The sequence below is a fragment of the Leptodactylus fuscus genome, chromosome 2, assembly GCF_031893055.1.
Source record: "Leptodactylus fuscus isolate aLepFus1 chromosome 2, aLepFus1.hap2, whole genome shotgun sequence".
Taxonomy (NCBI): Eukaryota; Metazoa; Chordata; class Amphibia; order Anura; family Leptodactylidae; genus Leptodactylus; species Leptodactylus fuscus.
Window position 1 is genome coordinate 89,382,777 of NC_134266.1, and position 72,089 is coordinate 89,454,865.

General features: G+C 41.8%; 1 protein-coding gene across 1 annotated transcript; it reads right to left on the minus strand.

The window, feature by feature from the left end:
• Positions 1 to 1,741: 1,741 nt before the first annotated feature.
• LRRN2 (leucine rich repeat neuronal 2) lies at positions 1,742 to 31,223 on the minus strand. The gene is made up of 2 exons (XM_075264152.1): positions 30,985 to 31,223; positions 1,742 to 4,886 (listed from the first exon to the last, which is right to left on the minus strand). Exon 2 carries the CDS (start codon positions 4,710 to 4,712, stop codon positions 2,613 to 2,615), a length of 2,100 nt encoding a protein of 699 aa, XP_075120253.1. The 5' UTR covers positions 4,713 to 4,886; positions 30,985 to 31,223; the 3' UTR covers positions 1,742 to 2,612.
• Positions 31,224 to 72,089: the final 40,866 nt, after the last annotated feature.

Sequence of the window (72,089 nt, forward strand, 5' to 3'; positions counted from 1 at the left end):
GCTACGTCCATTCATTTCTATGCGAGCGTAAAAAAGCCTCCCATTGATTTCAATGGGGAGCAGACGTATGCTGGCACCCATTCAAGTCAATGGGATGTTTTTTACGCCACTCACTATGAACGAATTTTACATTCAGAATGAGCGAGCGTAAACTCCGTGTGCAGGCTCCCCTATATAGCCTTTTGAAGTGACCTTCCCCATGTTTTTCTATTCCTTTCACCCATAGCCATATTCCTACACAATGAGAAGCAGGGAAGAGCTCTCAAAAGACAAGCAAGGGAAAAAATAAAAAATGCAGGATTTCACAGAAAGGAGACCAAATTTATTAATACACTTTTAATATTCTTTATTGACACAAATGCTGCCAGATAATCGAAAGTGTACCTTAAAGTTACAAATTCTGTCCCAGTTACAGGTGTAATTGTAGTGATGTTTAATGCTGTAGATTTGGGTGGATTATACTGTTATTAACTATTGGGTGAAACATATGCGAATCCTTCTATCACAAAACTGGGAGATTATTGCATTGCATAAATAAATGTACATTACTCGTACCTACAAGTCGCAGCTAAAAGTTTTGAAACTGACACACGTTTTAGTTTTCACAAAGTTTGCCACTTCAGAAAAATAATGAAACACTATTCTAAGCATTTCATGAGTTTATTAACTTCCATTGATAAATATATCCATTTAAGTGCAATCCCTGTATGCAACAAGAGCAAGTTATCCCAATCACCCATGGGCGACAGTGTGGACAATGGTTTTTCTAATTCTGATAAACACTGGTTAGGTAAGAATTGGTCAGGATTTGGCCTAGCAGATGATATTTGGCATGCCAGGGTGTATTGCAGAAGTCTTGAAAAATAAGGGTCAGCACCATAAATGTTGAGTCTCTGCATAAACTTGACGCATTTGTCAATAAAAGTGTAAATTCTTACGAAAAGTTTAGAAATGTACTTCAGTATACCATAGCGACATCTGCCTAAAAAAAAAAAATCTAAAACAATGATGCATCAGACCTTGTGAAAAAACCCAAATTTGTGTCAGTCTCAAATCTTTTGGCCACAACTGTACTCTCACACTAGAAATGGTGGTCATGGACACAGATATAGGGTAATGGTGACCTAGTTCAGAAGGGCCACACTGCAGAGCTGCATTCATTGTCTCAGGTCCTGAGACATACTAGTACAGGGGAAGGGAACCTTTGGCTCTTCAGCTGCTGTGAAACTACAACACCCAACATGCTCCATTCATTTCCATGGGAGTTCCAAGAACAGCAGAGCAAGTATTATTATTATTAATTATTATTATTATTATTATTGTTTATTTATATACCACCATTAATTCCATGGTGCTTCACATTTGGGTGCATGCTAGGAGTTGTAGTTTTGCAACAGCTGGAGAGCCGTACGTGCCATACCCCTGTACTAGTACATTAATTTTATACTCAAAAGAGTCAAAAGTGAACCACATAGAACCTACTGTATTTTCCGAAAGCAAAAATTACCTATTTATTTTGGATGAGAATTACCATATTTAAAACTGAATTTTTAGATTTAGAATAGAGTATACAGTTTCTGTATTTCTAATTTTATTATAGTATAGTAATAAAATATGTTTGCTGAGAAATCACAAATAATAGCTGTACAACATTATAAGAAACCAAGTCTACATATTGTTCTTGTGACTGCAGAGTAATAATGATTTACATACACACAATACTTCAAGCACAGCAGTCTGGTCATTGTTGCCGCTTAGAGCTTTATTATAACAATCACGATTGTACATATTAGTTGGGAAAGGATTGAAAGAGGAGTCTTGCTGCCTTTTACTACAAAGTCCAAGATTCCTTTCTGATCCAGTTACAGTCAAAGTCAAGGTGACCCCAAACCTTGTCATTTCTTGGTATCAGATGGATCTGAAAGGTGGGGGCACAGCCTTGTTTTTTAAATGTAGATTTGTTCTTTTCTTTCCTCATTTTTCAGTAGTTCTGCGTGGGCTGTACTGAGAATGTCTGTACTTCAGTCATAGAAAACTAGCAAAATGATAACCCAGTGTATTGGGGCCCTGATAGCTCAGGAGTCCAAGAAATGTGCTGGAAGTTCAAGGGGAGGTAACCGCACAGCAATAGATTCACAGCATCGTGTAGCATATACATAACTATACACCTTTTTGTATCGTTTTATTATTTAACATGACATTAGGCTTCTGTCCTCTTTACAAAAATGCAATATGTGTATTAGCTGTATGAGTGATATCTGTTTGTATCTACTCGGCGTGTCCTTCCATGCTTGTAAAATGCTTGTGTACGTTTTCTGTTTATTTTACACGTTTTATTCTTTGCAGTGTATGGCAGGGACTCTTTCTTCTTTTGTGCAGCTACACATCTGTGTGAGTGTACACTGGGTTTTTAGGTTTCCTGGTACAGAAATCTTCTTTTGTATTAGTCTGCACTTGTTTCTACAACAATACCTGTGCCCACATGTCGACTTTCTATCTTTGCCTGTCTGCCTGTGTTCTTTAAGGCATTCTCTCACTTTGGATCCCTTCCAAGGCACTACAGTCCAAAGTCTATCTGGGAAAGTCTCTGAAACAACTTAGGCAAAAGGTCATTAGCACAAAGGGGTAGCTGGTACATTGAGGCCTGTCAAATGCTCTTCTTTTTTGTTCTGGTTCCAATGGTGTATCACTGGAGGGTAAATAACTCTGCCAGAAAGGGACCATGGTGACAAAGGGTCTGACCTTCCACCGGGACGATATCGGGCAAGTAACCCAATCACAACCAGCAATGAGCAGAAAGCTAGTGCAGTCAGTGCTTTTTGTCCTCTATGCTTGTAACCTGTGCCAGTCTCCCTAGTCCTGGCACTAGCACAAGCAGTTCGCACTCTGCCTCCAAGAATGGATACACGTAGGCATACCCTGCATTCCTCTCCTGGAAGTAGTCTTGTAACATTGTATGAATTCAGACCAACAGGAAGCCTTGCACGCTCGACACTGGCACCAGGTGTGAGGCAACTCCAGCGTAGGCTGCATCCAAGCGCATTAAGAGGTGGGACCCAAGATAGCAATAAATGACGCTCGCCCACTTCTCCCACATGAAGTTGGACAGGATCATCTCTAGCTGGGTATAATTGGTTGACCATGAGGTGAACACTCTTATAATCTGCACCTACCAGATTCTGTGCAACACAGGTATATACCCCTGCATGGGCTGATGACACCACTTGTATTTCTAGCGTCCCTTCTTCTTGTACTTTGTAACCACCCCAGTTTGCAGACACTCCTAGCCTTTCTCCAGAGGGGGTAACCCAATATATTTGTGGTTCTGGCTCTGCAAGTGCTCGGCAGTGTAATGTTATGCTTTGCCCACTTGATGCCCGAACACGAGGAGAAAAGCTTGGCACTGGAATGAGGGGAAGACATCGGTCACTCATTTCTCGAAAAGGGACCAATCTTAACTGTGTTCGCCTTAATTCTGGTGGCTCAGCACATAGCGTGGATTGAGGTTCCATAAAGCGGACATGTGAGGCTGTAGCATTGACCCAACGGATAACACAATCACATCTCAGAGGATTTCCATGCATAGCAATTTCCTGCAAGTTTGGCAGTGACTCTACAGTTTCTCTGTGTAGAGAGCTCAGAGCATTGTTGTTTAGCATTAGTGTTTCCATGCGTGGTAGTTTCTGGAAGGCCCTGGGATGGATGAAAGAAAGCTTAGGATTGTTAGTAACTTCCAACTTGGTCAGTTCCGGCAGGTTCACTAAAGCCATTTCATCAATAGATACAAGCTCTTCCATGCTGTTTAATCCAAGCTCCTTTAACTGAGCCATGTTTTCAAAGTCTTTTTGCTGGATTCTACTCAAGGGATTCTTGTTCAAGTCTAAAAACTTCAGGCTTGGCACCCTTTGCAGAGCACCTTTTGGTACTCTGATCAGTTTGTTATCATACAAAGAAAGACTTTCCAAGTTAAGCAATCCTTCTAATGCAAAGTCTGATATGTCCTTCAATCCCATACCTGCCAGAACAAGACTCCGTAAATTGGAAAGTGCCTTAAAGTTCATGTCTAGGATTGAAGTAACCTTATTTCCACCAACCATTAAGACCTCAAGGGATGGCATTTCTTTAAACCACTGGTTATTAAGTCTTGTCAGTAGGTTTGAGTTCAGATGAAGACGAAGTAAATGATGCAGACCCGAAAATGCTTGGGGAGATATGTCACTCAGTTGATTGTGATTTAGGTACAATTCTTCAAGGCTCTCAAGTCCACAAAAGCTATGGTCTGGCAAGGTTTCTAACTGATTCTCTTCAAGGTGGAGGCTTACAAGGTTTGGTAGGTGCCTGGCATTAAAGTCTCTAATATGGGAGAAACTGTTCTGAGACAAGTCCAGTTCTGTTAAGTTTTCCAAGTAACCTAATTCTTCTTGTTCCAGTCGTGCAATATTGTTGCTCTGCAGGAGAAGCGTATGAGTTCCAGTTGGGAGATCATTTGGGACAGCTGCGACAAAAAGGTCATTGCAGTCCACAGTGTTGGCCTCTCTATAGGCTGACCTTGGGGTGTACCAGGGACGTATCTGACAGACACACTGTGGGGGACATTGCACCTTCCAAGGCACAGCTGGGATGCCTGCTAGAGCAGATGATGCCCAAAAAAGGATTAGTTTGACCACAAGAAGTCTCATCCTGCAGCCAGGAGAAGGATAATCGAAATTCATCTTCCAGATCAAGTGCACAGATTAATATTGTTTACAGAAAAGGAGGCAGCAGGTGCATCCAGAATAGTGGAGTGTCGGCTAAGACCACCCTTTTATCATCATGAACACCAAGCTGCTGGGTTCTTCCTCTTGAGAGCGAAAGCATCATTTAGCCCATCCAACATTTGATAGGATCTGTGAAGACAAAGGATTACTGTTAGCTTTGAGAATGCAGACATCACATTCAGTACATTGTATCATTTCCGTTTCATCTAATGGCCTATTTTCTCTTCACAATGGCCACTTTCCCCCCACCTGCCCCTTTCCCATTCTTCCACCTCTTTCCTTTTATGTATTTCCCCATTTCTATCTCCCTCCATCCCTAGTGGGTTTTTTTATTCTCCATCTCCTCCTCCCTTTGCATCGCCCCCACAGGCTGAGCCTTTTCTTCCATGGCCTTTTCTTTCCAGAGAGGATCTCACTTGTCACCATGGTGACGGACCAGCAAGTATTAGACATGTTCGGTTTGGCCAGATCCTGTGCTGGCCTCACAAGGAAAGCGCTGAGAGACAAAGCGGTTTGTGAGATACGGAAATGGCTATGACAAGCACGCCTCGTACTTTAGTTATTTTACATGTATTTGTTGGTCTTCATATCATGATCTAGAAGCATACAAATATGACTGAACCTCTCCTCGGCTGTAAGACTGTTCTTTCTTCTGTTTTTTACATTCCCTACATTCAGAATACTAAAAAATACTGCAGAAATACAACCCGTGTGCAAATAACAGAAACCAGTCACACATGTGAACAGTCAAAATGTGGTCATTCTGTCTTAGGCTGAGGTCCCACATTGAGGATACGCAGTTTTTTTTTATTGCTGCGTTGTTTTTTTAGTCGAAACCAAGAGCGGCTACAAAAGGAATGGGAAATATATAGGAAGTACTTATATGTCTACCTTCTGCAGAATCCACTCCACAGCAAAATCTTCAACAAAAAAAGTTGCATTTCGGCAGCCCAGGGTCTCAGACTTAGTCACTTAGGGCCCCTTCACACGGCGTAAGCGCTCGGCTCATTCCGAACCGTACACGCGAGCGCTTCTAAACACTTCCCATTCACTTCAATGGGAGCACGCGTAAACTTGGCTTTACACGTGCTCTCATTGAAGTGAATGGGAAGTGTTTAGAAGCGCTCGCGTGTACGGCTCGGAATGAGCTGAGCGCTTACGCCGTATGAAGGGGCCCTTAGGGCTTAGGGTTGTGGTCCTGTTTCTGTTAGGATTGTAGCCCAACACCACATAGGCCATACTCACCAGATGTATATAAGCAAATGCCATCTATGTAAGGAGTCTCCTGACTTTCTCCTGACAGCAGATGTTGCACTTTGGATTGCATCATGTCCAATGGTTTTATTCTGGGGGTAAAAATCTGCTGCCAGGTGTCTGCCAGCAACTTACCCCATACAGCCAGGCATATATGTGTACAAGGAGCTTGGCATAGCTGATTGGTCATTTATAAAGTAAATTCACTGTAAACATTTAATGATGTAAAAAATTCCTATAATCTATATTTCACTGAAGGGGGATTGACATAGCCACCCGTAGGAATATTAAAACATACCTTTTATTGATAGCCTTTAAAAACATGAAAAATAAGGTAAAATCACGTTTCACCAAAAAAACTTTTCTCCTAAGGTGAGAAGATAATCAGGGAGATTGCTATTTTATTGTCTCATAAGTAAAGGCAACTAACTCCCTATGTCATAGGTGGTCTTCACTCCCCATAGATGCCTGCAGCAGGACCTTATATTTATGTAGGCTCAACAGCAATTCCCCCACCACTCGGAGGTCACTGGCCTAACGCCAAACCAACCGAGAGGTGAAAGGGCCGATGGCCTGTTTCCTGCTCAGACTGCCAATATGGCGGATAGACTGCACCACAACTGTCTAATTTGAGACCCTATGTGTTTTGTTTCTATAATAGCATACTCATCACATAAATCACTCTTAACCTCCAGCAGCAGTAATAACTGCTATTTTTAGGTTTAGCGGTTGGTGGGCTAACCGCCGCTCTAACAATCAGCGATGAGTTGCCCCGCCATCGGCCCCTTCACCTCTCGGTTGGTTTGGTGTTAGGCCAGTGACCTCTGAGTGGTGGGGGAATTGCTGTTGAGTAGGGTTGAGCCGATCTTGACTTTTCAGGATCGATTTTAAAATCCGATTTCCGATCATTTTTCATTCAAACCCGATCTCGATCCCAATTCCGATCCCAATGCAAGTCAATGGGATTAATCGGAGATCGGATTTTAAAAGCAATCCTATTCACTATACAGCATGGAATCTAACAATTGTTAGAATCCACACTGTGTAGTGAATCACTAAAGTAGCCAGAGAATTTTTTTTTAATCCTCTGGCTACTTAGTCTCCCCTGGTGTCCACTTACCTCCAGAGATGGCTGGTCCGGTGCCCGATGCCTTCCTTCTTCTTTGCCTCGCTGCCGCTCCACGCTGCTCTTCTCCCTTCGCTGCCCCCTCACTGCCAGGTTAGGAGAGTGTGGGCGGGTACTGGGAGACGTCACGTCTCCCCGCCCTGTACCCGTCCCACACTCTCCTAAGCCACAAGCCCCGCTTACCTAGCGCTTTAAACACTAACCTGGGAGGTGGTGCAGCGAGGCAAGAAGAAGGAGGGCACCAGAGCAGCCATCTCTAGAGGTAAGTAGCTGCTATAGATGTTTAGTTTAGCCTCCCATTCGAATGAATGGAGGCAGCCGGCGCGCAGGGGGTTAAGGCTGTGTGCCGGCTGCGTCCATTCATTCCTATGGAACTGCAGCGGAGCCTTCACACTGAGTATACAGCGTATACTCAGTGTGAAGCCTAAGCAAAGCATTGTGGGAAAAGATCACCAATCTCGATCCCACATAAAAAGATCGTGTTCGGAATTCCGATCGCGATCGTGAAATTTTCTTGATCGCCGATCGGAATCCGATGTTTTCCGAACACGATCGCTCAACCCTACTGTTGAGCCTAGATAAATATAAGGTCCTGCTGCAGGCATCTATGGGGAATGAAGACCACCTACCTTATTTTTCATGCTTTTAAAGGCTATCAATAAAAGGTACGTTTTAATATTCCTATGGGTGGCTATGTCAATCCCCCTTCAGTGAAATATAATTTATAAAGTACACTTTCTCAGTTTAGCATTGACAACTTGTAAAATACAGTCCTTGAGCAAATGTCATGTGTTCTGTTTCTCATACACATTTATGCTAGCTGAAGCTTACCTACACACGATGAGTATCTATATGGGAAATCTGAAGCCTTGGAATATACACAACAGCACTACTCCTCTATGTTTAGACCTTTGTTGAGTGGTCCTGGGTTTCAACCGTAAACTAGCAGAGCAAATCTTGGTGTCCAGGGACGTAACTTGAATGGGTGCAATCGCACCAGGGCCCAGGAGCCTTAGGGGGCCCATAAGCACTGGCATCAGTATTTAGATTGCAACTTCCATCTAGCCCATAAGCCAAGGAGACCCATAGATTACTCTAACCAGAATAAAGTTCATTAAACTCCTTAGCTCTCGTAACCATCACTATCAAGAATTCGCTGTAGGGATGAGGTAGGGAGCCCCAGACAAAAGATTGCACCAGGGCCCACAAGACTACTGTTGGTGTGTGCCTGGAGAAGCAGGACCTGTGTGAGCTGAGTGCAACCCCTATAAGAGCAGAAAAGCTGCCATGTGCCGCTGCAGGACTGTTACTCCACAAACTGGGGAAGGTTGCTGACAGTTCTTCTAGACTGTTAGGAAGCTCAAGCTACTGTTTAATACCTTCTGTGTCCAAGCAACTGCTATTGACTACTTCTGTACTGAACAACTTCTCATTAAAGTATTATTGACAACGAAACCTGTAAGTGAGTGATGGACCAAGACTGAAGACCTGGCTGCCATGACATTGTGTAGGACAGTGGAAGGAGCTTCACCCAGTGTTCCTGAGTGTTGACTGGCTTTAGGCTGAGGCCCCCACATTGTGGAAATGCAGCTTCTTTTTTTGTTGCGGTTGTTGTAGCCAAAGTCAGAAATGGATTAAGCAGAAATGAGAAATATAGGAACTTCCTATATATTTCCCATTGCTTTTTCAGACATTCATTGTTTTGGATTAAAAAAAAAAAAAAAAAAAAAAATCTACAGTAAAAAAAGCTGCGTTACCGTAAATTAGGGCCTCAGCCTTCAAGTGAATCTCCACCTTATGTCATGTCATTTTAATCATTCAAAATATTTTCTTAAAATATCTATATAGTGGTCAAAGATTTTTGTATTTCCCATACAGAGGTGCAAATATAACTTTGGGGTGCCTGCAGTTACCACCGGAGGGAGCATGAGAGCTTACTGGTCAATAAAAACCCTCTAGTGGCAGCTGCAGGTAGATGCACTTTATGTTAAAAATCTATGTCTATGCTGGAGATTTTGAGCACTGTATCAGAATCACAAAGTCAGCACTGAATCTTAGATCTATTTATATTAAAAATGCAAAATAATATTCAAAAGTGCATATCTGCTTTAGGCTGGGCCCCATGTGGCATAAACCCCGAAGAAAATATGCAACATTTTACAGTCACTGGAAGGCGGACCTTGCTGAAAAGTATGCGCAGCGGACATGTTGCAATTTTCAAAACCTTTACAGTTTTGGAAATCGCAGCATGTCAATTATACCTACAGAATTGCTGGCGGTTTCCCTATACATATAATTGAAGCAGAAAGTCTGCAGAGGTAACTTCTGCGGTCTTTCTGTGAAAAGCGCTACGGGAAAAATGCCTTTAACCTCTTCTAGACTGCCCATAGACTATATACGTCTGGCGGTCCCTTCTCTTGTTCTGCAAGGAATTACCGATACATCCTTGCAGTTTTCACCAGCTGCACGAAATTGTGCAGCTGCCTAAACGGGGAGCTTGCTGCGTTTTTGCCCACAGCGCTTTTTTGCTGATTTTCTCCAGATTTTTAGTAACACTTTGTGCTATACAATTTTTAAAAAAATGAAAAGTGTCTACATTTTCCCGGATATAAATTAAAAAAAACAACAAAAAACAACATGCAAAAATAATAACAACATAACAATAAAGCCCTATGTGTCACTGAAAGAAGACGCAGAAATTAGTTGAATAATGCAAATGATGAAAATGTTATAGCCCTCAAAACCACCCATACAAAAATCCTGAAAATCTGTTTTGTCTTGGACCAGAAATTGGCCCGATACAGAAGTGGTTAAGTAGAAATTAAGAAGTTAAAACCAGGGCTACACTTTGACTTTTTATAGGATTACAAATTGATTTTTGGTCTACTAATAGTGACATATACTGTAACTGATCCTCCCCACAAAAGGGAATAGAAGATTTCTTGGACCTAAGTGGGTCCCTTCAGCCTCTAGGCTTTACTGCATTAAACTCACCTCCCCACAGCTCTGATCATCACATCAGACCAAAGTAATGTGCAGTGTATGCTCAACAATGGAGAGATGAAGAGGGACATTCATTATAAAGATAAGATATATCACCAATATGGGGAGACTGCATAAGTTGAATGACCAGTTGGAAGGAGGAGACCAGTAAAATACATTAATAGATCTAGTAAGTACTGTATATGCTGGTTATTGCAATAATATATCATTACATAATTTCAGTTTTTGCCTCTAAAGTCTAATATATATATATATATATGGGACGTCATGAAGCAATGCACCAATAAATGAATATTTTCTATAAAAGACAGAAATAATCTAACTACAGAAAGCTCTGAAATCCAGCCCAGACCATTCAATCACCCTGGCGTCATCGGGTTCATAGCCAGTGCCGAAGCCCTTACAATTGTATTGTCTTGTAAGAGAGAGAAAGAGGGATCTGCATGGAAAGCCACCTCCTTCTCTAGACTGAAGCACAGAGGTAATTTATAACCCCTGCAGTGTCAGCATCAGCACTTAATACCCAGCAATGAGGGGGAAGGAGTATCACAGTCAAAATATGTCAGACCTAACCAGAGAGAATCACAAGAACCAGCAAGAAGGAAAAAGACAGAGAACAACTGGAAGAAAATAATTAACATTGCAAAAGGGAAATGAGCTTGTCTCCAGCATAGCAAAGGAGGGGGGAATAACAAATATGAAAGAGTCTTGGCACAGTAAAATATGAAAGGAATAGCTTGTGATCACACATTGTGAAGTAAACATGTACCAGGACTCTGCATGACACCTAGCCTGGAATACAGTAGAAGCCAAAAGCAGCTAGGCTGGATACAACTAATAGGAGGGATTCATAAATAAATATGTGAATATTTACCTATCAATTATCTTGTGAACCGGAGAGTCTGACCATACTAGGAATTTTAATAAAGTCTTTATATTTATCTAGAGATGAGTCTAATGCAGTGATGGCGAACCTTTGAGAGACTGAGTGCTCAAACTGCAACTTATAACCCCTTAAATTATCGCAATGTGTCAACACGGTAATTTAACTGTAATAAATAAATAAATAAATACATAATTAAATAAATAAATACTGTCCGGATCCACAATTGTGCAGTTATGGACCCACAAATTACAGTTGTGTGAATGGGGCTTTACAGCGCTTGTACTCAAAGGTAAAGGTCTCTGCATTTGGTACTTTTGAACAATTAATGTTCACTATTTACAATGCACAGGATCTGTTTTATAGTGACCGTGAAATATTATTATAGCCTCTACTATCACGTTTGCTATAAAAATGATACTGTATGATATAAATAGTGAAGGGCCCCCAGACAGTATTATATGCTCCGCAGCAGCCCCCAGGCAGTATTATATGCTCCACAGTGGCCCCCAGACAGTATTATATGCTCTGCAGAGGCCCTAGACAGTATTATATGCTCTACAGAGGCCCCAGACAGTATTATATGCTCCGCAGCAGCCCCCAGGCAGTATTATATGCTCCACAGTGGCCCCCAGACAGTAGTATATGCTCTGCAGAGGCCCCCAGACAGTAGTATATGCTCCACTTCGGGTCCCCAGACAGTAGCATATGCTCCACATCAGGGCACCCTGCAGTATTATATGCTCCGCAGAACCTTCCCCCCACCCGCAGTATTATATGCTCCTCAATAACCTCTCAGTACATATGCTCCTCAGTACCCCCCTGCCCAGTATTATATGCTCCTCAGAACGCCCCCCACAGTATTATATGCTCTTCAATTTGCCCCTCCCCCCAGTATTATACTTACCCATGAAGAGCTACCGGCGTTCTTCTCCTTTTGACTGCAGGCGCTGATAACTTATGTCATCACGTCTGTGTTGGGGCAGAGGTCTACACTGACAACTTTCAGTTGTATATGCATTTGCACATACAACTGAAAGCAGCGATTGCTCATCAACGATCATCAGTAAGCAGTCCGGGCGACCACACGTGTGCCAGCTGAGAGGGCTCTGCGTGCCATAGGTTCGCCATCACGAGTCTAATGGATCTCATTGGACTCACCTCTGGTGCTCCTGATATATGCAGAACAATTCTTTAATAAAGCCAGGGAAGTGAATCTCGGCTTCATTACACATATGATGGACATCATGAACATGAATAGTTGTCATTAGGTATTTATAAGCTTTGATTATTTTTTTTTATCTCTGGCACAAACAGCCTTTAGCTAGGGATATTTGGGATATTAAACCACCAGACTGTGCATGCCCACAGGCCACTAGAAAATGGCCGCTTGAACAGTATTGTAAGTGGCCATTTTCTCGTGGCCTGTGGGCATGCGCAGTCTGCTCTGCCCAAGGCCCGAGGCCTAGAAGTTACAAGACACCGCCGGAAGAAGAGGCTGGAGAGGACGCTACTGACGAAGATGGAGGCGGCGTTGGAGAGAGTTCTCTCGCAGCATTGGGGACACCCCCAGTGCTGTTTGAGCGCTGGGGCCCGTCCCCAGTGATTCGAGAGAGCTAATTTGCATACTGACAAGAACCGGGATTGTAGGCAAAAGGCGGTACGGAGAAGACAACGAAAGGTAGGAGACGAATAGCCTTTCTTAAGACTATTCCGACGTGGTACCTAGAAAAAATTGTGTGTGAATGATAGGATCCCTTTAATCCAGTCCTGGCTTTGGCACAAAAAACTGCAGCAAAATCTGCAACAAAAAAAGCTGCTTTTCCGCAATGTGGAAGCCTATAGAGCAGTTCCTTCTAGGCTAATGCCCCACATTGCAGAAGCGCAGCTTTTTTTGTTGCAGATTTTCCTGCGGTTTTTTGTACCAAAGTCAAGAAAGGATACAAAAGGGAAATATATAGGAAGTTCTTATACTTCTCATAATAATAATAATAATAAATTACAATTTGTAGGGTTCAAATACAGACAAAAATATACATTACAAAGAATTAGTCATTTCACACAATGGGACTGAGGGCCCTGCTCACAAGAGCTTACGATCTATGAGGTAGAGGGGGTGACACAAGAGGTAGCAGAGGCGGCATCGGAGATAGCATTGTTTATTCAGTAGTCAGACAATTTTGTAATAGAGGTTACTGTCATTACACAAACATAAAATTTTATGTCACCGTCACCAGTCGTGTCCTTTAACATGTGGATGGAGCTTGGACATATAAAGTTAGCCTGAAACGGCATCATATCATGTGGGTTAATGTGGGAGCTGGAACAGAGAAGGGTTAATTTTAGGGATTCTAATTAAGGTATGGAAGAGTTTACATTAGGAATTGTGATAGGCCTGTCTGAAAAGATGTGTCTTTAGTTTGCTCTTAAAACTGTAGAAATTGGTAGTTAATCTGATTGTCCGGGGTAGAGCATTCCAGAGAAGTGGTGCAGCTCGGGAGAAGTCTTGTATATGAGCGTGGGAGGTTCTGATAATAGAGGATGTAAGTGTTAGGTCATTGAGTGAACGGAGTTTACGGGTTGGGCGGTAGACAAAGATGAGGGAGGAAATGTAGTGAGGTGCGGCATTATGGAGAGCTTTGTGGATGAGCGTGATAACTTTATATTTTATTCTATATTGAATAGGCAGCCAATGTAACGACTGGCACAGACCAGAGGCATCGCTGCAGCGTCTAGCCTGATAGATGAGCCTGGCCGCTGCATTCAGAATAGATTGTAGAGGGGAGAGTTTAGTGAGGGGAAGACCGATTAGTAAGGAGTTACAGTAGTCAAGGCGAGAATGAATCAGAGAGACAATAAGTGTCTTTAATGTAACTCTGGTTACTCAGAGGGTGTATTCTGGAGATGTTTTTGAGGTGGAGGAGACATGAACGTGTGAGTGATTGAATATGAGGGGTGAAGGAAAGGTCTTTGTCAAACATGACCCCGAGGCAGCGGGCATGCTGCCTTGGAGTTATAGTAAGGCCTGAGACTGCAATGGATATATCAGGGACAAATCTATTAGATTGTGGAAACAGTAGTAGTTCAGTCTTAGAGAGATTTAGTTTCAGATACAATGAGGACATGATATTTGAGACAGCAGAAAGACAGTCACTGGTGTTCTGTATTAGTGTAGGGGTGATGTCACAGGAAGATGTGCATAATTGGGTGTCATCAGCATAAAGATGGTACCGGAAGCCAAATCTGGTGATGGTTTGTCTAATGGGGGCTGTGCAGAGACAAAAGAGCAGGGGGGCCTAGGACCAAGCCCTGAGGAACCCTAACAGCAAGGGAAAGAGGGGAAGAAACAGAGCCTTCAAATGATGCACTGAAAGTGCGGTCTGAGAGATAAGAGGAGAACCAGGAGAGTGTGGTGTCATTGAGGCCGACTGAGCGGAGCATAGTGAGGAGGAGTTGATGGTCAACAGTGTCAAATGCTGCAGAGAGGTCCAGAAGAATAAGAAGAGAGAAGTCACCATTGGATTTAGCTGTCAGAAGATCATTGGAGACTTTTGTGAGGGCTGTTTCAGTAGAGTGCAGAGAGTGGAAACCAGATTGTAAGGGGTCAAGCAGAGAATTAGCAGAGAGATAGCAGATTAAACCATAATAGACTAGGTGTTCCAAGATTTTAGAAATGAAGGGGAGGTTAGAGACGAGTTGATAGTTAAGCAGCACAGGACGGGTCAGGGAGGGTTTTTTTTAATAGCGGGGTTATGACAGCATGTTTGAAAGAGGATGGGAAGATTCCAGAAGAGAGAGAGAGAGAGGTTAAATATTTTAGTAAGGTAAGTTGTGACAGCAGGCGACAGAGATTGGAGAAGGTGTGAGGGGAAGGGGTCACTACTGCAGGTCGTAGGGTGAGATGAAGAAAGTAGCTGAGATACCTTGTCTTCTGTAACAGGTTCTCTTCTGCTCAATCCACTCCACTGACTTTGGCTAAACTATACACAGCAAAATTTGCAACAGAAAGAGCTGCGTTTCTGCAATGTGGGGCCTCAACCTTACTGTATAGGTTATAAACAGAATTGTCCCCCTCCTTCTTGAGGTCTTCAAGGGCTGTCATCAGTGATCTATCAACCTTTTTCTAGCAGTCTCTAGTCTGTAAATGGGATGTTATTAAATTAACAACAATATGCAACAGCATTTGAATTTATGCAATGGGTTCTGCTCAAAGGGATAAGGGTTTTTAGAAAATTGTGGGGTGGATTTACAAGAAAAAAGAAAAACAATATTTGTAAGAACGGCTTTAAACTTTTTAAAGGGATGTTCCCAACACAGACATTATATGGCGTACCTACAGGATATAGGACCCTTGACCTGCCTGCTGATACGGCTGGTGAAGAATAAACAGCGAGGTGGCTTCACAACTCTTTCCATTCATGTCTGTGCGGACTATAGAAACACTAAACATTCTCTCTATATCAGCATAATAAATATTTCTCTATACTAATGGTTAGGTAGTTTATCATAACCCTTACTGAAAATACCATTTATGCCATCCTGTAAATCTACTCAAAGGAGTCTGAGAAGATTTGAGTTCTCAGCAAAGTATATTGACTAGAACAATAAGCATATGTACAAAAATGTTACTCCAAAATTGTGAAACTGAATAATCTAATAAAAAAACAAGGATGGAAACCTACTGATCTGACTCCTATGTTAAATGAGCATTAAGATTCCTGAAAAGAAGGCTCCCATTGAAGCTCTAACAAAAGACTAGGATTAATGCTCTACATTGAGTTAGAGAGCTAGGGCTGGTAAGACGGAAAAGACCTCAAATTGATCCAACATAAAAAGTGGTGGTGGCAATGTTCTCTTCTCCTTCAATATGTCAAGAGTATTGGTACATTGCATCCTAGCTGGGGAAGGATATTGAGCCTTTGTAATGAGTTACAGCTAAAAGAAGGCGTAGAAGACTTGTTAAATTGCAGATGGAGGAACAAGGAGAACAAATACAAGTTCAATAAGAGGGATTTGAATGTTCTCCGAGAGATATTACTACCTCCCAGCTCTATCAGTTTGATTCAATGTCATCTAAATGGTATTGTTTGTATAGTGACAGATATTTACATAGGAAAGATGGTTTGTAAATGAGAAGTGAGATTTTGTTTCATTTGACTGTCGAAGGACCCAAGCTATCATACATTTTGACTGGTCATCCCACTATTTCATAGGAGAGATATACTGTAAGTAGGGATATTACATTGTGTCTCAAATGAAGTGCAAAGGGTTAGAACAGGCCTTGACGCTAAGGACGTGTACATTGGGTGGATTCTCTAAGTCCATTTCATAGCTTTGGAATTGTGTTTTGGCAGAAATTTACACCAGAATCCCAGAGAGTGAAGGACATCAGTTCTTAAAGCGCTACTGGTATACTTCTCTTATAAGCACTTTACTGCAGGTTTTAGTTAAGAAGTCAAGAAGTGGAGGCAGTGCTAAACAATATTTTTTGATGGAAAATGTGCTTATTTTGGTAGTTACACTGGTCAATTGTAAAGTGCACAAGAGCAGAGTAATGTTTCAGAGAGTTACTGCCCTTCTTCAGGCAGAAGTGGCTATGAGATGTATGTGAACTTCCCGTACATGCTCCTCACTGCCAATTCAGCCTGAAGAAGGGCGAAATGTTGCTTTGCTCTTATGCACTTCACAAGGTGTGGGTGTAACAAATATAAGAAGCACTTTTCCATCAAACAATATTCTTGAGTGCTGTCTCTACTGGGTAGTAATCTAGGAACATATGTGTAAAAGTAAACCAGACTCCTAGAAATAAAGAAGCACCTTCATAGACATAGCCAGCATAGACAGATAACATGAACAAAAGTGCAGGTAAGGAATGCACTATTAATCATGTATTAGTTCAACAATGTGAAACAATGCTCAGTCGGTAATGCCTTGGAATGCTTCTCTTGTTCCGACAACAACACATTTATACAGAAACAGAATTCATGACACCATTTGCATTGTGCAGCTTTGTAAGTCCTTCAGTCATATTTCAACATGAATGTGAAATGTTTTCAGTTCTATTGAATTGTGACTTTTGGAAAAACCTTTTACTGTCATATTACAGAAGTGACATTCCATTACTTCCAATGGAGTGTTATAAAATAACTGAAAAACAAATCTCCACATAGGGGAAAATTTACTAAACTGAGCATGCTAGTTATATGAAAATGTGTTTTTTTTAAACACAGGCATTTATCCATAAAGATGCACCACTTAGTCCACCCAAAAATGGGCAGAGTGGAAATCAAGGCAGGTTTGGACAAAGACACTTTGGCCTGACCCTTCATTCACATCTGCGTTTGGTATTCTGTTCGGGGAGTCCGCATGGAGACCCCCCGAAAGGAATACCGAACGCAACTGCAAGCGCTGCGAATGCACCCCATAGACTATAATAGGGTCCGTGTGCTTGCCGCGCGCTGCCCGCATGAATCATGTGGACAGGAAAGTAGATTGTGAACTACTTTCCTGTCTGCATGATCCCTGCGGAGATCTGCTGGTAAGCACACGGGCCCCATTAAAGTCTATGGGGTCTGTGTACTTTTACTGGCATACCGTTTGCAGTTGTGCTCAGTATTCCGTTCGAGGGGGTCTTCATGCGGATTCCTCCGGACGGAATACAAACATAGATATGAACGAGGCCTGGCACGTTTACTATCACATCAGAAAACTGGTGTGAGTTATAGCTTAGCACCTGCACAGAACATCTTGAGATGTATCAGAATTATTAAACGGAGACTGTCAGCAGTAAATTTGTTATAAATCTACCTTGTTGTGATGATTCTAGAGTTTCCAAACATATTTCTGTAACTTGGCTTTTGAGCTGCACTTTTATGTAAATTGCCTTTTAATATGTATGCAGATGAGTACAAAGTGCATTACCTGAGAATATAGAGCTTACCCTTCGTTCACATCTGCGTTCGGTATTCCGTTCGGGGAGTTCGCATCGGGAACCCCCAAACGTAACTGCAAGCGGTGTGCAGTGAAAGCACATGGACAAGACTATAACGGGGTCTGCGTGCTGGCTGCGCACTGCCCGCACGAATCATGTGGGCAGGAAAGTAGATTGTGAACTACTTTCCTGTCTGCATGATCCCTGTGGAGATTTGGCGGCAATCACATTAACCTCATTATAGTTTATGGGGATCCATGTTCTTTTATTCTTTTACTGCACAACGCTTCCAATTGCGTTTGGTATTCCATTCGGGGGGGGGGGGGGTTCCCATGCGGACTTCCCCGGATGGAATACCAACGCAGATGTGAACGAGGGGTCAGACTAAAACCTAAGTAAGCCAAGTCTCACTCCCAAAGCACATTTCCCCTTATTTGCATAAGAATAAACAGCTTTAAACATGCAAATAGGGCCTCAAACCTGAAACCTCTACAATGTACTTGGGATTAGGTTTATAACCACTTTACTGCTGTCAGGTTCCCTTTAAGAGACATCTCATGCCAGCAGAGGTCTTGATTCTGACTGATATAGAAAGTGCCAATCTTAATATATTGAATGATTGTTATTCAAAAGAGTTTATTGATATTGATGGCATATCCTTCAGATAGCTTTTTAGTAGCAGATCGGTGAGTGTTCAGTAACCAGAACCCTCAGTGTTCAGGTGATGCCACACTGCTGAAAACAATTGGGGTGTCAGGTGTTGAACCTCTGCCAGTCTGCCATCCAAAAAAATCTAAACTTTGTATTTTTAGTTTAGAGTGTATTTAAGTCAGAAACAGGAATAAAACTTGTTCTTCTACTCTGTCACCTTTTTTGCATCCACTCCTTGTTTTGGCTAAAGCAACATCAAGAATTGCTATTAAAAAAGAAACCAGACAACACCCTAAGGGCCCGTTCACACGGGCACAGAGTGATCAGATTATGGCGCGGAATCCATGTTATATTCCGCCCCCTCACAATGGTGATCTATGGAGACCACTAGCAATCTTTTTTCCATGAGTGGTATGTTGCCGCTCATGGAAAAAAGAAGCGAGCTGCCCTTTTTTCAGGCGGATTCCGCGGCTCATTGAGCAGCGGCATCCGCCTCGCGGCAGCACCCTCTGGACTAGGCCCATTAATTTTGGGCCTACTCCGGAGCGGGAAGCTACGACTGACAGTCACGGCAAGCGTATTTTGTTCCCAATTTCGACGCGGCTTCCCACATCAAAATCAGGACCAAAATACGCCCCCCTTTGCCCCCCTAGGCCTAAGTGTAGCCACAGACTGAATATTACAGTAAAGAAAAAAAATCACATTCATATGGCACATCCAGATTTTTTCAGACCAATTTGTAAATGCAAAACCTAGTTTTTCTTTTAGGGGCCAGACATCCTTTTCTTTAATAATGGATCTGTATCATTCTGGCGTTTAGAAGGGGCCCCACATAATAAACTACAAAATAAAACATGCCATTTTACACATTGTGGAAAAATACGTGCAACAAATACACTGTGATTTCCAAAAGTGTTGCGGTTTTGGAAATTGCAACATGTCAATTATACCTACGGAAATGCCTTGCAGTTTCTCTATAGGTATAATGGAATAAAACATGAACAATATATGAAAAAAGGACAAAGCCAGACAGAATTCTCAATGAGCCCTCACATTACTGATGTTTTTGAAGCAAAATAATCTGAAACCAACCTTATACTTTCTTGCCAACATTCATTCTAGCTTCATATGACATTTTATATGTACTGTACATGAGCAGTGAGAACATTTACATTATTTTTCCTGGATTGATGTTGAGTTGCAGCTTATATTATATTCCAGACATGCATTCACAATTCTGCCGTTACTATTAAAAATATTCAGCAGGCATTCTGAACACCTTTACAGTCCTCTTAGTATGCAGTCATCTCCCTTCAATTTAACTGCTTCAGATTACTGTGGTGTAAAGACTAGACTTACCAGAATGCAAATTGCCAGAGTAAGTTCTGTGCTACCATAAGGCCAAGGCCTCACGTAGCGTAAAAGCCATGGCCAAAACTGCGGTGTTGTACAGTACCTGTAAAGAAGATGGGACTCTGGCTAATCCCATTCAAACATTGCAGAAAAATATCTGCAGTGGACATGCTGTGATTTCAAAAACCATTGCCTTTTCCGTACAGGTATAATTGAAGCAGAAAGTCCGCAGACGAAATCTCTGCGGTCTTTCTGTGAATACTCATGCAGGGAAAATCATGATGCATTTCTGCTGCGTTTTTTTACCACAGCACATTATGGATGCAGCTCGCTACGTGGAGCCTTAGGGAGGGTTCACACGGTGTAACGTGCCGCGTGATGCAAAATCACGGCCGCAAAATAGCGCGGCGCATACGATCCCCACTCCCATTGAAATCAATGGGAGCGTGAACGGCCGGCAAAAGCTCACGCGGCGTCTACGTGCCACATCACGCGGCACGTTACACTGTGTGAACCCTCCCTTAGCCATAGCCTGGTTTCACATAGTCTTGCTTGCAAAACACTTGCAAAAAGTATTTCAGGACACGTGTGGTCATTTTTTTATGCTTTTTGTACAAGACCTCTGTATCCTAATGTTACATGTTATCCTAGGTTGACACTTGCCCTGAGCTCTCTGTTGTTTTCGCTAATATTACTTCCTGGCGCCGCCTTGTGTGGCTGCCTTGATACAGAGCTCCAAGCTGGGAGCAACCTTTATCTTTCCTTTTTCACTCTTTTTCTCTGTATCTTCAAGAATCCTGTAACCAAGCAAACTAGCACTATGAATTAGCAACTATAAATCGAATGGAAGATCCTGTGGAGTATTTTGTTCCTTTTGTTTCTATTGTTAAGCATGGACAATGACTCAAGACCTGGAGTTTTTCCTGTGCACATGTGCCTGTTACCATCCCCCCCAGGAGCTAAGGACAGCATGGACACCATGTGGCATGGAGGAGAAACCTACATGGAAGTGTGGACTTCTTCTTTTCAAGGAGATGATTTTTGGAGTCTATTGCTGATGTGTGAAGATGCTACAGCTGACTGGTATTTCTCTCTATTACTGTGGACACGTGGGACTCTGTTACAACCTGGGAGCCTACCATCACCCACCTACCCCAGGAGTTATGGAAGCTTGGCAAGAGAACAGCACCATGTATACCTGGATGGTTTCAGACCTCTATGGGCAGTAGAACACAGTGGTAAGAAGAAAGGAAGAGGAGGGATTGTGATGAAGGATATTTGGGGCATTTTTTTTGTGGTTAATGGACAATTGTGCTAATGCAAGATACCGAACTATCAGCTGTGAGCATGAGATCTCACTACATACCAAAGGAACTGCCACATGATATCATGATAGCTGCATATGTCCCCCACCTCTGCAAAAAATGTTTTTTGCCTGTTATATCTACATGCTGTGACCCCCTCCTCATGTCCTCCAACCACATTCGGCTGTATTATCAACATCACTCCGCACAGAGAACTAAATGATCCTGCAGTGTGTCTGTGTTTCTTTCTTTTTTAGTTGCTATGATTCCTAGGATTTCTCTATCTGCCATGAGCTTGTATGTGTTTTCTCTCTTGTTATATACTACTGTATCATCTATGAAACTGTATCACTGAAATTTCCCCATTGTGGGACTATTAAAGGATTATCTTATCTTATCTTAAAACAGCAGTTATTTGCGTACACCCTATACTATACACTATAATGGGGTCTGACGGGTGTTTGTCAGGTTTCTGCCATAAATCTGTCACTGGGGCAGATTTAGTAATAAAAATATTGTATAATTCAGGAGTTTAGCGCAAGAAACTGACATACACAACATGCACCGCATTTATCAATTGTTGTAGAGACTGTTTTCAGCAAGGGGAAATATGGGCAATTGAAAGGGTAGGGCCTATTGGGAAAGAGTGTGACCTAATATTCAACTTCGTACACAAAAAATGTTTGGCTCATTTTTTAAGTGTAAACTATCATCACAGAAATTAGAAGACAACAAGGGGAATTTATTAAGACTGATGTTTCCTGTGCCAGTCTTACTAAAGTCCTCAACTGATGTGAAAAGTGCATAAAATATTAAGAGGTTCGGGCCTATTAAAGGGTACCTAAGTTTTTATTAAAAGTAGAAATATCTGTCGGTGCTTATGGAGCAAGTTGTACGAGTCTGTATGGCTACAGAATATTTAGCATTTCTCTCTAGGGGTGTATGTACAATACAGAACTCCCTCAACCAATGTTACTACCACAGGTTTATTTACATGTACAGTATATACTCGAGTATAAGTCGACCCGAGTATAAGCTGACCCCCCTAATTTTACCACAAAAAACTGGGAAAACTTATTGACTCGAGTATAAGCCTAGGGGGGAAATGCAGCAGCTACTGGAAAATTTCAAAAATTAAATTTGTTTTTGGGTGCAATAGTTGCTGGGTGCTGAGAAAGGGGAGGGGATGTTTTGGTTGTCTGTCTGCCCCTTCCCTGAGCATGAGGACTGTTTTTTCTTCCCCCACTTGGATATTCAGTCTGGCTGAATATAGGGTATCTGCAGTACTCCTATTAACCCCTTCCCGACGGAACAGAAGCACTGCAGATACCCTATATTCAGTAGACTGAGCATTTTCAGACACAGGGATACCTAATGTGTTTGTGTTTCACAGTCATTTTCAACTTTTATATGTATTCTAGGCAAAGGAGGGATTTAGAACTTTTATTTTTTTTATTTCCTTATTATATTTTTTAAAGCTTTTTTTCCCCCATTATTTTATGGGAGATTCTATACATTACTATTGCGGCTGGTCATAGACCACCCGCAAAAAAAAAAATTTTTTTTTTTTTTGCTTGACTTGAGTATAAGCAGAGAGGGGCTTTTTCAGCACAAAAACTGTCCTTAAAAGTTCGGCTTATACTCGAGTATATACGGTAATTCTGCCAAACACAATGTGAAATAGCATATAGCTGAGAAAAGCCTTAATGAACATACTATATATCAAATCCAGGTTATGATGCAGCTGAGAAGATCCCTGACACAGAAAAAAAAAGAACAATCTGAGCACAATCAGGAAAGCTGCTTGCTGTCTATGAATAACATTCCATCAGCAATAACACAAGCAGCTAGTCAGAAGTAGATACATTCTCCTTACACTCACTGTGAGCAGCTACAGACTCCTCTGAAAACTGTGTGTAAATATGCAGAGACTGTAAAGATAGATTTGCCCCTCAATCCTCCACTACCTGTGTGACAACAGCCTGTTGGTTTCTATAAGTAGGCCTTTCCTAGTAATACGGAGGCACTTGTGGCAGGTACCTTAGCGAGGTTTTCAGGCAGAAAACAGCAACATTTTGAAATAAAGTACATTTCTCCAATATAAGCACAGCTTTTCTAACTAGGAATTCAACTCACAATGAAAATTGACTGTAGCATGATCTGTAGTGATGTGAGCTATCTGGAGATTTGTTTAAATAAAATGAATTACATAGGTAAATATATGTCTGCAATAGATATTATTTATTTTATAGTAATGTATGTTGTAGTGCAGGGGTCGGCAACCCCTGGCACGCGTGCCAAGAGTGGCATGCGAGGCATATTTTGCTGGCACGGCAGCCAGCCCGCAACTTTCATACACTATATTGAGAGAGAGAGCGTCCTTTCAGTGCTCTGGTAGAGCTGCTGTGTAGGACACGCCCCCTTCTCTCCCTGCCACCAATCAGAGGTGAGCCTCTCACTGCACAGGATAAGGGCTCCCTGGACCTGCTGCTACATGTGAGGAGGAGCTCCTGCCGTCTGCAGCCCTGAGGAGGAGAAGCAAAGTGAAAGTAAAAACACCAGGTACGTGTGTGTTACTAACTATACTTATTAATGTCAGGCATTTGGAGTTATTACTTTAGTTTTAGTAACTCCATGTGCCTCACATTAATAGCAGTTAACCCCATCATTAACCCCTGTGTTGCTCACATAAGGGTTACTGATATGTGAGACATATGGGGGTACTAATAAAGGACCTGTATAATGAAGATATTCACTTATTACCTCCATATGTCTCACATATCAGTGTCCCTTATGTAAAGCACACAGGGGGTTAATGTGAGGGACATAATGGGGTTAACTGCTATTAATATGAGGCACATTGAGTTGTAACCTGCAATGCACTTGACCAGACTCTTTATCTACAACTGTGGATAAAGTACAGATTTATACATTTCAATTGACTCATATATACAGCCATTCTTTTTGTGGCTCTGTATCTGGGCCGAATTGAAGAGCTGAAAACTACGGAGCAGGTCCTATATGTGTCCTATACATCCCCTATATCTGTCCTATACGTCCCCTATATCTGTCCTATACATCCCCTATATCTGTCTGCATTTGCAGCCCTCTCAATTCATTTTTAATGTATAGGTCAGTGAAAACCACATGCGTGCCACTTGTGTGCAGGAGGCGTAAGGCTGAGGCCCCACGTTGCAGAAACGCAGCATTTTTGTTGCAGATTTTGATGCGGTTTATTTCATCCAAAGCTAAAAATAGCTACAGAAGGAATGGGAAATATATAGGAAGCTTCTTATACGTTTCCCTTCTGATAAATCCACTCCTGGCTTAGGCTCAGAAAAACACAGCAAAATATGTAACAAAAAAAGCTGTGTTCCAACAACGTGGGGGCCTTAGGCTAAAGCCCCATGTTGCAGAAACAGCTTTTTTTCGTTGCAGATTTTGCTGGTTTTTTTGAGCCGAAGCCAGGAGTAGATTGAGCAGGAGGGAGACATATAAGAAGCTTCCTATATATTTCCCATTCGTTTTCTAGCCATTCTTGGCTTTGACGGAAAAAAAAACGCAGCTAAATCTGCAATAAAAAATCAGCATTTTTGTAATGTGGGGCCTCAACCTTAGTGTGATTCTATTGGGTGGTGACACTGTAACTAGATGCAATTAAAGCCAAATCCAGTTCCTGGGCACCAGTGCATTCACTTTGTTGTAAGTGTGACACCCATTAATTCCTGGCTGGGGTTTTGCTGTTACTGCACCGCCAGGAACTAAAAGTGACTAAAATTAATCTGCGTTTCACTTAGGGAGCGTTCACACTACAGTCGGTGTCCGACAGCTAGTGTCCACTGCTAATGTCTGTTCAAAATCTCGCACGGACATTAGCAGTGGACACTGGCTGTGTCTGTGACATTTTGCATTGATTTAAATGGACATCGGGTGCATTCGTTTACTGTTCGTGGGTGTCCTTAACTGTCCGTTCCCAAAGATGTCCGACTTTTCAAGCAGACAGCAAAAACCTACATGTCAGGTTTTGCTGTCTGCTTGAAAAGTCGGACATCTTTGAGAACGGACAGTTAAGGACACCCACAGACAGTAAAAGAACGCACCAGGTGTCCGTTTAAATCAATGCAAAATGTCACGGACACAGCTAGTGTCCGCTACTAATGTCCACACGAGATTTTGAACAGACATTAGCAGCGGACACTAGCTGTCGGACACTGACGGTAGTGTGAACGCTCCCTTACAGAAAACTGAAGTTACTAACGGCCAAGGACTGGATGGAGCATACAGGTACATTGTGTGTCAGCTCTTCACAGGTATGACCTTACTCTGCTCCCAGTCACATACATTACCACTAATTGTGGGTTACGCATGTACTTACATTGCTTCTAAAGGAAAAGAACATGTGTATCCAGGCAAATAGTGGTAAGCACATGTGGCTGGGAGCGCAGTATGACAGCACCCCTATGTTGCGGTTTGTGCTATATGACTTTAATGTAGGTGTTGTCAGCTTTACAATTATTGCCCGGCACTCCGAGGACCTCATCTTTGATTTTTTTAATTTAAATCGGCACGCCGAACAGAAAAGGTTGCCTACCCCTGTTGTAGTGTGATATGTGATGTATGTGTAAGGATAATATAAGTACTGTGATATGTCATGTATCTACAGATCATTTATTCTATAAATGTAATATACTGGGCACCATCAAATTATATCATTTTAATGGGGTGCATCTCATCCATACTAAAAAATCTATGAGAAAACCGAGAAAAAAATTGTATTCCACCACTCAGCCCTTGATATAACAAAAATGTATGACAAATTTTTATTAAGCACACAAGATTAAAACCATTTAAAAACATACAACCTTCCATAGGTAGGAAAAATAATGTATTTATATAGATAAAGTCTTATAGATGGTAATATGAAGGTAAAAGACAGCCTACAGGATGTATATTGTGTATGTGTCCTTCAATGTCTATGTATATACAGCTTAGTTATCAGCTATGCAGCATTTTTATTCTACAAATATTTGGAAATTCAGGGCTGAATAACTTACAATGTATTTCACCTGAGACATATGTGCAAATGTCAGATTCCGATTAATTAATTTACTAAGCTCACTGATATAAACAACATATGGACCAAGGGCCCCTATGGACAGATGGATGAAGTAGTAAAGCCATTTTACCATATGCACTCTCTTTTACCATATTATCAAGTGACTCAGAGGATGGATGAAGAAGAAATGACAACGTGCCATAGTGGCTTATTACAGCTGTTACCCATACCAACATTACTACCCAAGTAACATTTGCTCCTGCAATTTGCAGAAATAATTCCAATCTACAAGACATTGAAAGTTAATGAAAAATAATATTCATACTATTAACAGAACCAATATACTGTATGGCTATTAGTCATCCTTGGATATAGGCACTCACATACAACACAAGGCTGTTCATACTTATGAACTTATTAAAATGAATTCCTTAACTATTTTAACTGTTTCAGGCTCTAGTTCATAGCCATGGATGTGCTCGTGGCAGGGGCATAATTTGAAATCCATAGGAGCCCATGGAAAACCTGTAGCAGGAACCCCAATCTCTGATGTTTCCACTACAACACTATTGTGAGGAAGAGGGGCTTATACAGGGTCTTGCCGGGATATCTGTTCCTTCAATTTTTCTGCTGCTAATAATCACATTATGGCTGCAGCACATCAGACATTTGTCTCTGAGTATGTACAACAAGGAGCAGTGTGCCCGCTTCCCTATCCATTATAACTAATTTGGTTTGTTAACATATAATTCTGCAAGTAGTAACTGTAAAATAGCAAACTGTGGGGAATCGCTCAGGTAGATGCTTGTAGCAGTGCAGGAAACAGGGACACAGACACTGGATTGCACACAAATTCAGGCTTTATTCACATGTAACGCATACACTGCTTTTACAAAGCCACAGGATAAACAAAACAAAACCCTTCTCGGCTGAGAAACTAACTTAAACTAAGGAAACTTTTCCCTGACTATACAGGAGACTGACTACCAATCTCTCACCTTGGCAACAACAATGGGTGGCACAGTACCTGCTTTGGAGGTCAACTCTATCTGTGTGGTGCCACACTGCTAGTCTTCACACTCAGACTGATATTAGGACCTGATTAGTCAGCTGACCCCCCTGGTGTGGGTCTCACCACACACCCCTTAGCTGCCTGGCTGGAATATACTTGTCTTCCCAGACCACACCCTTCACTCTCTCACAAAACAAATAGCAGAGAAAATCTAAAGTACATATATTATAGGAGATTGAGGAACACTGAACAGGAAATATAGGACAAATGCCTACAGATAAAATCCCTGACACCGGAAAAGAGCAATGTAAGAGAACAGTTAGGAAAGCTGGTTGATGTCTATGAATAATATCCCATCTGTAACAACACTAGCAGCTGTAAGGCCCGGTTCACATCTGCATTTGTATTCCGTTCGGGAAGTGCGCCCCTTGAACGGAATACCGAACGCATTAAAAAGTGGTTAACAGAAAAACCACACGAATCCCATAGACTAAAATGCGGTCCATGTGTTTTCCATGTGGTGTCTGTGTGAATCATGCAGAGAGAAAAGTGGTGCTACCAATACTTTTCTCTCTGCATGACTCATTATAGTCTATGGGATCCGTGTGTTTTTTTTGTCTAACTGCTTATTAATGTGCTCGGTATTCTGCTCGGGGGTCCCCAAGTGTACTCCCCGAACGGAATATCGAACGCAGATGTGAACCAGGCTTAAGATGTACAGAATGTTCAGTCCAGTGCATAGAAAATAGTTTACAGTTTTAGTCCACAAAAAGCAGTTTGCAGAAGTGTGTGGAGACTGTGAAGAGAAACAGCCCCTCCCATCAGTAAAGACAGAACAGTACCTCACATGCCACTCACTAGCTATGGACAGAACTTTCCTTGTAATAAGCAGTGAACTGCAAATGATCTAGCAGGGAGACATCTAGTGGCAGGAACTTAAAATAGTATTCAGAGTTTAGGGCAGAAAACAGCAACATTTTAAATTAAAGTACATTACATTTTGGTCCAGAATCAGATGCTTTATTAAATGAGTCTAAGTTGCCTGAAAAGTTAGTGGGCCTTTAACAAGTGGCAATTCACAAGTACCTATTTTATGTATGTATTTTATGAATACTGGACTTTTGTGGATTATACAAATTCATGCTACTCAGTTAGTGACACCATGGACCTGAGGTGAATTGATATTTGGTTTGTGCAGAAAAGAATAAAAATTGACTTATAATGAAACCTTGCAGATCTTATTTTAAGAATAAACTGGTAGCCTATCGATATAAAAAATCAATAAGGCTTCATTCACATTGTGTGTAAATATTAGTCTAGCACACGGGGCATACAATTCAACTCTATTATACACCGTATAATAGTCAATATGGTTCCGTACTGATGCCATATTATGTATTTAAGAAGCACCCAGCTTCTGTCGGGAATCGGCTGCATAAAATGACATTGATTTTGTATTCAATGTGGGTTACTAAAACCTTTAATATTAGTATTGTTTCCATGAATATCTGGTTACTCGTGGCCCAGATGCTACTGTAAATGACATCATGTATTTCTGTCCACTGTCTGGCCCACAACTTTGTGTTTGTAAAAAGGACATTTAATAGATCAATTTTACTAAAGCAGCTGCTATTCCTTAACAATAGCGGACACTTCATCCATTGCAACCCTTATATCTGCTGCTGAGACCTGACTCTATAGAATGAGTCATATCCTTCCCGTGCCCAACTTCCGTCAGAGCCCACGCAAGCAGACATTTGTTGCTTGCATCCAATTATTTCAATGTATTCAGAAATAATCCAATAATTATGGAAGGCGTCCATGTTGTTACCCTGCAGTTCACCTGCCATACCTTCCAGTGCAGTCATAGCTGTATACATTGAATACATGGCTCCCAGGACTCGCTGCTGCAGTACCTCCCATTGCTCTCTCTATTACTGTTGTTTTTCCCTTAATGTTTGTAAAATTACCCCTTAGATAATGTGTGTGTTGGATGGAATGAGCCAGAGCGAGTGGAAAGGCAATAAAAGCAGATGAACAGAGGAGGCAGACACATTAATGGGAGGAAAAAGGCATAGCAGTATGATCATGAGACTGTAAGAGGAGGGTGGCTCCATCTTGTGCTCAATGCCTCTCACACTAAAGCGAGGAACCATCAGACCTGTCACACAAATCCAAGATAGAAAATGTGCCGTTTCCATAGAAACAAGCATCAAATGAGGCCTGCTAAGGCATAAAGCCAACACACCAGACCTCTATGGAAACATATATATAACACAGCCAATGTAGACACACGCTATAAAGGGAAGTCGGGGTTTATTTAATAGTAATAGATACTTGAAGAGAGACATAAATTGTGTCTGAGTGAGTATCAGCAGATGTGTGGTCAGTTATATGGGAGGCAGGAGAAAGGAGTCAAGGAACTGCAATCTAATGAAAGGGGCCAACGGAAACATGGCATGAAGCGACCATCCTGTGAGACAATGAAATCCCAATCCACATCTCCAGGGATTTACTGGCTCTATGTTATAAAGACATTAGAACATTCACATTCATAGAATACATAATACACTTTCATAAAGGAAATCATTTTAGAGCAGGTCCAATCTTTATCTCCCCATTAACCATTTGTGCACTTAGTACTCTATCTATCTATCTATCTATCTATCTATCTATCTATCTATTTATCTATCTATCTATCTATCTCCTATCTATCATCTATCTATCTATCTATCTATCTATCTATCTATCTATCTATCTCCTATCTATCTATCTATCTATCTATCTCCTATCTATCATCTATCTATCTATCTATCTATCTATCTATCTATCTATCTATCGTATCATATCGTATATAAATATATATAATAGATGATCATTGTCCAGTATTGTCCTACAAAATGTTTTCCTTGCAGCTTTTCCATTCATACGACTGCCCTGCACGATTCAGCTTGGAATGACTGAGGCCTGCAACATGTGGCACCACATCATGTCACATACACAGTATTGACAGCCAAGTACATTCAGTGGCCATAGATCAGGTTTAATGAAGAATACATGGAAAGTAAATATGTAAATAAATAGCAATGTATATTTACAAAAGAGGATGTTGTCAATAGGCTCAATGATACGGTATTACGGTATATGGTGGTATGAGAAGGGGGCATCAAAATTAGCATAGTAATATTCAGATATTAGTAATACTCACAATAGTAGTCCCAATAGTCATGATGACCAGCCATCTTAACTGGACACAGTTTAATGCATATTTTGTATCAAGCCTGCAGTTCCCCAGAATACAGAATATCAGGAATTGTCCTCAAGGGCTTTCTATGGGAGTCTGTGGTAACACAACCATGATAAAATTATAAATTATAACAAAAAAACATGGCTCCATTAACCCTTCAGTGAAAACCAGTATTTGCATTTTGAGGATAATACTTTGCTTTTCTACACAGCCACAGTATTTTCCCCTGTCTTCTACAGACACATATAGGATAAAGCATGTTGGCAGGGGAAGAAGGTAGGGGATGGGGCCTGACAAAGATGGCATGGCTGCTCCAGTGGACATTCGTATGTTGGTAAGTTAGCGATGTCCCATATCTAACCTCACTGCCTAATATTTCTAAGTGCCCAAGTCCAGAGGATATTTACCTTCAGGATACTGCTTCCAGTTGCAGTCGCTCTGTGCCTTTTCCTCTCCACATAGGAATGATCTGTCAAATGTCTGGGTGGATGGATAATATGCTTTCACCATCCAACCTTACATCTCCTGGTGCCAAGTCCAGTCCTCCAGTGACACCCACACTGCCCTTTTTCCTTGGCACTGCAGACTGTGTTCTCCCTCTCTCCTCTCTGGAAGATGTGAGTGGGATGCAGAAGCAGAGATGGAGGGGGAGAGCAGGATGGGAGGAGGGGCAGCTTCCATCTCCAAGCCCACTGATTTGCAATCATACACACAAACGCAGGGTAAAGGTAGGGGGCAGTGCCAACCAGTCACCACTGCATAACTGTCCCTGCACATAAAACATCGAATGCCAACCTGTGGCTCAGATTTTGGACAGCATACCTTGAAATATAGCAATACACTGGGGGAATGGCTGTTTGGCTTGTCACACTCATTTTTATTATGTTTCGAATCTTCTTATCATGTGGCTGCTTTATCATATCCACACCAGAGGAAAAAAACATGACATGCATATAAATAAACCATCTGGTGTTTTCGTTGGAGAAAATCTTCAAATCAAAATTCTAAATAACATATCTAAGGCCATAGAGCCCTATAAATGTTATGCCACTGATAGGTAAATCTGCAGATTAAAATCTCATTACTACATTCCTTTTCATCAATCATATGCAGGTAGTTCCTCTTAATCCCCTCACCCCAACCTCTCTATGCAGTCTGGTTGCTAGGAAACTAAGTGATAATTTGTGGGTGAGAGATGATACGAGATCTGTAGAACGCATGACATTGACAGACAGCAGGCTAACCATTTATTATCCTCGTATGGATTTCCAACCGTCTGTTTTGCACCTGTGCATATCATTGTCTAGGATGGCCGATGGTTCTGGATGTCACATGGATGTGTGTATGCTGGATGGTAAAAGTAGGAATCTAATGACAAAGGGGGAAATAGTGGTGAACACCAGTGCAAAGGGGTAAAATAACTACATCAAAAAGCCACAGATCATTATGTCACAGAAACACCAAGTCTGAACCATACCCACAAACAAGAAAAACAACATACATACATGTATTAGTAGATACCCATTTTGCAATCACAACATCCTTAGTTCTGAAGGGCATGGCTTCTGTCTAGCTCTTTATGTCTTCCTGTGAATCTCAAAGGGAGTCTGTCAACAGAGTCACCCAAAGACACCCACTGATGATGAGCGAAGCCTACAGACACTCCTCTCTTAAAAGCAGTTTCATCAGAACAAAGTGAAACAACTCAACCACAAAGATAAATAGATTAAGGTCACTTTAATCAAATGTTGCCGAAATATTGCTGTTTTTGTCAACATTCAAATAAGCTCTGTGGTGTTGCTCCAAAGAGGTGCATTGCAAACGGTTTCAGGCAATGACAGACAGAAGGAATCACCAGAACCTAGCAAATCAACTCAGTCTGGCAGATAGATAGGTTAGGGTCACTTGAATCAAACAGTGTTTTCCCCTTCTGAATTTCTTGCCTTTGTTGTCAATATATTGCCTTTTTTTGAACATGACCTTTTTGGAGCAGCGGAGCCTAATTTGCATATTGATAAAACCAACAAAATCTCAGAAGTGCAAACGCTATCTATCTGGGGTGATGTACTGGGGTCTGGTGACAGACTTCTTTTAAGTTGGGAACACAGGCAATGTCTGACCTTAATGAGTCTCACCATGGAGGAACAACAAAGGCTTTTCCCACGGTGCAACTCTTAGGTGTAACTTCATTTCACCTATATGGAGTCACCATGTGATACAGCGTCCCGAAAGTACTAGAGCACCGAGGACACAATGACTGCACTAGTTAAAGTGACATGAGCATATAACACACTATACAAGGCAATAAACTGTGTTACGCCAAGTTGGTGCACTAAACTAAGCTGAGTGCTCCCTCCCTATGCAACATGGCAGCCCCCCCCCCCCCCAGGGGGCTTGAGCCTGCGGTCACTTGATTGCAAGTCCCATAGACGGCAATACAACTGTATTGCCGTCTATAGGACATTCTGTGTATTAGTATTACGGCTGGTCATAGAGACCAGCCGCAATACTAATATATAGCAGTGACAGGCCTGGGAGCCTCATTAGGCTCCCGGCTGTCACCCGAACAGGTCGGCTCCTGCGATATCGCCGCGTAGGAGCCGGCCTGCAACTTTACAGGTACGGGGCCGGCGGGGACCGGCCCCGGGGGAGAAGGGGCCGCTGATACTGACCCGGCATCCACTGTACTAGAGAGGCGGATGCCGGGGAGGGATAGACGCCGGGGCCTGAGACATCGCTGCCCTGCCCTGCATGAAGCCAGCGGTGGGGGGACGGAGGAGCGGAATAGCATCACTCCTCCCGCTGCTGGCTTCATGCAGGGCACAGGAGCGCAGCGATGTCTCAGGCCCTGGCACCTGTAATGGCGTCTATCACTTGCCGGCTTCCGCCTCTCTATTACAGCGGATGCCAGGCGCCACATTCGGCCTATAAGACGCACCCTTCTTTTCCCCCCAAATTTGGGGGGAAAAAAGTGCGTCTTATAGTCCGAAAAATACGGTAATAACTTCTCATCTTATGTCACTTTGAATAACAAGCAGCATTAAAGGAGTTGTGCAGGATCTGAAGATAATTGATACTGATGACCTATCCACAGGATAATTTATCAGTATCAGATCAGACAGGGTCCGACACCCAGCGGTATAAGGTATTCCGCCAGAAGCTGCCCTGTTCCTACAGTATACGTAGTCTCCGGTATAGCCACCAGTCTGTAGAGTGTACCAGTGCCACCTGGAACTGCAGCCCAACTCCCTTTCATTTTGATAGGAGCAGGACTGCTTATCTTTTATGTGGCTTCTGGTGCCCATATCATCTGATCAGGACAGGGTCCGGGTAACCACTGGGGATTGTCCACATACTGGCACCACGTCATGGGTAGGTCTGTATTTGTCTACATCATATACATGTGATATACAGTTAAGATGGGGTTAGTGCCAATTATGCGATATTATCTTTGTACTATTTTGACTATATTACTTTTTTGTACTTTGTGCTGCATTAGGGGACTTATCAATTGTATGTAATTAGTTAGTTATTTATTAGATTTATTATACTACAGTTCTTTGGGTCTTTTTATATTATTTTAAATATTATTATATTTATATTTATCTATATGTAGTATTTCAAGTGACTGGGTCTAAAATTCCGTATCATGAATTGAATTAACAGTATTGTCTACTATGTAGACATGGAATAACTGGTATAGTATTGCATTAGAATTTTTTATTATTTATTGTAACATTTATTGTAATTTTTTTTTATTTATTGTAATTTATTGTGTGGAGGAATGTCACAGTGTGTGATATTTCTCCACACGTTCTCTTATAAGTTGAGGATGGTTATATTTTATAATATTTCCTACTGTGTTATTTTTGTGGCAGTTTTTTTTCTAATTTTGTGCATTATTTCCTTTATATATGTATTTCCATAAATATCAATTGTTATTTTATTATTGATATATACTCCTGGTGCTTTTTGTTGTTGCTATCAAAAAAGATCCAACTGTGCTGGAAACAGTGAAGCAGCGACTTTAAAATGATACAAAGAGCTGGATCCGGTGGAGGTGGTGAAAGGTTCTCTTTTATGCTTTCAAATGTAAAATATTGTGACAACTCCCCCAAAAGACCACCTCTTTAAGAAAACCACCCTCGTACACAGAGGGTCAGATTTTCAGTTTTTCATATTAAGCAACTTCTTTGAGAAGACCACCCCCAAGAAGACCACTTTTATAAGCAATTTTAGCTGGTCATCTCAAAGAATCTTCACTTTATAAATAAAAATGTAAATTAAATAGATAAAAATTGGCAACAGAGTAAAAAAGATCCTAAAAACTCTTAGAATTGCTGTTTTTTCCTGTCAATTTGATACTCTCCTATATATTTGAATAAAGAAAGTTGAGGGCATGCAGAGCCATATCTCCATTGAGTCTGTCCCTGGAAGCCGAAGTCAGTATCTGCTTTTAGTTGTTGGATCAAAGCCCAGGATCCCTGTTTTCCTGGTAGATGGATGTGATGGGACTCCATATGTGTATTTATGGTATATCCTGTGGATATGTCTTTAAGGGGCTCTATCATTGGGAGAAGTCATTTCTAACTAATCACATCCTTTCATATCCTTTAGAAAGTCTATTCCACCCTTTCCTTTAGTATGTAGATTGCCTCAGTGGTTTCTGAATAACTCCATTTTTATTCATATGCTAATGAGCCTCCAGCCAGCACAGGAAGTTCCCAGCAGCACTCGGGCCTGCTATTTTCTTCTATGTGTGTGTGCAAACAGGAAGCTGAGTCAGCAGCAGCAGCCTGTGCAGTATACACCCATAGGAAACAATAGCAAAGAGGGTGCACGATGCATCGTGCACCCAGTCTAATTAGCATATGAATAAAACGGACTTATTCAAAAACCGCTGAGGCAATTTACATACTAAAGGTAGGTGTGGAATAGCCTTTCTAAAGGCTATGCAAGGATGTGATTAGTTAAAAATGACTTTTCCCAATGATAGAGCCCCTTTAATTGTCTCTGGAAGGAAAATATTTTGATTTAACAGAAATGTATTAAATCATTCAAACGGCAATTCTAGTATATCATACAAAAATGGGTGAGTGGGAGAAAAGTAGGCAGATTTACCAAGATCTCCCCAAGTCTTAAAGAGAACCACATTATTATCATCACAAAAACAAAACACATAAGATCCTTCCACATATCTTTATTAAAATGAATAAATGTAAGTGGATGATTGTTTATTAGCAGACGCTGTTTGTGTGGTAGGGGCGACAGTCTAGTTTCACACTGGCACAGTTGGCATTCTTTGCAGTGTACTTGTCTGTGATAAAATACCCGGCTATACACTTAGGGCACAGTGTCATGACCCCAGCTCTAGAGGCAGGTAAATAATGCATAATTTTATGCCATGAATACAGGAGGAGGAAATTAAAATGCTGATAGAATATGAAAAGCAGTATAATACTGGATGCCAATTCACTGTCAACACAATAAACTTTTATCCAGTGCAGCCTTATAAACACAAGGTGAGTGGTGAGCGCTACTGTCAATACAGGGTGTGGAACGAAGCCATCTCTGATAATGTAATGTCATGATAAAGAATACTTTCTTATGGAAAGTTCTGTAGCAGGTTGAGGGGATTTGTCTGGCAAGAAAGATATATACCAGCTGTTAATGGGTTAACCTGGAGACTGCTCTGCTCACCTTCCTGGGCTGTTAGAGAGAGAAGTATCTGGAGCAGTAGTCTGTATGGAGACTGCTCTGCTGCTGAATATGGAGGATTGTACCAGAACAAATCTGGATCATACCGTTGAGTGAGAGAGAACCCTCTAATATAGGAAACCTGCGCTGACAGTGTCTCTTTAACTAAAATAAATCCTCAAGCTGTTACAGCATATAGACCATTAGTTAGTGGATAAATAGTATATTTTGATCTACAGATAGATCTGGTAGAGTAGGGACGAAGGCATCTTAATGTTAGCCCACCAAGACGTGTCTTCTCTGCCTAAAATAATCCACCTTGACTTGATCTTTGGGAGCCTACATATGAATAACCGTATACTCCTAATTCATCTTTGTTTAATTGTTATATTAGGCATCAAAAGAACTTCAACTGCCACCAGGGCAAATGGAAAAAATATAACAGTATATAGACCATAAATTAGAACAAAGGAAAAGTAACAGAAGAGAAAATTAACCAACTGCATTATGTTCCGGCACCATGTTTGTATGTACAGTATAAAGGCATAACAGAATATAGAGAATGTATAGAACAGAATATGCCAGTTTTCTAATGTAAAAGTGGTGAATTTTTTGACATTTCACTTGTCCTTTTTCTGCTATGTTCACCACGAGAGATGAGCGAGTACTGTTTGGATCAGCCAATCCGAACAGCACGCACGCATTGAAATGAATGGAAGCACCTGGTACTTCCGCTTTGACGCCGGCCGGCCGCTTAACCCCCCGCATGCTACGTCCACTCATTTCAATGCGTGCGTGCTGTTCGGATCGGCTGATCCTTATTCACCACTTTTTTTTTGTGTGTGAATTCAGGCAGTCCTGGGTGATGGCTCAGCTTCACACATTTACTATAAGTTGCACCAGATAGATTTCACTTCTGTCACATTGGAACAACCCAGAAGACTTATTAAAACCCTGTAGCTTCTTAATAAATCAGCTTTTGTTAATGTTTTCAATTACATTTTTCAATCCAAGCCAGATGTTTATCTCAAAGGAAGAGAAAGCTTAAGGCCGGAGCGCCAAATGCCATAAACATGAAGGTTTGGACACGGCGGTAACGCCACAGAATAAAACGCGGCATTTTACAGTCTCTGCAAAGTGGCTAGGATTCTAGCAAATCCCATCAACGCACTGCGAAAATATATGTGCAGCGAACATGCTGTGATTTCTAATACCGTTGCAGTTTTGGAAACTGCAGCATGTCATTTATACTTATGGAAACTCTCAACACCTCTGGTGGCAGATTATTTTCCCAAAAAAAGAAAGGAATGGGTATATTGTAAGACAACAATCTGATCCTTCTTTCCCCAACATCTGTCTTTGGACATAAACATTAGATTGCTAGCCATTCCTGTTGAAATTGGTGGGTTCAGACAACAATTTACAGCCAACAATAGCTTAATGTAGGAGTAAAAACAGCACAGCCACGGTTGAGTCCTAGTGCTACAGCACACAAGGAAATTTTAGATAATTATATGCATGTAAGGGAATTGCTAGAGGAGCAATTCCCCAGTAGCTGCTGGTGAATCCTAGCAAGAGGGGCACAACAAGATAGTGAGCCCTAAACTGAATCCCCCCATCCCTGCCTATTTGACTGAACTGTCCTAGGTGACAGACGACAACTTGGTGGTAATCTCTTTTTGATATAAGTGAAGACACAGAATACAGACAAGACAAATAACAATGAAAAGGAGGTTTATGGATACAGGTAACAAAACAGCAAGAGCCAGTACGCACGAGGCAATAGCAAGCACCAATGTGAATGTGAGAAAACAATAAATAGGAAGGAAGAACCTGCCCCAGACTTGATAAGAAGATAGACTGACAATCACACAGGCAAGGCCAACATTAACTATTAGAAGAGCAGAGGGAAACCAAGGTGAAGATGATGGGTGTTGTGGAAAATCAATTATAGAGATGAGGGAATAGGACAGTGTTCAGACAGAGCAACAAAAACCCTAAGCAAGGAAACAGAACACGCAGGGCCACATGGTGGCTCAGTGGTTAGCACTGCAGCCTTGCAGCGCTGGAGTCCTAGTGTTCAAGTCCCACCAAGGGCATCAAACTATCTGCAAGGAGTTTGTATGTGCTCCCCGTGTTTGCATGAATTTCCATCCCATATTCCAAAGACATACTGACAGGAAAAAAAAAAAAAAAAAAAGTCAAAACAGAACACGCCTCCATACGAGTGGAACGCGCAGAAGTTCGAACCGGTACAGACGTAACAATGCATTTGACTTTGCACCATCAGGTTGGAGAAAGTCCTTTTCTGTTACAGCATGTCAGTAGTACCATTGCACACAAACTGAGACCCAAAAAACATGGCTTGATAAGGCTAAACTTAACCCTATATAATTCATTTAGGGTAAACCAGAATGATGATTGTGAACCAGATCCTTAAATGAATGCATGTAGTTCAGTTTGCACTGTTTCCTACAGACGTACCCCCAAATCTTGTGGAGACTGTTATAGCTCCAAAATGCAGCACAACGCAATATTAACACCCATGGTTCTAGAACACCAGAATCATATAGGTTTGTTGTTCCGGTTTCTTGCGTTATATAGTGTAGGATAGCTTGAAGTTAAAGTTCAAAACCTAAAAATGTACTACTACTAAGTATAGCTACCAACATTTCTTGTTCCGATTTTTTGATAAACGGAAGCGTTTTGTAAAATTCTCTCAAAATCTACATCTTATAGAGAGTCTGTCATCAGGGAGACGCATATTAAACCAGCAACACCGTTGAAGAGATCAGGCTCACCTAACACTTTTTTCTCCATGAAAATTCACATCTTTATTGCAGAGATATTTGATTATTTCACAATATGCAAATAGAGAGTCTGGAGCACTAAAGCTGTCTCCGTTGCTCCGAACTGGTACACCCAACACTGCTCTTATACACCTTCCTTCCCCCCTTCCATCATTCAGTGACAGGACAGGACCATGGAGCTCAGAACTCTTCCCTGTATTCTCAGGGAAGCCTCTGAAGTATCCAGGCTTATCTCAGCTATGAAGGCACAAACTTTCATGGGAAATAAAGGATTTACATTCATGCTAGCCTGGCCTATCTGTGTTGCTGGATTAATATGTTTCACCCTGGTGACAGACCCCATCCGTCCAAGAAGAATATGGTCTATTAAGTATATGCCTGAATACTGATCTCCTTAAAAACTATAAAACTATTCTGAGATCAAAACTTTTATTTAGTTAAATAAGGTTTGGGGCGCTGTTAGAAAGTCGGGTAATATTAAGTGTTCTATAAATTATACTCCTATATTCAATCATTTGTATTTATGCAGTTTTATTCATTTGGAATGTCAGGCTTTTAGGAAAAAGAAACGTCTTATCCTGATATCTCAACAGATGGAAAAAAAAGATCTTTGTTTCCTATGAATATATTTGCATGCAGTATAATGTTTCATTTAGTAATCTTTTATATTATATTTAAATTTAGTATGCTTTTATTAAATCTAGAAATGAATGCAAACTCCAGGTAGGAACATTAAATTATTTGGAACCTTTATTTCTTGGTTCACATATTACTAAAGCTTCTGCCATGATTTTTAAGAAGGATATGAATAGGTTTACATCTGAATCACAGTTGGTGTCCAAATCTAATATGGAATTATATATATTTGCATTCTAATAGGTTTTTATTAAGGTGTTCAAAAGGACATACCCAATATATGATCCATAGGTTAAAACTGACTCCTCTATTTTCGTATACAATTAATAGGGCACAGATCTGCGTCTCTCCTAAGTGTTGGGGTATAAGAGTGGAATAGGTCTACTTTATTTGACATTGATCAAAGGTTGTCTGGAACTGGGAAGAAATATTGCAGTATATATCTAAGCTGTTTTCTATTACACTAGTGCTAGATTTGAGTTTGTGTTCTGAATGATGTATTGCGTATAGATTTGATCCCAGCGAGGACAGAATGTATTTATAAATTATTCCTGGCACGCCAAGAAATTGTACAATTCTGGTTCTCGTCCTTTGTCCCCTTAATTATCGGAAAATAGATTTAAAGGGTTTTTTTTTTCTGAACGTTTATAAGTATATAGGTCTGGAGGAAGAGATAAGGAGTGGAATGAAATCTACTAATATTGGTAACTAATATTGATAATTAGAACTATTAGAATCTTTGAGTTTGTTTGGTCAGATTTATCATGCAGTGTATACCAGTTTTTTGGGTACAAAGCATGAAAAGTCACAATGTTTTTTAGTAAGTCTGTTTTTGCACAAAAATATGTCATTTATGGATGTGAAGACAGACTTGGCTCCACCCAATTAGTATTAAAGATCCATTAGAGGGATCCAAGCTGTACAGGGTCTGTCCATGGCAGTAGATGTTTTATGAAGCATATACTTCAGTAATAAGGTTTTCATAATGCGTTCATTCTATTCTCTGACTCCTCCGTTTCTATATTTTGTACTGATGAGTACTAAAAGGACTGAAGCATTATACACATTATACATGGCTGACTTTGCCTATGTTGTAAATCAGTACTTTTCTATGTGTAGATAAAAACAGGGTTGAAGAGCAGAAAATAAACTCTTTTTGATATTCATGACTTAAGTAATGGCATGTGGCTTTTTTGTCATAATCTTCCCTTTAGTGCATACAATTAAAGCTAGATGTGAGATTTAGAATCACATGAGATGTTAACTATATTCATCATATACACCGATTCACGTAAATGAATATACAGTAAAGTACTAAAGCTCAACTTTTAATAATTAAGTAACACATTTCAGTTAGTGTAACAACTGTGTACTAGGTTAAGACAGTTTCTCAATGGTATACTGAGGAGACTTGAAGAAGAAATCCACAAGCTATAGTCCAAATAGCAGTGTAATCATTACTATTACTTTACACCCCACCTAATATTGAGCACTGAAATAGCCGACCACCATCAGGGCTCTGGAAATGCAGCTTTATCTGCACGTCTCTATATCCTCCACTGCTAAACAAGATTTGAGCCCCCAATTATTTTTTATGGTTGAGTCTCGTTGAGACAGGCACAGTAGCGTAACTAGGAATGGCGGGGCCCCGTGGCGAACTTTTGACATGGCCCCCCCCCATCCCAACTGACGCCGAAGACCTCGACCGACCCCCTACTCCGCACTCTATTATATCCCTTAGTAAACCCTGCACACAGTATTATGTCCCTTAGTGGCTCCTGCACACAGTATTATCCCCCATAGTGACCCCTGCACACAGTTTTATCCCCCATAGTGGCCCCTGCACACAGTATTATCCCCCATAGTGGCCCCTGCACACAGTATTATCCCCCATAGTGGCCCCTGCACACAGTATTATCCCCCATAGTGGCCCCTGCACACAGTATTATCCCCCATAGTGGCCCCTGCACACAGTATTAACCCCAATAGTGTCCCCTGCATACAGTATTAACCCCAATAGTGTCCCCTGCACACAGTATTAACCCTAATAGTGTCCCCTGCACACAGTATTAACCCCAATAGTGGCCCCTGCAAACAGTATTAACCCCAATAGTGGCCCCTGCACACAGTATCAACCCCAATAGTGGCCCCTGCACACAGTATTAACCCCAATAGTGGCCCCTGCACACTGTATTAACCCCAATAGTGTCCCCTGCACACAGTATTAACCCCAATAGTGTCCCCTGCACACAGTATTAACCCCAATAGTGTCACCTGCACACAGTATTATCCCCAATAGTGTCCCCTGCACACAGTATTAACCCCAATAGTGTCCCCTGCACACAGTATTAACCCCAATAGTGTCCCCTGCACACAGTATTAACCCCAATAGTGTCCCCTACACACAGTATTAACCCCAATAGTGTCCCCTACACACAGTATTAACCCCAATAGTGTCCCCTACACACAGTATTAACCCCAATAGTGTCCCCTGCACACAGTATTATCCCCTATAGGGTCCCCTGCACACAGTATTATCCCCAATAGTGTCCCAGGCACACAGTATTATCCCCTATAGTGTCCCCTGCACACAGTATTAACCCCAATAGTGGCCCCTGCACACAGTATTAACCCCAATAGTGGCCCCTGCACACTATATTAACCCCAATAGTGTCCCCTGCACACAGTATTAACCCCAATAGTGTCCCCTGCACACAGTATTAACCCCAATAGTGTCCCCTGCACACAGTATTAACCCCAATAGTGTCCCCTACACACAGTATTAACCCCAATAGTGTCCCCTGCACACAGTATTATCCCCTATAGGGTCCCCTGCACACAGTATTATCCCCAATAGTGTCCCAGGCACACAGTATTATCCCCTATAGTGTCCCCTGCACACAGTATTAACCCCAATAGTGTCCCCTGCACACAGTATTAACCCCAATAGTGTCCCCTGCACACAGTATTATCCCCTATAGTGTCCCCTGCACACAGTATTATCCCCAATAGTGTCCCCTGCACACAGTATTATCCCCTATAGTGTCTCCTGCACACAGTATTAACCCCAATAGTGTCCCCTGCACACAGTATTAACCCCAATAGTGTCCCCTGCACACAGTATTATCCCCTATAGTGTCCCCTGCACACAGTATTATCCCCTATAGTGTCCCCTGCACACAGTATTATGCCCTATAGTGTCCCCTGCACACAGTATTATGCCCTATAGTGTCCCCTGCACACAGTATTATCCTCTATAGTGTCCCCTGCACACAGTATTAACCCCAATAGTGTCCCCTGCACACAGTATTATGTCCCATAGTGTCCCCTGCACACACTATTAAGTCCCTCTGTGGACACCCATAAGCAATTATTATACTCTGGGGTCTTTTCAGACCCCAGAGTATAATAATCGGAGACCTGGGGAATAAAAACACTAAAAAAAAAACACAGTTGTTTACTTGTTCCCCGGCTCCTACGCAGTCTTGACCGCCGCTCACGTCCTTCTTTAATGACGTCGGTTGTCACATGACCCGGTTAGCATGCCAGGTTCATGTGACGTCAGAGACGTCAGACAAAGTAGGACGGAGGCCTGGCAGGATCGTGGAGAGGTAAGTAACAGTTTTTTATGTTCCCTTACCTCTCCAGTCCGCCGATCATTATACTCGGAGGTCTGCAAAGACCCCCGAGTATAATGATAGCCTTTGTGGGGCCTGCGGTGTCATTTGCCGATCCCGGCCCAGCCAGGATCAGCAAGTGAATAGGGCCCGTGACGGCCTGTTTAAAAAAAAACGCAGCGGTAGTGGCTGTCACCGGGCCCCCTAATGGCCCGGGCCCTGTGGCAGCCGCCTCCGCTGCCTCTACAATAGTTACGCCCCTGGACTGGCACATTATATTTAGACACTAATACTGGATATGCGATATCTATATTAGATATTCTGAGTGGTCTGGTGATCCTGGGATATGTTTTGGACATTCCTTGATTTGTAGTCCCCGGCAGTATAATGCTCTCATGCCCTTCCTATACTGTGTTGCTATTGTTGAGGCACAGTGACTTATTTCCCACTCCCTTCTCTCATGGTTTGTGTCTTGTGTAGCGCCCTAAATTTATTTGTGATTTGCTGCATAACCCTGTTAGCCTTAATTTCCCTGTTCCTTTGTTCACCTCTTCTGGCATTGTTTTATATAGCCTTTGTAGATTTTATTCTTGGCAATGTTGAAAAACTTTAAAGGGACTCTATCACTAAATTTCAGCAATATGCGATAGACATATTGCTGAATAGCCTTTAAAAAGGCTAATCCGGCCCCGCTACTCATTTAATAAAAGACCCCCCTGTTTTTAAGTTTAACCTAAAAAAGTATACTTATCAAGCACAATGGGCTTTTCATGCACCCCTCCACGTCATCCATCGTTGAAACCCTCCTCTGGCTTCTTCTTCGTGAAACGCCCTCCTTCTTTTGCGATGTTCCTAATCTCACTACACAAAAATGGCGCCGGAGCATGCGCAGTAGTATACGTTTTTTAGGTTAAACTTAAAAACGGGGAGGGGGGGGGTGTCTTTTTAAAGGCTATTCAGCAATATGTCTATCGCATATTGCTGAAATTAGGTCATAGAGCCCCTTTCAAAAAATTTACAATTCTAAAAGAAAAGAAAAAGAGACCAGTGGATTAATAATGGGATCTGATTAACAGTACTAGCGTATCACTAGTCTGTATCCTTACTATATTGATGGTCTCTCTAGGGTGTTTGTGAATGTGGTCTTCTCTACCTGAAGGGTCACATTGATACTTGCTATTGGGGGAATACAATTAGAATTTGGCAGCTCAACCTCGGACATTGTGTACTGAAGGTGTGGAAGGCAGCTTGCAGCCCCATGTAATCTCTATTACTTTCTTATATATGTCAGTTGTGAATATATTCCTAACCTATATTTCTAGTTCATGGGGTGAAGGAGTATAAAAAGAATTTCACTGATAGTTGGGATCTAGCTTGTGGGATTATTCTTTAAGTTCCCTACATATATATATTTGGGGGAACTGTCTTAGCCTAGTATACAGTTGTTATACTGAGTGGAATATTTTACTTAAATAAGTTTCAGAATTTACTATATTCTTCATTCAGCAGATGTGAAATATGGTGATATTTGCATCACACGACAAGCTCATCTGCTCCATATGGACATCAAACTTCATCTAAGAACTGAAGGTGCGAACATGAAAGTGGTTAATGATTCTTGTGTAAAGAAAGACTTGTCCTCTGTAATTGAACCTCTGGCCTGCCTCATTTTGGCTTTGTCTGCTTTTTGTTAAGGGTGAATGAGAAATGATCAAAACCAATTAAATTAATTTGTCATCTTTGTTCAGTGCCATCAGACAGTTTGGTTTGGTTATCTCGGTATTAGAAGTTTTCCCTAACATCAGTATATTTCTCTTCTTACAAAACGGGAAAGTGGAGAACTACATCGGGATATGTTCACTATTAAATGTGAACTCTATATTTGAACAGGTATAGTTGTTGTTTTGCTCAGGGAGGGGGTATGAAAGAGGGAGGGGGAGGGAGTGAGAGGGAGGTAGTGTGAGTCTGACTACAATAGTTTTTGTTATGTTTTAACACCTAAAAAATTCCAAAAGTTTGAAAACAAAATTAGTTTCAGTCAACATATTCTGATACCCATAACTTTTTTATATTTCCACATATGGGCTGCATAAGGATTTTTTTGTGGAGACAGATGTACTTTTTCTTTGTTCCATTTAAAGGAATGTCTGTTGATTTGATTTTTTTTAAAGGGTTTTCTCATCTCCCTCTCTCAGCAGTTTGCCGGCTCTCTCTTATTCTTAGTTCCTGTATTCTTCAACAAACTGGTGGGCAGGCTTTGTTTGATGGACATGATGCTATGAAGTACCTCACTAGATATAGACATTGCTTTTATCATGTAAGGTTAAAAAGACTCAATATAGATGCACAGCAAATAGTATGCACAGTGAATGTATATTACAGAACACAGGTATTTAGATAAAAAAAAACTTTCATGCTGCCAGAATGGACAGTGGGCATGCAGTAATGTAAATACTTATGTCTGTGTTTACATACAGAGATAACAGGAACTAAGCAATTATCAGTAAAATGCAATTAACTTACCTGACCTCTATGTGATTATTACCGCAGATAAAATTACCTTGAGATTTCCAACTAATTGCCCATAATCCCAATCTCTAACACCCTCAAAGTCCCTTTTAATGTTGTCACCTGTTCAGATGATCCAGCTTGCACACACAGGGGTAGTGTCAAAACTCCCGCACCAAAAATATCCTACTAATATTATAACGAAGTTTGTGTGTTTGGATGTTTGTTCCTCAATCACACCCAAACGGCTGAATGGATTGCTTTGAAATTTCACACACATCTACATATTGGCCACGAAGGATACATAGGCTACTTTAAACGTGTCTCACTCACCCCAAATCGCCACCGCGACCCTCAAAAGTTGGTTCCGGCTCCACTGTCGGCCCTGAGGTCAGCACAGGTAGTGACACGCAGCTCCGAATGGTGCATGGCGGTGCGGGGGCGGGATAGGGAGACAGCACAGCGGCCCCATAGGTTAGCGCCGAAATGTGGGCGTGGCCAGCATGAGGACACTTGCCTGAACATGGCGGCTGCCTGCATGTTCCCAACACTGCTCACATGCCGGCCAGCCACATATCGCCTAATGCTGGCATTACATACAGCAGCACGACCAGGCCTCAAGCCCACAGCCGCCCGTACCCGCGTACTGTGTGGCCGGGAACAGACAGCACAGACAGCACTCACTCTCATGTCACGGTCACTACACACAGACATCCCCAGCATATGCAAGGTGAGTGCTGGAGGTTCCGTGATCGCCAGTTTCCTTAGTGGTGGTGGTGGTGGGGGGTTTACAAGAGTTGATGTGTAGGGGGCTGGGGGGAAAGAGGCGCTGGGTAGGAGAAAGAGGGGGGGTGGGGTTGGTGGTTTAGGGGAGCTGATGGGAGTTAGGGAGGGGGCCTGGAGGGGTTTTTTGGTGGGGGGGTTGGGACCAGAGGGCCGAGGGTGAGTAGGAGGGAGGCCGATTGCACAGATTAAAGGGGGAGGTGGGCGGGTTACTGGGGTCATGGGTGGTTGGTGGTGGTGGGGGCAGGGGGGAGATGTGGAAAGTGACTGTAGGCTCTGAGGGGGGGAGGGGGCACGGGTGGGAGAGCAGGGGGCGTGGGTGGGTGCCAGCCGGGGCCAGAGCAGCAGGGCTGTGGGGTCCCGCCACACGAGGGTGTGGGAGGGGACCGTGGTGGCCACAAGAAAAGGGCTGTGGGGGGCCAACGGGCCGCGCTGCACATGGTTCACGCAAGGAAGGGGGGTTCGTGGACGAAGTCGCGGGTATAGCTAGTAATATATAAAAAATATAGCTTTTAAATTTTATATTAAAACAGCCATATAAAGGGCCCTTGTGTCACATGACATGATTGGGGTGATGTTTGTCTTTTAAATTTCGTATTACGGCAGTGAATCTTCATGCAATCAGCTTGCCTTAAAACGCATAAACACAAGTTCAACACAGGCCCCTTTTTTATGGCCTTTTAAATATGAGGATTGAAAGTTGAATTTAACCTATATATTTTGGTGCTGGATTCTATACTTTGAGTGTTTGATTTAATACCCTGAAGGTCTGAGAGTTTTGTTTCCTGATATCAGCAGAGACATATTAGAAGCTATAAAGGGTAAGCAGTTACTTTTTTCTTTTCAACTATTTAACAGGGACGTTGTCACCCTACTTGAGTATGCACTCTTCTTTCACATGGGTGAGAAGGGCCGTTCAATAAAGCATCAGCTACAGGGTGCCCGTGAGGAAGGTAGTGTTCCTACACCCATGTGTACTTGCACATTTTGAACCATTCCCCATCTGTTTCTTTAACAATCATGACTTCTGGGGCTGTACTGTGCCATTTTGGATGGGCACAGTCAAATAATAGTACACTGGAGAACCACCAAAGCCTTTACGTATCACATGCTTCACATTAGTACCAAATAAATGCAGACTATTAAACATATTTTTGACATCACCAATCACCACTAATACTATTGTGCCAAGTACCTTGTTATACCCCATGTATGTCTGGAGTGCTTTCAGCAACCACAGCTTTACAAATATACAATGTAGAATTGTACAATCATAAATGTAGTTTGTATATTTTGATACATTTGGCTGCTGAACACTCTCCAGACACAATTCACATTTGAATAAGGTACCTAGCAACTCAACATGACTAGAGGGGCTTCTATACCTTACACTATCAATAGCCATATGTATAGCTATGGCTTTGTAGCTGCTGGCAAACATTGCTCGGTGCTTGATTTTTTTTTAAGATGAAGTTATTGCGGCCGAATTTGCTGTGTTCCCCTAGCCTAATTTGTTATCAGGAGACCTAAAATAACCAAGTGGCTGTAGTCTTTGATTCATAAGTAGCTGTCAATGCAGCAGGCCTGGAGAACTGGAACTGCTGCTCCTATTACTGCTGAGACATCTGTGAAGCGTATTCATAAGTCATGTTTAATGCCAGGTGCCATTGTGTTAAATAAAATATGCTGCAGTGATGTCCTTTTGGAATATGAAGCCAACTCCTATATAATTGCAGAGATTGTCTAATTTATCTTCCACCAGTCAAGATTCTCTATATGACATTTTTTGGGGGAATTTATTAAAACCATCATTTCATATTTTGGTTTCAATCTTATGTGTGCTGGAGCTGCAAAATTATTAGGAAGTATATACCTGTTAAAATATTGGGAAGGATATGTCTCTGGCGCATGCACAATTTCTGACATTATTATATTTAATAAATGGTGAAAGAAACAGGAAAAAATATATAAAAAACACAAATTTTTTTCACAAAAATGTTGTACAACCATTTGTGATTTTTGTTTATGCAAGAAAACTGGCTCATACCCCTTAAGTTTCCTTCCCTCTTGAATGCTGTGTTAAAAAAAATGGTACGGTATCATTAATAAACAGAAACTACTGTAAATTGACATGTTATGCTGTTATTCTTTGGAGGAACTGGCTTTCTACTTCCATTCTTCCCAACTACATATTACATATATGTTCCCACAATGCTACTCTCACCCTTTCGTAAACATTCAGCCAGCCAGCTTTGTCTCTCCTACAATATGAAAGAGCCGTTTTATTCCTTATAGGTTATGGACACATTTTTTTTTAATTATTGTAGTACATGCTTACAATTTTACAAGTTTTTATTAAAATTTCTTATCCGTCCCTCATATGGAGTAGGGTGCCCAAGACTTCGAGCTCTGTGGGCCATAAGGAGAATTTCTTTAAGATGCTGTTGCACCATCTCTACTCCATTCTTTTGACAGGTCTGTCCAAGATCATTGCCGGCGTTGTGGTGCAAATCCTGTGCATATTTTCCATCTCTTTTGGTCCTGTCCTTCCCTCCAACCTTATTGGGGGTCAGGTTCAGCGCCTTCTGGAACGGGTTCTGGGGGTTAGCTTACCCCTGTCTCCTAGAACCTATCTCCTTCATCTCCGCCCCCCCATTCAATTGCGCAAGCACCCCATGCATCTCTTCATATTGCTTCTTCTTACTGCTGCTAGGTACTTGATTGCCTCCGGTTCATGAGGAATTGCATGCCAGGATCAGGAATGTGTGGTCCCTGGAGTACCTGACAGCTGTGCTTAGCAATGAGGAGGAGAAATTCCATGCTGCTATCTGGAACCTGTAGGACGTGTTTTGAGCTACCCAGCCTCTTTGACTTGGTGATAAATGGAACCTCCCTTGTTCCGTTGATATTTTTCCCTTGTCTTCTTTGTCCCTATGTTCCCTCGTCTAGTCTTGTCCCTCCTTTTTGTTGTTTTGTCTTCTGTTTGGATCGTTTTCCCTGTGACTTTTAATATCTGTTATTAACTTATTGGAACAGTGTATTGTTGTTGTTTTTTGCTTATTTCTTCTATTCTGGAACAATACTGATTTGTCATTTTTTGTTGTTTTCTCTTTATTGATAAAACCATTTAAATAAACAGTTAAAAAAAATCTGATCCATTTGTCTTCATAATTTTACATACATGCGAGGCAGCTCTAAATAATATTGCATTTTTTCACATTTGCATATATATACAGTCCTATGAAAAAGTTTGGGCACCCCTATTAATCTTAATCATTTTTTGTTCTAAATATTTTTGTGTTTGCAACAGCCATTTCAGTTTGATATATCTAATAACTGATGGACACAGTAATATTTCAGGATTGAAATGAGGTTTATTGTACTAACAGAAAATGTGCAATATGCATTAAACCAAAATTTGACCGGATTTCATTCGTTGTGCTGGTACTCTAAAACAAAAAAATGTTTCTGCTCTTTGCATTTTTATAACATTGGGCCTTAGGCTAGGTGGAAACGCAGCCCCCCCCCCCAACCCCAAACGCTGCATTTTACAGTATGAGCAAAATGAAAGAGATTCTGTCTAATCCCTTCCACAGATTGCAGAGAAAATGGTCAGAATGGGTTTTCCATTCATAATACTGTTCCGAAAATCCAGATACTTTACAGTTGTGTTTAAGATGCCATAGGTTGAGAGTACACCATACAGTGCTGACTGCATCCAGTGCAGCATCTGACATCCCACCAACCTACAGCTGCATGCTGTTATAGGTGAAGCCTTAGTTTTACCCGCAGTAGTGTGCTGACATTTTTAATCAACATTAGTGATGTAAAGTACAAAGCACTTTTCCATTTTTCATTCCATTTCCATTCCTTATCTATTACTTTTTATGCTAGTTATGCCCAGAGAGCACAGAGGGCGTTCCCTCTATACCCAGAGCACAGCATCGTCATCGCTCCCAGTGCCACCTCTGTCTTTTCTTCCTAACACCTCTGTTGTGTTTCTGCTCCTCTTCACTATGAACCCAAGTGACAGAACCAACTGTGCATGTGCGGGATTTCGAGTCCTGAAGTGGCGCTCGTTTGCTGTTGACTTTTAAAAAAAAATGTTTTAAATGATAGAATCTCTTTAAAGGAAAATGCTAATTTTTTTTTTAAATGTAGATTGTGAGCCCCACATAGAGCTCACAATCTACATTTTTTCCCTATCAGTATATCTTCTTGGAATATGGGTTGGAAATCCATGCAAACTCCTTGCAGATGGTTTTTTGCCCTTGTCGGGATTTGAACATCAGGACCCAAGCGCTGCAAAGTTGCAGTGCTACCCACTGAGCCACCGTGTGGCCCCACAAAAAATGCTAATTTGTAATAGTTCTTAGGCTAATGCAGTAAAGATGTTTTTTGTTTCAGATTTTATTATGTCTTTTTAGAGTCCAAGCTAGAAGTGGATTTAGTAGAAGAGAGAAGTATAAGGCCAGTTGCAGACGACCGTAAAAGCATGTCCCCGTACACGGTTTGGACTGTTGCCCCACACATGGGACAGTGAAAATCACAGTTGTGTGTACGGGCCCATTGAAAAGAATGGGTCTGTGTGCTATCTGTGAAATACACGGATAGTACATGGACCCACACCACAGTCATCTGCAAGGGGCCTAAGGCTGAGTTCACACTACTATTGTGTAATTTCCATTGTTCTCAACCGAATTAACTCAAACTTTGCTCCAACAGGGGCAACATGCTTGGCACAGCAGTGGCACACAGGTCGGTGTTTGGTCAGCTTCCAGTGATACAGTACTTTTTACTTATTTTGAGGGGTACAGGATGTTTGAGCTGAATGCATTTTCTTCTTAGTATACGTGAACTGTTCTGCTACATCTTCAAGTCTTCCCAGCTGCAACAGTTTCCCTAAGCACATGTATCCATTATTTACAACTTGAGATAAGGATGCCATCCAACCTCTACTTGTTACTATCAGCTGTCTGGCTGCTGTTTAAGAAGCTGTGATCCCTTCCTAAAAGAAAATGAGACAATTAGTGTCTGGGCTAGAAGAGCTCTCAGCAGTCAGTTAATCAATGCAGAGACAGTGTTTAAAGACAGAAGTGCTGTGACAAGGTGACGAAGAGGCTTCCCCTCCATCATCTCGCAGCTCTCCCAGGTGCTGGCAGCATACAAACCTCACTGAAAAGTGCAGTTCTATAGAACAGGCTGATTCTCCACCGGGATCGGTACAGACAGTCATCATTCTATGTTACAAGGTACACACTGTCAGCAAATCTGCCAAATTATATAAGAATACAAACTGCATATTTATCAAGGAGTCACCACTAAACATGCGCAACTCCAAACAGCCAATCAGGAGTCTCTGAGCAAAGATGTGATAAATGGTACAGACCACTATATATATCCTTTTCCTGGCACCAATTACTGGGTGGAGAAGGACAGGTTACTAAATCAGCGTTAGGTCAAGGAGATGGAATGCAAACATGTTTCAGAGTTTCTGCACATATGTTCACTTGCAAGCCATAGTGGCAAAAATCACTTAAAATTGGCTGTTGTTGTTTGTTTTGGTTTTTTTTTTTTTTTTACTGCAGCTCATCCTTCGCATTACAATTGTGTAGATCACACTGATGAATTCCAGGCTATTTCTCATTACTGAGGAGGTGACACACAATGTACCTGGATGTAGTTATAACTGCACTCAGTTCTGGGGTCACAGGTACGGTCACTAATAAGTAAGTGACACACTGATTCAGACAAATACCATTACTCTGGCTCACCTGTTTCATTCCGTGACGGCTTTTATAAATTAGTAGTTTCTTGTTGTAATAATGAACGATTGCCAGTTTGATCACAGAAATATTGCACATATTATTTTGCTTTGTCGATAGAGTTAAATTCAGTGGCAACAATAAGGGTAAGTTCACACTTCGTTTTTTGGATTGGAACCTGAGGCAGACTCCGCCTCCGGTTCCGATCCAAAAGCCGGGTCATCGCAACTGAAAGCCGGTGCACTGGCATCCATCCGCACTCTCTGCTCCAGATTAGGCCAAATGAATGGGCTTAGTCCGGAGGTGGGAGTTTCTTCAAGCGATTCGGCTTGAAGAATGAGCATCTCGCTTCTTTTTTCCGGGAGCCGTTTCTTTCTGAGCTCCTGAGCAGCTTCCATTGATTTCAATGGGAGCCGTCTTTTTGGTCAGGGTTTTTAGGCGATTATAGCATGCCATGGAACATGTTTCATGGGATGCCATTATTTGGAGAGGATAGTTGTGTATACAGGGGATAGTGTATGGATCCGGCGGTTAGTTTATAGGTTGATTAATACGTACCTATAAATAGCCAGTAGTTTATAGGTACGGTACCTATGAATAGCCACATCCAAAAATAAAAACAACATAAAAATAAAGTCCTATTTGTCACTTAAAAAAAACACAGATATTAGTTGAATAACATAAATGATAAAAATTTTATAGCCCTCAAAACTGCACATACAAAAAACAAAAATTGGCCTGGCACTAAAGTGGTTAAAGGTACCTTTTATAATCTTGCAAAAAAAAACAAAAAAAAACTTACCATTCCAAGAGAGTGTAAAAACATAAACAGAGAACAAACCATTTAAAAATAACTAACCACAGTTTTTACTGTAACTCAACAAAAAGACAAACTTTCTGAGCAGTGGGTAGGTTATGTGAGGCAGATTTGTGTTAACCTCTTCCTGCTGTGGCAAATTTAAATTTTTTTGTTTTTTTATTTTGTCTCAGCACCTTCTAGCTATGGCCCCACATTGTGGAAAAGCTGTTTTTTTGGGGTGGTGTTTTTTTTTGCACATTTTGCTATGTTTTTTTTGAGCCAACACCAGGAGTGGATTTAGTAGTAGTGCTTCTTTTGTATTTTCAATTCTTTTCAAGCCACTTTTGACTCTTCACTCTTGCGTAAACATAAAAAATAAAGTGTTTATGTTTACTTTTGTTCAATTGCTTGTTATGTAATGATTAGAGATGAGCGAACAGTGTTCTATCGAACACATGTTCGATCGGATATCAGGGTGTTCGCCATGTTCGAATCGAATCGAACACCGCGTGGTAAAGTGCGCCAAAATTCGATTCCCCTCCCACCTTCCCTGGCGCCTTTTTTGCACCAATAACAGCGCAGGGGAGGTGGGACAGGAACTACGACACCGGGGGCATTGAAAAAAATTGGAAAAAGTCATTGGCTGCCGAAATCAGGTGACCTCCATTTTAGACGAATAGTGGATTTCAAATCCGGGTCATATGAGAATGTGAACTTTGTGACTATGAGACAGGGATAGCTGTACAGGCAGGGATAGCTAGGGATAACCTTTATTTAGGGGGGAATGTTATTAAAAATAACTTTTTGGGGCTCTATCGGGTGTGTAATTGTGATTTTTGTGAGATAAACTTTTTCCCATAGGGATGCATTGGCCAGCGCTGATTGGCCGAATTCCGTACTTTGGCCAATCAGCGCTGGCTCTGCTGGAGGAGGCGGAGTCTAAGATCGCTCCACACCAGTCTCCATTCTGGTCCGACCTTAGACTCCGCCTCCTCCAGCAGAGCCAGCGCTGATTGGCCGAATTCCGTACTCTGGTCAATCAGTGCTGGCCAATGCATTCTATTGGCGTGATGAAGCAGTACTGAATGTGTGTGTTTAGCTCAACTACACCGGTGGAGTAGTTGAGCTAAGCACACAGATTCAGCTCTGCTTCAATCAGCGCTGGCCAATGCATTCTATTAGCTTGATGAAGCAGAGTGTGCACAAGGGTTCAAGCGCACCCTCGGCTCTGATGTAGCAGAGCCGAGGCTGCACAAGGGTTCAAGCGCACCCTCGGCTCTGATGTAGCAGAGCTAAACACACACATGTAGTTGAGCTAAACACACACATTCAGCACTGCTTCATCACGCCAATACAATGCATTAGCCAGTGCTGATTGGCCAGAGTACGGAATTCGGCCAATCAGCGCTGGCTCGGCTGGAGGAGGCGGAGTCTAAGGTCGGACCAGAATGGAGACTGGTGTGGAGCAATCTTAGACTCCGCCTCCTCCTGCAGAGCCAGCGCTGATTGGCCGAATTCCGTACTCTGGCCAATCAGCGCTGGCCAGTGCATTCTATTGGCGTGATGAAGCAGTGCTGAATGTGTGTGTTTAGCTCAACTACGCCGGTGGAGTAGTTGAGCTAAGCACACAGATTCAGCTCTGCTTCAATCAGCACTGGCCAATGCATTCTATTGGCGTGATGAAGCAGTGCTGAATGTGTGTGTTTAGCTCAACTACGCCGGTGGAGTAGTTGAGCTAAGCACACAGATTCAGCTCTGCTTCAATCAGCACTGGCCAATGCATTCTATTGGCATGATGAAGCAGTGCTGAATGTGTGTGTTTAGCTCAACTACTCCACCGGCGTAGTTGAGCTAAACACACACATTCAGCACTGCTTCATCACGCCAATAGAATGCACTGGCCAGCGCTGATTGGCCAGAGTACGGAATTCGGCCAATCAGCGCTGGCTCTGCTGGAGGAGGCGGAGTCTAAGATCGCTCCACACCAGTCTCCATTCTGGTCCGACCTTAGACTCCGCCTCCTCCAGCAGAGCCAGCGCTGATTGGCCGAATTCCGTAGTCTGGCCAATCAGCACTGGCTAATGCATTGTATTGGCGTGATGAAGCAGTGCTAAATGTGTGTGTTTAGCTCAACTACACCGGTGGAGTAGTTGAGCTAAGCACACAGATTCAGCTCTGCTTCAATCAGCGCTGGCCAATGCATTCTATTAGCTTGATGAAGCAGAGTGTACACAAGGGTTCAAGCACACCCTCGGCTCTGATGTAGCAGAGCCGAGGGTGCACAAGGGTTCAAGTTCTGGCTCTGCTGGAGGAGGCGGAGTCTAAGGTCGGACCAGAATGGAGACTGGTGTGGAGTGATCTTAGACTCCGCCTCCTCCAGCAGAGCCAGCGCTGATTGGTCGAGTTCCGTACTCTGGCCAATCAGCGCTGGCCAATGCATTCTATTAGCGTGAACTGAGTTTGCACAGGGGTTTTAGTGCACCCTCGGCTCTGCTACATCAGATTGCTACATCTGATGTAGCAGTGCCGAGTGTGCATCAGATGTGTAGTTGAGCAGAACTGGCTCAGCACTGCTAAGTCTCTGCATTCGCATAGGAATGCATTGGCCAGCCTTCGGCCAATCAGCGCTGGCTCTGCCGGAGGAGGCGGAGTCTAAGGTCGGACCTGAATGGAGACTGGTATGGAGCGATCTTAGACTCCGCCTCCTCCAGCAGAGCCAGCGCTGATTGGTCGAGTTCCTACTCTGGCCAATCAGCACTGGCCAATGCATTTCTATGGGAAAAAGTTAGCTTGCGAAAATCGCAAACTGACAGGGATTTCCATGAAATAAAGTGACTTTTATGCCCCCAGACATGCTTCCCCTGCTGTCCCAGTGTCATTCCAGGGTGTTGGTATCATTTCCTGGGGTGTCATAGTGGACTTGGTGACCCTCCAGACACGGATTTGGTTTCCCCCTTAACGAGTATATGTTCCCCATAGACTATAATGGGGTTCGAAACCCATTCGAACACTCGAACAGTGAGCGGCTGTTCGAATCGAATTTCGAACCTCGAACATTTTAGTGTTCGCTCATCTCTAGTAATGATTATTATTAGAGATGAGCGAGTAGTACTCGATCAAGTAGGTATTCGATCGAATACTACGGTATTCGAAATACTCGTACTCGATCGAGTACCACTCGCTATTCGAATGTAAAAGGTCGATGCAGAACCAGCATTGATTGGCCGAATGCTATACAGTCGGCCAATCAACGCTGGTTCTTCTCCTACCTTTAGAAGTCTTCTCTGTGCAGCTTCCCCGCGGTGTCTTCCGGCTCTGAATTCACTCTGCCAGGCATCGGGCCTGGGCAGAGCCGACTGCTCATGTCCGCTTGTAGTGTGGGCATGCGCAGTCGGCTGTACCCAGGCCCGATGCCTGGCAGAGTGAATTCAGAGCCGGAAAATGCCGCGAGGACGCTGCAAGGAGAAGACTTCTCGGAGGATCCAGCCCGACCCTCACTCGTGGACTTGGTAAGTATAATTTGATCGAACGTTGCCTACCCCTGAAACGAGCATTTTCCCCCCATAGACTATAATAGGGTTCGATATTCGATTCAAGTAGTCGAATATTGAGGGGCTACTCGAAACGAATATCGAACCTCAAACATTTACTGTTCGCTCATCTGTAATTATTATGTGATCACATTCTTTTCAGACCCCAGAGTATAATAATTGTAGACCCAGGGCCCAGGGAGGAAACAAAAAAAATCCTGTTATTTACCTGTCCCTGACTCCAGCACTTCCAGCCGTTTACGTCGGCCATCTTCAATGTAGTACTGCGGGACTCCAGACATCACGTAAGTAGGGGGTTTGCATCGCAACACATAAGGATGCAAGCCCCATAAGGACGTAATCCACGTAGGCCTGAAGCCTTTGGGAGCTGGGAGCGTTTATTATGTTCCGCATTGTGGGTCAGACAATTTCTTAGTTTATGCAGTATAAATGATATGGTATTAACTAAGAAATTATACTGGAACACTGACAGGCATTTTTTAATTATGCCGTCATTGAGTTCCGGCGCGTTCTGGCCCAATTAAACCACTGTGCACAAGTAATCTGTACATGTGAATATGTGTAAAAGTATAAATATGAGCATGAGACCTGCATATACAGTATGTGAATGTGTGAAATGTGTCGCTGACAGCATGTGTAATAAGTGTATGTTAGTGTGTGAAATGCATATATGTAATGGCGTTAAATGCGTATATGAGTATGTGTAATGTATCTGTGACGTTGTAGAATGCATATAGGGAGTGGTTCTTAAAAGTTTTCAAATCCTTCCTATAAATAAATAAATAAATAAATAGAAACAAATTTTTTTTAAAAAAAAAAATCTAAATTTTGGATTTGTATCTGGCAACAATATGTGAACCTTTACTTCCAGGTCCTGATGTGACCCCCTTACACAGCAATAATTGTATCTAAATGTTCTTGGTAATTGCTTATTAATCCTGCACATTGATTTGGGGGATTTTATCCCACTACGCTGTACAAAACAACTTCAACTCTATTATATTGAAGGGTTTCCTCTCAATAACTTCTTGCATGAGATCCTTCCACAACATTTCTATTGAATTAAGGTCAGGGCTTTGTCTGGTCCACTCCACAACTTTATCTGGATTCTTTTTTAGTCCTCCTTTGTTTAGGGCAGTTTTCTTGCTTCAAGGCTCAGGTTCTCTTGAGATTCAGCTTACGGACAGATGTTCTGACTAGAGATGAGCGAACACTAAAATGTTCGAGGTTCGAAATTCGATTCGAACAGCCGCTCACTGTTCGAGTGTTCGAATGGGTTTCGAACCCCATTATAGTCTATGGGGAACATATACTCGTTAAGGGGGAAACCCAAATCCGTGTCTGGAGGGTCACCAAGTCCACTATGACACCCCAGGAAATGATACCAACACCCTGGAATGACACTGGGACAGCAGGGGAAGCATGTCTGGGGGCATAAAAGTCACTTTATTTCATGGAAATCCCTGTCAGTTTGCGATTTTCGCAAGCTAACTTTTTCCCATAGAAATGCATTGGCCAGTGCTGATTGGCCAGAGTAGGAACTCGACCAATCAGCGCTGGCTCTGCTGGAGGAGGCGGAGTCTAAGATCGCTCCACACCAGTCTCCATTCAGGTCCGACCTTAGACTCCGCCTCCTCCGGCAGAGCCAGCGCTGTTTGGCCGAAGGCTGGCCAATGCATTCCTATGCGAATGCAGAGACTTAGCAGTGCTGAGCCAGTTCTGCTCAACTACACATCTGATGCACACTCGGCACTGCTACATCAGATGTAGCAATCTGATGTAGCAGAGCCGAGGGTGCACTAGAACCCCTGTGCAAACTCAGTTCACGCTAATAGAATGCATTGGCCAGCGCTGATTGGCCAATGCATTCTATTAGCCCGATGAAGTAGAGCTGAATGTGTGTGCTAAGCACACACATTCAGCTCTACTTCATCGGGCTAATAGAATGCATTGGCCAGCGCTGATTGGCCAGAGTACGGAACTCGACCAATCAGCGCTGGCTCTGCTGGAGGAGGCGGAGTCTAAGATCGCTCCACACCAGTCTCCATTCTGGTCCGACCTTAGACTCCGCCTCCTCCAGCAGAGCCAGCGCTGATTGGCCGAATTCCATACTCTGGCCAATCAGTGCTGGCCAATGCATTCTATTGGCGTGATGAAGCAGTGCTGAATGTGTGTGTTTAGCTCAACTACACCGGTGGAGTAGTTGAGCTAAGCACACAGATTCAGCTCTGCTTCAATCAGCGCTGGCCAATGCATTCTATTAGCTTGATGAAGCAGAGTCTGCACAAGGGTTCAAGCGCACCCTCGGCTCTGATGTAGCAGAGCCGAGGCTGCACAAGGGTTCATTCGCACACCCCCCCTGGCTCTGATGTAGCAGAGCCGAGGGTGCACTTGAACCCTTGTGCACCCTCGGCTCTGCTACATCAGAGCCAAGGGTGCACTTGAACCCTTGTGCACACTTGGCTCTGCTACATCAGAGTTGATGGTGCGCTTGAACCCTTGTGCACACTCTGCTTCATCAAGCTAATAGAATGCATTGGCCAGCGCTGATTGAAGCAGAGCTGAATCTGTGTGCTTAGCTCAACTACTCCACCGGTGTAGTTGAGCTAAACACACACATTCAGCACTGCTTCATCCTGCCAATACAATGCATTAGCCAGTGCTGATTGGCCAGAGTACGGAATTCAGCCAATCAGCGCTGGCTCGGCTGGAGGAGGCGGAGTCTAAGGTCGGACCAGAATGGAGACTGGTGTGGAGCAATCTTTTTTTCAATGCCCCCGGTGTCGTAGTTCCTGTCCCACCTCCCCTGCGCTGTTATTGGTGCAAAAAAGGCGCCAGGGAAGGTGGGAGGGGAATCGAATTTTGGCGCACTTTACCACGCGGTGGTCGATTCGATTCGAACATGGCGAACACCCTGATATCCGATCGAACATGTGTTCGATAGAACACTGTTCGCTCATCTCTAGTTCTGACATTTTGCTGTAGAATTTGCATGTATAATTCAAACTTCATTGTTCTATCAATGATGGCAAACCTTCCTAGTCCAGCTGCAGGTCAAAACTGTGATGCTACAACCTCCATGTTTCACAGATGATATGATGCCATTGAGCTGGAATGCAGTGTTCTCCTTTCTCCAAACATAAGGCTTCTAGTTTAAACCAATTTTTTTTTTTTTTTCTGGTGTCACACGTCCAAAAAACATTGCTCCAATAGCTTTATGGCTTGTCCAGGTGATCCTTTGAAAACTGCAGACAGTTGGCAATGTTCTTTTTGTAAAGCAGTGGCTTTCTGTTTGCGATTCTGCCATGCACATCATTGTTAGTCATGTCCTCCTGATTGTGGAAAATGTGGAAAAAGGTCATTAGAATAAAGTAAGTGCAGATTGATTGTGAGGATGTTATACTCACGCATGATTGGTTATGATGGAAGTGTTTGCTGAACCGTAGTAGATTATGACGCTCTTCGAGCCTCTGCTCTGTACAGTTCCCAACACTCTTAGGGGAAAGTCTCACAGATATAAGAGTGTACAATTGCCTGTACAGGGAGTATTCCTACTTCTGATCTCCATAGTAGAATAAATGTGCACAAGTTCATACTGATATGATTGCATTGACAATAAATACAAAAAATTCAGCTACAGAGTGATGCTGCATTTTATTTACCTGATCAAATTTGATCTATTTCTTGGCACTAAATATATTGGTCATATATGAAGTCACAAAAAAGGGATATGAACACCAAAAATAGATTTGTTACGCATGAATAAACTCTCCAGTTATAAACAGCTTTTTATAAATGAATAGTACAAGTGAAAATGTTAGGAAATTGCTAGGACAACAATTCCCCAGTAGCTCCTGGAAACCCTGGGAAAGGGGCACAAGAGACAGTGAGCCCTAAGCTGACCCCCCCCCCCCCCACCACACACACACACACACACACTGTCCTTTCTGCTTGCCTGGTCCTATCCTATGTAATAAGCAGCAACTAGGCGACGGGCCCTTCCTATATATGTGAAAACACAAAATGCAGACAAGACAAACAACAACAAAGGGAGGTCATCTAGCCGAGGGTCCAGTAACTGTCGAGCAATGCAGTGCCAAATCCAAGTACAAAAGAGTAGTTAATAGGGAAAGCCAAGGTCAGGATTAAGAATAGAAGTGACTAAACAGCAAGAGAAACACCAGCAAACACGAGGCAATAGCAAGACCCAATGTGAATATGAGCCAAGAATAAATAGGGAGGAAGAACCCACCCTGGAGTTGATAGGCGGATAGGCTGTCAATCACAGGGCAAGGTTAAACTTAACTATTAGAGGAGCAGAGGGAAATGAAGGTAAAGGCAGACGGGTGTGGTGGAAAATCAATTACCCATCTGATGATATAGGACAGTGTTCAGACAATGCACGAAAAACCCAAAAGAAGAAATCACATCCAGACAGGCCTCCTTTGCTGCAGCATGCGCCAGATGATAACGCCAAAGCCTGGATGGGCAAGGATGTTACAGCTTTATAATATATCTTATTAAAGAAATGTGTTTTCTTTTCCACATTTCAAGCAGTTACTTTCTCCATATTAGTGTATGAAGGGATAAAAGACACTCACATAATTGCTGCTTTTACACTCTGCTGTTACTTGTTTTTTTAACACTGCTAAGTTATAGATGATAGGCTGATAGTACACAGAAATCAGGCAATAAATCAATTAACCATCCAGCAGGAGAATTCTGCTCAGCCCCTCCCTGCTCTATAGAGTCGTAATTGTGAGGCTGAATATGGAGACGGATATAATATGAACAAAGTAGTCATATTGAGGATAAAGGAGTGGAGAAGGAAATAGAAATCCTTAATAAGATATATTACAAATTATCTAGTATTTAAATTAAGTATTCATTTATTAAACGTGTCTTAGAACTAGAGGTGCACTTTAAATATCAATGAATATATCTCTGGGTACAATCAAGGCAATCAGACTGAATCAGTCTGTCAAGCCTAAAATGTCTCTCAAACCAAATAATAGTGCTATATAGGGACTTTTAATATCTTTAGTATCTTAGTCAGTAATGTTTTAATTGATGGTGGCATGTGTGAGTATTATATATATATATTAATCAGCCAGTCTGATGGGTGTAGCTCGGTCAGTGCATTGGTCTAACTGCAGAAGGAGGCGTTATTTACGGCAGTGTGGCGGCTGTCACATGGAAGTTTTTAGATGACATTGATTTCAATACATCAAGCAATAACAATATATAAATACAGTGAGAGACACAATATGGGTGTAAGATGTAAAAAAAAACACACCTAAAATGTCATTTTTGTGTGATTTTGATATGCTATCATTTACTAGTGGGGTTCCCAGTGTGTAATGTAACTTTGAGGATACTTTTTGGTCTATATCTATAGTATTCCTCAGGATTTATGGATTACAAAAAAAGTGATAAAGGGGTGTGTGCCTGCAATGGAAATTACTAGACGTGTCTGAGCCGAGCTCCGTGTCTAGCCCGAACACAAGGGAACAAACCTCCACAAAACCTGAACAAGAAAGGCCCCAGGAAGCTCACTCAGGACTGTTATGGCAGACACTTACACTCTTAGGGTGAGTTCACACAGAGGAAAGTGGAGCGCAATCTGGCACGTATACATGTGTCAGCAGATTGCGCTCGCAAAAAGATCCCATTCATTTCAATGGGAATTAGGACCGTATACGCTGCGTTATTTTGTGGCCATGATTTTGCGGCCACAAAATCACGGCTGCAAAATAACGCGGCGTATACGCTTGAAATGAATGGGAGCATTTTGAGCGCGTCATCTGCAGGCACGTGTATACATGCCAGATTGCGCTCCACTTTCCTCCGTGTGAACGCACCCTTATTGTTTTTGCTTCGTTTTACTGTGAAACCCTAATAAAACTTTTAATGGAAAAAACCTGATAAAGAGTTAGTCACTTGTATTGGTACTATCTTTGGCAAGATCAATAGTTGATACCGAGTCCAGTAGTGTTAAGGAATTGAAGCTTGAAATCGGTGATCTATTAAGGAAATGAAAAAAAGTGTGGTGGAACAAGCCGGCCTTAGAGAATTATTTTCAGAGGGAGATTATAGCCAGAGGAGTTCGTATTCAGATTTTTCCCACATTTGATAGGGAAGAACTTATGTTCATTAATAAGTGGGAGGAAACCTTGACTAAGTGCTCTGGCTCTTGAGTTACTCATTGGAGCAGATCGCAAGTATTTGGTGTCATTGGAAAAAGAGATTATTCAATTTTTTCCCTCAAAGGATCAATTTCTATCCAAAAAGGAGGTGGATATAGTTTATAAAGCCTTGAAGAAGTCATTGTCAAAGTGCGAGAAAAATATTTAAGAGATAAAAGCGCAAAAATTTAAAATCCATTTTAAGGATTTCAGCGAGAAAGAAGGGTTCGTGATCTTGTTTCTCCTCATTTGCCTCCCTATTAACTGATGAAGGATGTAGATGTAGCAGTTTATTAGGCAATCTTCGGACTCCAGAAGGAGGAGAACCCATACATATTTCTCAAACCTCTTCATTGAATACAAAGATCAGTGGAATGTACAGCAAAGACAAGCGGATCAGGAAGACCTAAATGTAATTAATTTATCCAGTCACATCTTATCCATTCCACAATTGGAAGTGTTACAAAGGTGGTTATCTTTTTCTCCAACAGGAAAATTTGATTTATTTGATAATTTCAGATAGAATAAGATTATAAGATTTAGCTTTACTTTCTTGCAAGGTGATGTTTAAAAAGCATTTTAAGAGAGATGAACCTCCCTCCTCCTTTTCTTCTCCAGCTGGAAGGAGGGCTGTGCAACATTTAGTTGATTTGCTTGAAGAACAAACTGTGACCGAGGACACTGTTTTGCCCATGCATCTGTGTTGGCGGTCGCAGCATTTCCCCCCTTTGTCTTTATGTCTACCAGTGGAGATTTTCTTCAAATGAGTGAAAATAGATTTGGAGCTGATCTCTGCAGATAAGATTAAATTTAATCTGAAGTGAATCCAAAGACAGGCTCTGAAACAACTTAGAGACTTAAAAGATATTGTTATTAAACCAGCTGACAAGTGGGGGAATGTTGTGATCTGGCCACTACAGATATATGAGTGAGAAGTAATTGAATAATAGCCCATACTACCAAAAATTATAAAAAGGAACTAGATCGAACTTTACGGAGGGGGGGGGGGGTAAAGATCATTTTATTTCACTAACGTTAAGGTTGTAAGGGAATTGCTAGAAGAGCACTTCCCCAGTAGCTGCTGGTGAACCCTGGGAGGAGGAGCACGACAAGACTGTGAGTCCTAAGATGAACCGTCCTCTGTCTTTGCCTACTTGCCTCACTGCCCTAGGCGACAGAAGACAACTGGGTGACAGTCCCTTCATAGATATAATTTATGACACAGAACGCAGACAAGACAAACAACAACAAAAAGCTAGCCCAGGGGTTGATGCCAGTTGAGCAGAACAGTACAGAATCAAAATCCGAGAGACTAGTCACAAGAAAATCCAAAGGTCAGAAATATGTATAGAGATAGCAAACAGAGAAATCCAGCACACACAGAAGGCGATAACAAGCAGTAAGGTAAATGTGAGCAAACAATAATTAGGAAGGAAGAATCCGCCTCAGACGTAATAGGAAGATAGGCTGTCAATCACACAGGTAAGGCTAAGATTAGAGAAGCACAGGGAAACCAAGGTAAAGTTGTTGGGTGTGGTGAAAAAATCTATTACAGAGGTGAGGGAATAGGACAGTGTTCAGACAATAGAAGAAAAACCTAGAGCAAGGAATCATATCTGGACACGCCTCCTGTTCCATAGCATTTAGCTGGAGGATGGCACCGAAGCCTGAACGGGCAAGGATGTTACATAAGGAAAAGTTTGACAGTGGATTGTCCTATCAAGCCAACCTTTAATCTATTACCTAAGGTACATAAGAACATCTACAACCCCTGGAATTTCCTATTGTATAAGGGTTCAGTGGTTTATGTGAAAACATCTGTAGGTTAGTAGATAATTTTTTACAGAGATTCTACTTTCATATACTAAACACACCACAGATATGCTATGTTGCCTGAATGACTTACAACTTGATAGGGACATGTGACTAGTAACCTGTATAACTAGTATACCTTGATAGACCATGACCATGGTTTCAGGGACTCAGAGTATTTCCTACATATGACAGACTTGGAACCAGATTTGGTATCATTCTCTTTGGAAATTTTTTATTTTCCATTACAGCATCATTTTTTTGTATTTAAGAGCCACCTTTTCCTGCAGCTCCAGGGAACAGCAGTGGGTGGGACTTGTGCACCCTCATATGCCATTCTGTTCCTGGGGCTGTGGGAAAAGGGAGGTAGTCCAACATACTCGAGGATACGAAAGGGTCCTTATGTGGTTTAGATACATAGACTACATACTGTTTGTATCGCAGGGCTCCATGTCACAGTTAAAACTCTTTTTGGCAACACTGAACTAAAACAAGTTCCATGTATATTTGACATATAAAAAAAAGTCAAAGCCACACTGAATTCGTTGACATAGTATGAGATGATAGGGGTTAAGTATCAACTGATGCCTACAGGAAAACCACTTCCACTCTCTCCTCCATGCCACCTCCTCTCATTATAATGATAGCGTACTTCATTGGATAATTATCGAAAGTTGAAATTGGAGAATTATTACAGATGAGGCGAATCTGCTCCAATAACACTCATTTTGAACAGCAGGCCTCAGATCTTGCAACGTTATTCCTGAATTGTGGATATAAAAAACGGGATATTGAACAGTTATGTGAAAGCCAAACAATCATCCAGGGATGTATTATTGGTAAGTAACCAAAAATAAAGGCTAGGGGCGAACAGGAAACTCAATTTATTGCAACCTTTAATCGGTAATGGCAGCTGATACGTGATATAGTATGTAAGCATTCTATTAAGCGATGCAGACCAAGCAAATTGTTTACTACATCACCCTTAGATTACTTGGCGTAGACCTAAAAATCATCAAGACTTGCTCAGGTCAAGTCACTCTTTTGAAAAAAGTAATTCATTGCATAGTCATATTAAAAATGGTGTCTCCAGCAGGTCTGTATGAGGCTGTTAGCTTCATTCTCTTTCTCTAGACTATGTGCAAATTTTAAGGAGGTGGGGTTATGATTCATTTTTATATATTGGTTTGTAAGTTATGTTTCTAATTGGTATTACCTTCTAGGCAATAATAAAGTGTTCATCCAAAGTATGCATCCGTGTTTTTCTGACACAAAGTGTGTATTAGTGTTTATTTGGACCAATTCTGGATTGGATAAACGCATAGTAATGACGATTGTAAAAGAATTGAATGGAATACAAAGAAAAAAAAATTTCTCGTTGGGAGACAAATATAGGGTCACCAATTTCATCCTCCCAATGGCAGATTATCTGATCTAGAACTTTTGAGTCTTGTGTGATGTTTAGTGAAGCGCAGAATAAGTTACTCATACATTGGTACCATACGACAGCCTTGTTACACTTTCTGAATTCCACTATCCGGACTGATTGGTGATGATGCAATAATGCTGTAGGCTCCTTATACTCCTTTTTCTGAGACACAGAGATTTTGGGCAGAGGTCTGTCGGATGATGAATTCCTTCTTCCTGTAGGGGCTGCCCTAAAAAAAAAAAAAAAAAAGCAAATAAATTGTCTTATCACAGCAAGGCATTTTGCAACAAATAAACATATTTGGGATGCAGAAAAAAAATAAAAAACAATAAGTCATTGTAAAAACATTTTTCAATGGCTTTTTTATTGTTTTTTTGTTGTCTTCTATGATAACATATCACGCTGCAACAGTTTAAGTAAATATAGAAGTTTGCTCTGCTACATCTGTAAATCTTGGCAGAATTTTCCAAACTGCCTCATTTTATATTCCTTCTTAACTACTTAGTAATAGTTATCCTACTTGGTCTAGCTTCCTACCACACTATATATAAAAGTAGCATAGTTATGTTCTCCATGGGCATAGGTTTCACTCCCATATCCTATATACAGTCCTATGAAAAAGTTTGGGCACCCCTATTAATCTTAATCATTTTTAGTTCTAAATATTTTGCTGTTTGCAACAGCCATTTCAGTTTGATATATCTAATAACTGATGGACACAGTAATATTTCAGGATTGAAATGAGGTTTATTGTACTAACAGAAAATGTGCAATATGCATTAAACCAAAATTTGACCAGTGCAAAAGTATGGGCACCTCAACAGAAAAGTGACATTAATATTTAGTAGATCCTCCTTTTGCCTCTAGTCGCTTCCTGTAGCTTTTAATCAGTTCCTGGATCCTGGATGAAGGGATTTTGGACCATTCCTCTTTACAAAACAATTCAAGTTCAGTTAAGTTTGATGGTCGCCGAGCATGGACAGCCTGCTCTCTAATGATCTGAAAACAAAGATTGTTCAACATAGTTGTTCATGGGAAGGATACAAAAAGTTGTCTCAGAGATTTAACCTGTCAGTTTCCACTGTGAGGAACATAGTAAGGAAATGGAAGACCACAGGGACAGTTCTTGTTAAGCCCAGAAGTGGCAGGCCAAGAAGAATATCAGAAAGGCAGAGAAGAAGAATGGTGAGAACAGTCAAGGACAATCCACAGACAACCTCCAAAGAGCTGCAGCATCATCTTGCTGCAGATGGTGTCACTGTGCATCGGTCAACAATACAGCGCACTTTGCACAAGGAGAAGCTGTATGGGAGAGTGATGAGAAAGAAGCTGTTTCTGTAAGCACGCCACAAACAGAGTCGCCTGAGATATTCAAAAGCACATTTGGACAAGTCAGCTTCATTTTGGAAGAAGGTCCTGTGAACTGATGAAACAAAGATTGAGTTGTTTGGTCATACAAAAAGCCGTTATGCATGGCGTTAAAAAAAACAAACAAAAAAACAGCATTCCAAGAAAAACACTTGCTACCCACTGTAAAATTTGGTGGAGGTTCCATCATGCTTTGGGGCTGTGTGGCCAATGCCGACACTGGGAATCTTGTTAAAGTTGAGGGTTGCATGGATTCCACTCAGTATCAGCAGATTCTTGAGAATAATGTTCAAGAATCAGTGACGAAGTAGAAGTTACGCCGGGGATGGATATTTCAGCAAGACAATGATCCAAAACACCGCTCCAAATCGACTCAGGCATTCATGCAGAGGAACAATTACAATGTTCTGGAATGGCCATCCCAGTCCCCAGACCTGTCATTGAACATCTGTGGGATGATTTGAAGCGGGCTGTCCATGCTCGGTGACCATCAAACTTAACTGAACCTGAATTGTTTTGTAAAGAGGAATGGTCCAAAATCCCTTAATCCAGGATCCAGGAACTGATTAAAAGCTACAGGAAGCGACTAGAGGCTGTTATCTTTACAAAAGGAGGATCTACTAAATATTAATGTCACTTTTCTGTTGAGGTGCCCATACTTTTGCACCGGTCAAATTTTGGTTTAATGCATATTGCACATTTTCTGTTAGTACAATAAACCTCATTTCAATCCTGAAATATTACTGTGTCCATCAGTTATTAGATATATCAAACTGAAATGGCTGTTGCAAACACCAAAATATTTAGAACTAAAAATGATTAAGATTAATAGGCGTGCCCAAACTTTTTCATAGGACTGTATAAGAGGGCTATTATTTATTAGTGTGTATTATTGTTAAGAGGGCTATTATATTTAAGAGGGCTAATTTTGATAATGTGGACTATTATTTAAAAGCAGGACTATTATTAATGAGAGGGCTACTACTTGTAAGGGGGAACTATTACTGATATGGGGCACTGCTTATAAGGAGGGACTATTATTTATAATGAGGTGCTTGATGAGGGTGTGTGAAAATCAGTACAATGGTGGTTATTTGAATTATGTCTAGGCATACGATGCGGTGGTTGTTACTGTTTTGGAGGCAGAAAGGGGACGTTATTAAATGGGCTTCCACTGGAAATATGATGGCGTTGTTGGTACATCAGCATTTGTGGCCCCACTTTTAATTTTAAAATAGTGGTATATTTTATGTGGCGAGTAGAGACAAGGCAATGCTGTGCATCCTATGGGGACTATTTGGGGGGGGGGGGGGGATAGATTGTCACCTGACAGCTAAGGTGTATGGTATGTAACAAAATTTTCTCCAAAATGTCTAGCAAAATTAGATTTTGTGTCACAAAAATGGACATTAATAGAATGCTGTACCTCTGTGACATGAGAGTCAATTTGCATTCATTCTATTTAATACAATTGTTGCAACAGTATTAACTAATCACTCCCTCAATGACAATAAAAATAACCCACAGAGGCAGATTTTACTGCCTGGGGTACAATCTGGGGCTATAAAACATTCAACCTTTAGGCAAGGGGCCAGTCAGAGGGTTCCCTGCCAAAAGTAAAAAAAAGCAATTTTATTTTCTCTAACAGCTGAAGTAGTAAATATAGCACAAGCCAAATGATACAGAAAATGAAGAATTCAATTTCCAGTTGTATTTATTCACTGGTACCATAATGTTATAACAAAACACATTCATTTAGATAATCATCCATCCACATCTTCTCCCTAGGGGTTTATTGGCAGCAATACAAGGTTCTGTGGCCCCTTGAAATAACCTTCTCCTTCTTACTCTGCTAGTGCTTACCAAGTAAAACAGCAGCCAGGGTAAGAGAACATTTACACAGCTCTGAGGCATCTTATTGTTACAGGATGTAAATTCTCCTACTGGTAAGAAACAGTGAAGGATATGGTAATTAATGCTCAAGGAGCGAATCTATGCAGCCATGGCTCCCAGAGAGCACACAAATGGAGTTGTAATAGAATTATGGTCTTCCAAGGTATTATACTGTACATGCTTTTTATGCTTAGGTACAATATTAAGTCAGTGGGCCATTTATGAAAAATGTCTTAGGTTGGGACCCCACATTGCGGAAATTCAGCATTTTATCTTACAGATTTTGCTGCATTTTTTTGAGCCAAAATCAAGATTCGCTTGAAAAGGAATGAGAAATATAAAGGAAGCTCATAGAGGTTCCCCTTCTGTTAAATTCACTCCTGGCTTTGGCTCCAAAAAAACCCACAGCAAAATCTTCAGTGATTGAAATCATTGGATGATGGTGAGGCCCAGAAGTAAGCAGTGAGTACAATTCGCAGTACTTACTACTCCTAGGAACAGGGGCGGATTCCATACCCCACAGACCCCTTGGTAAGTAGGGCCCCGCCAAAGTCAATTGCGTTGGGCCCCGCAAAGCGTGGATCCGCCACTGCCTAGGAACCTCTATCCCTTGGGAGTGCTGGCATCACCCTGAGGTAGGAGCCAGGACTAGCAAAGAAGTGGGGTGCCCGAGCGCTAAGAATTGTATTTACTGCACACTCTATGGCCCCATACTGTGTGGGCTAGGGAAGTATACTGTATGGGACCTGGGACACTATATCTGTGGGCACAAATAGCTAGAGGGATTTTTACTATTTAATGTGTCAAAACATTGATGAGGTTGGGAACTTAAATGGAGAAATGTGGCTTATAAGCTACATTCATAATTGATCCAGAGTCTTTTCAGACCCCATAGTATAATGATCGGAAGCTCAAGGGAAGTGACAAACATAAAAAACAGTGTTACTCACCTCTCCTTGGCTCCAACGCGACCCCATGCTGTTTTCGGTCCTCTCCAATGATGTCACAGACATGGGTTACGCTGACGTCATTATGTGTTGCAACGCTGGCCTGACCCATACGACATCTGTGACATCACTACAGAGGTCTTAGGACAGCATGCAGTCTCGCCGGTGCCTAGGAGAGGTGGTAATACTGGTTTCCAAGTTCGATCACTTCCCCTAGGCCTCCAATCGTTGTACTCGGGGATTTGAAGAGACCCCAGAGTATAATAATGGCAGTATTTTTTTGGGTTCGCCCAACAGTCACTCTTGCAGTGGGCTCGCGGCCTTACTTACTGATCCTCTTTCCTGCTTACAGCCACCTTTGCTGCCCCTTCTGCCCATGAAGGGGCCAGCGTGTATCCCATATCACATGGCTGGGATGCATGTGGTGCCCTGGAGGTCAGAAGGAGAAGCTGAGGTGGCCGTAAGCAGGAACAGGAATTAGTAAGTAAATAGGGCCTGTTACCTGCTATGATTACTCCTATTAAATAAAAATAAAGCAGCAGAGATCTGCTGGGCCCTTCAAGGTTTAAGACCCCATAACAGCCACTATGGCTGCTATGGTGGTACTTACACCACAGCTGGATGAATATTTGCCAACACCGTTGGGGGTAACATTTAGGAGAAGGATAATAGGATCTGGGGGAGTCACAAAATGCTAAAAAGCATACAAGCGAAAGTGAGCCTCTTCTCCTACCCATTGATATGAAGCATGTGAGGAATGAGTTAATACACAAAGGTTTGATAGTAGAGGTACGCAAACCTGCCTAGGCTTAGAGCTTTGCAATGGTAAGACCTTCGGGGTTTTCTGCAGTTCTTCTCATAATTTGGAAACATGCTAATATGATTTCCCTATCAAAAAAATCAAAAACGTCTTCAGATCTGGGTGTTGCTTAATATAATTCTACTATCAGCAAAACATTAAAAAATTACACCCAAAAGCTCTAATAAAAATACACATCTTCATTTAAACATTAGTCATAAAATATAAAGGTAAAAAGAAGTAAAATAATGAAAGGTCACATGACAAAAGGTACTGAGCCTGTCGTGTATCAAAGCAATTGCATACTATATCACCCCAAAATACCAAACCACATAGAAGCTGTGCTGAGCACATGACAGGGCCCCCCAGAGCATTAATTGCTCGGGGGACACATGGTATCATGGAACCATAAAATCAGTTTATTGTATTTTAATTTTAATTAATTTTAAAGTTTCTCTCATTTAATATTTCCCCTTTTTAATTTCTGTCAGGTAATTTTCCCGCCTGTTTTCACTTACCTCAGGGAGTCAGGGTTCAAGTTGAGGTCATCCATCTCAGCTGACGGGGTCTTCGAGAACGTTCGAAGTGGGCGTGGCTTAAAATCAGCTGTTCTTGGATTCCGTCAGCTGATTGGATGTATCTGGCGTTTTTGGCGCGAATTTTGAAAATAAAAAGCCGTCAAGATCTTCAAGCAAGCCCCCACCCTCCCACCCTATGTGTTAATATATCTGTGAACTCATCGTCATGGTGTTTATTGAAGTGGGTTAGTCGATCAGCTTATGCTGATTGGACTTTGATTTTATTGATTAATATGATTATTTATTTGGTTACTTATTAAAATTATTTATATTGGTTTTTAATTATTTAATTATTTATTTAATTAATTAATTAATTTATGGTTGAATTCTTGTAA

Bases quoted from the DNA above. Each gene is read 5' to 3' on its own strand.
- LRRN2 (XM_075264152.1), bottom strand. From the start codon at position 4,712: ATGAATTTCGATTATCCTTCTCCTGGCTGCAGGATGAGACTTCTTGTG.